The 72,089-nt window shown below is 35.2% G+C and overlaps 4 protein-coding genes and 2 long non-coding RNA genes across 13 annotated transcripts; 4 read left to right on the forward strand and 2 right to left on the reverse strand.

The window, feature by feature from the left end:
- The first annotated feature begins 18,399 nt into the window (after positions 1-18,399).
- LOC145098575 (uncharacterized) lies at positions 18,400-21,007 on the forward strand. The gene is made up of 9 exons (XM_079036201.1): positions 18,400-18,552; positions 18,673-18,940; positions 19,208-19,280; positions 19,597-19,666; positions 19,812-20,014; positions 20,095-20,215; positions 20,309-20,500; positions 20,600-20,668; positions 20,756-21,007. Exons 1-9 carry the CDS (start codon positions 18,400-18,402, stop codon positions 21,005-21,007), a joined length of 1,401 nt encoding a protein of 466 aa, XP_078892327.1.
- Positions 21,008-21,720: 713 nt separating this feature from the next.
- Positions 21,721-23,039, reverse strand: LOC145100234 (uncharacterized). Its single transcript, XM_079037588.1, has 3 exons — positions 22,876-23,039; positions 22,376-22,707; positions 21,721-22,303 (listed from the first exon to the last, which is right to left on the reverse strand). The coding sequence occupies exons 2-3, from the start codon at positions 22,586-22,588 to the stop codon at positions 21,875-21,877; spliced, it is 642 nt and encodes a 213-aa protein (XP_078893714.1). The 5' UTR covers positions 22,589-22,707; positions 22,876-23,039; the 3' UTR covers positions 21,721-21,874.
- A 5,185-nt stretch (positions 23,040-28,224) lies between these two features.
- On the forward strand, positions 28,225-43,605 carry LOC145098576 (uncharacterized). Its single transcript, XM_079036202.1, has 3 exons — positions 28,225-28,456; positions 28,561-29,337; positions 42,089-43,605. The coding sequence occupies exons 1-3, from the start codon at positions 28,225-28,227 to the stop codon at positions 43,603-43,605; spliced, it is 2,526 nt and encodes an 841-aa protein (XP_078892328.1).
- Positions 43,606-47,831: 4,226 nt separating this feature from the next.
- LOC145100235 (uncharacterized) lies at positions 47,832-49,019 on the reverse strand. The gene is made up of 2 exons (XR_013704911.1): positions 48,724-49,019; positions 47,832-48,016 (listed from the first exon to the last, which is right to left on the reverse strand). It is a non-coding gene; the product is annotated as an uncharacterized LOC145100235 (long non-coding RNA).
- A 1,370-nt stretch (positions 49,020-50,389) lies between these two features.
- Positions 50,390-56,972, forward strand: LOC145102043 (uncharacterized). 8 transcript variants are annotated; one of them, XR_013705989.1, is made up of 5 exons: positions 50,390-51,078; positions 51,538-52,270; positions 52,458-54,791; positions 55,430-55,560; positions 55,624-56,972. It is a non-coding gene; the product is annotated as an uncharacterized LOC145102043 (long non-coding RNA). The 8 variants fall into 8 exon arrangements; XR_013705990.1 differs by having other exon boundaries at positions 56,630-56,972; XR_013705994.1 differs by having other exon boundaries at positions 51,538-51,838; positions 52,008-52,270; positions 55,430-56,972.
- Positions 56,973-60,201: 3,229 nt separating this feature from the next.
- LOC145102044 (uncharacterized) lies at positions 60,202-62,743 on the forward strand. The gene is made up of 3 exons (XM_079039374.1): positions 60,202-62,065; positions 62,144-62,234; positions 62,336-62,743. Exons 1-3 carry the CDS (start codon positions 60,395-60,397, stop codon positions 62,527-62,529), a joined length of 1,956 nt encoding a protein of 651 aa, XP_078895500.1. The 5' UTR covers positions 60,202-60,394; the 3' UTR covers positions 62,530-62,743.
- Positions 62,744-72,089: the final 9,346 nt, after the last annotated feature.

Here is a 72,089-nt window from a genome sequence, read left to right on the forward strand (position 1 = left end):
TTTGAAAGATGGATGCGGAAGGTCTTATGATTCTTATTAAATCCAACATAAGAATTTAGAAAAATCTTTTATATATATATATATATATATATATATATATATATATATATATATATATATATATATATATATATATATATATATATATATAAGGTCTTATGATTCTTATTAAATCCAACATAAGAATTTAGAGAAATCTTTTATATATATATATATATATATATATATATATATATATATATATATATATATATATATATATATATATATATATATGTGGGAAAAGTGAATATACCCTTAAGGGTATATAAGCTTAGGTACCCGAACACACCATAATACGTCGTTTTGTTTGATATATTCATTATAATATTCATAAACTTCAATCTTAAGTTGATTTACTTTCAAGATATTCGAAATTTCCGTATAATCTTTCTCTTACATCACATCTTTTTGTCGAACACTTATTAGGCTATATATTGTAGATGAAAATGAAAATTATGTAAGAGAAAGATAAATGTGTAATTTATTAAAATCTTGGAAGTAAATCAAGTTAGAAGTTAAATTATAAGAACATTAGACAATTAGAATGTATTATATGATACAAAACAACGTATTATGATGAGTTGGATACCTAAGCTTATATACCCTTAAGGATATATTCACTTTTCCCTATATATATATATATATATATATATATATATATATATATATATATATATATATATATATATATATATATATATATATATATATATATGAGACGGCATAATTTTGTGAGACCGTGAGACGTATTTTTTTATTTTTTTTATTTTTTTAATTTTTTTTAGTTAATTCAAGTTCCGAAAATAATATTTTAAAAAAAAAAGAATTTTTGGATTTTTCATTTATTTTGCATTTAAAATTATTTTTTAGAATATGTACAGTGTAATATTTAAAAAAATAATTTTTAGATTTTTTCATTTATTCTGCATTTTAAAATTATTTTTTAGAATATATCAGTGTAATATTCTATTAGAATATTTCACGTATTTTAAAAAAAACGGAATTTTTTTTATTTATTTTTATTTTTATTTTTTTTAGTTAATTCAAGTTTCGAAAATAATATTTAAATTTTTTTTTTGGATTTTTCCATTTATTTTGCATTTTAAAATTATTTTTAGATTTAGTCTCACGGTCTCACAAAATTAGAATGGTCTCAAATATATATATATATATATATATATATATATATATATATATATATATATATATATATATATCCCTTAATAAATCAACATCTTTTTGACACTTGGCAAATTCTTATGCGTTTAGACAAATGACATTTTCTTGATTTTTTAATTTTCTAATATTCCACGTGTAAATGTATTAGAATGCCACATGGAATACAGATAAATTGTTGAAGACACGTATATGTAATGTTTATGTTTTTATTTCCTCAATTAAGTCCTTATACAGAGCAACAAAGATACGTTTGCCAAGTGATTAGCCTTCAATAACGGTGGATTGACCGATTCGATTTCAAAATCATATCGGTTTCTTTTAACCAAATATTCTCTATGTATGGACTCACAATGTACTTATATGGAATGTTAACTGGATATCTTTTTAGAATCACATCAATCATGCGTAATCCTTCGTGTTTTGCTTATAGCAGGTAATAATTTCTAAAAATTTTCTTTCAATTACATCTATATACATAATACAATCATGAGTCGTTTCCTTTCAATTTCGTTTATACATGCACGAGTCGTCCTCTTCACGTTGGAATCAACTGTCTTGAAGAATCTGCTATACCATCCCAGCAACTACATAAGGTTAGTATTATGCCCATTTATATATGCACGATGCATTTCCTTTTATTTTCAATTATCTTCTTTTTTTTAACACATTGTAACAAGGTCATTCGTAATCTGTACGCCAACTGTTCGATGTAATGCCAATCTCAATTTTTTTTGTTTGAAATATTCAACATATTATGCCTTCTATATGAATGTGTTGTAAAGAATAAAAAATTGTTCGATGTAATACCACTAGCCTGCATTTTAGGGTTCCACACGATTTTTTTATAATTCATCTAGTAGTTTCGATGTAATACCACTTTTATCACCAGAAGCAGCTGCAGAGGAACCCTTATGTGCTGGAGTACCATTTTTGCCCTCAACATCTACCTTCTTACCGCTTTTTCTTACAGGGGTAGTGGAGTCACTTTTTTTCTGTTTTTTATTCAAGTCTTCACCCTTTGCCTCTTTAGTATTCTTCCGTTTCTTTGGCCCTTCAGAATCAGAAAAATCCTCATCACTTGAATCCGATGAAACATTCCCATATGCCTCCTGTATAAACAATGGTAAAATGGTCATTTGATTTGATTATATTCAAACAGCTCATTCAGTGCAAGAAAGAAACATACTTTGTTTATACATCACTTATTATCTATACAGACATCATTACCCACAGATGCGAAATAGGGGTAAAATGGTCATTTTTTTATAGATCATTTTGTAGTCCAATCTCTGAACATGTCTCCTTGTAGTTATAGGGGCAGAATCGTCATTTTCCATATTTGTAAATAATATTAAATAGTATTTTGTAAATATAACCATATGTTAACATATCTATGCTTTCCCTTTCATTATTAAATGTATTCTCCAGGTATTTTATCATATACATCATTCTTTGAAAGATGTGTACCATAATGATTGTTTTGCCCCAGCTAAAAATACTGGATAAATTTGCTTTAATAAGAAACAAAACTGAAATAATCTCTGTTTTGTGCGAAGAGTGTTGATCCTTAAAGCACGTTGTTGTAACAAAACAAGGGGTTCATGAGGATTTATAATACAATATGTATTTTCTAATCATGTAGTTTAATTAAATATTTAGCAACCAACTTTTATTGCCTCTAATAATTGCTTTCATTTTTTTGTTTTTTTACCTGTACTCTTAGAAACATAAACAAACCAAAGTATGTTGGTTGATTATTGTTTTGTTTTTTTTTTTAAATTGGCAAATTTCGATCGCTCGTATACGTACTTCTATATTTCTTTATATTTGCCATGCTAATTGTATGAAATGTGTAAATAATCTCTATTTTGTACAAAGAGTGTTGATCCTTAAAGCACATTGCTGTAAAAAAAACAAGAGGTTCATGAGGATTTATAATACAATATGTATTTTCTAATCATGTGGTTTAATTAAATATTTAGCAACCAACTTTTATTGCCTCTAATAATTGCTTTCATTTTTTTGTTTTTTTTCCTATACTCTTAGAAACATAAACAAACCAAAGTATGTTGGTTGATTTTTGTTTTGTTTTTTTTTTAATTGGCAAATTTCGATCGCCCGTATACGTACTTCTATATTTCTCTATATTTGTCATGCTAATTGTATGAAATGTGTAAATAATCTCTGTTTTGTGCAAAGATGTAGTGGTGTTGATTCTGATGGCATGTGCAGAATTAGAAAAGATCTACTGATTCATCATATAAACTCAAGAACACAAGGAGTAAATAAATCTTATTAATCTCTTATTAGATCTAGAAAGATTATACAAATGGGTTTGTATACAATTTCTCTCTCTAGTCTAACACTCCAAAATGGACTCTTACATAATGGGAGTCACTCACTTCCTATTTATAGGAAAAGACTCAACCCATTTACACATACAAAGAGGAAAGCCTAAAATAATACATCCAAGCATGACTTTGCACCCTAACATTCTCCCCCTCAAAGTTAGGATTGGATGTCCGACTTTAATCTCCAACGAGCTAGCGCGATTAAGACCAAACTCCCCCTCGAAGTAACACCGGTCTTCAAATCCGCAAATGAATATTCGACAAACCCGAGAAGCTTCGAATACCAATCATTCTCCCCCTTTTTATAATCAAAAAATGATTATAAAACCCACTAAGGGTGAGAAGCGCCCGAGGAATAGTCTTCACGATACTCCCCCTTGATGTGTACCAAAAATGAATCACCAAAAATCTTGCATGGAAAAACAATCACGAAAAAGCCACAAAAATTTCCAATTTATGAAAAATTTTGACTTTTTGTGTGAAAGTTGCAAGATTTTTTTCAAAATCCGGGTAGAAATTGTCACTTTCTGAAATTTGTAGGGACCCGTTGCGCCTAAAACAGTCAAATATGCGAAACTCTAGCCCATTTGTGAAACCGGGCATAAAGCGTAAATTCGCACAAACTGCAGGGACAAAAACTGAAAATTTTGCAATTTCTTAGCTTTTATTGCCCATTTGCGAAGTTGGGTATTTGTTGTCAAAAATGCAAAACTGCAGGGACACTTTTTGAAACTTCTATTTTCTTCCCCAATTCACCAATGTTTCACAGTAAAGACTTCGCATCTTACACCCATGCGAACACAAAACAATGATTTTCTTCAACCATTCGCATTTTCATTTTGTCATATAATGCAAATCATTATCTCCTTCGCATTTTTAACCCCAATTAACCAAATGCGAACTCCATTCACACAAATGTGAACCTGATTTTGCTTTTATATGGAACTGCTCCCAAATGCGAACATTATTACAACCTTATGTGCGGATCTTGTTTTACCATTAACCACACATTTTTCTCACCAAATGCGAATGTTTGTTTGAAATCCAGATGCGAATACAATTTAGTTCTAGAACTCCAAGCTTGTGAAATCAAAATCAATTCACCAGATGCAAACACATGATAAACTGTAATCGATGAACACCAAATCGATTTTGAATCCATTCACTATTAACAACTCTTCGATTTTTCGCATTTCATTCCCAATCTAATTTTTTCTTCGTCCCCAGATTATCAAAAATTAATATTGATCACACTCACAGAAATTAAACTTGCGAACTCACACTTTTTACTTCAATCGATTTCATCAGCCTTCCAAGTTCGTTCCTGTTTGATCTCGAACCAAACCCGATATTATGAAATCCAGACTCCAACATCATCGATATCACATCCCGTTTGCTTTTACATCCATCGACGTTGAACATTCGTCTTTAATTTTCAACCAATCGAATCCAAAAACAATTTCCAACCATTGATTAACAATAATCGACTCCAATCATTCTCAAAAATCAAAAAAAAATTCACAGATCTAGAACCAAGAATTCGATTTTGACTTATGTTCATGTTTGACTTTCTGTTCATCAGACGATAATCTCCAAATCAAATTCGACTTTAGAACTGAAATCAAATCAAAAGATTGTCGATTTCAACACATGAGATAATTAATCTCAACCGATTTTGAAATCAATCATCTCGAACAACTAGCATCCACCGAACAAACTTGTCAATTAGTACGATGACTACTATCGGGACTTAAAATCAAGAAATCGATTCTGATTTTCAGTTAATCAACCGATTAACAACCATTAAGACAACGATGTTGAAGAATCACAAGCCATCACAACAGATGAGTTTAAGGTACAAGTGGGATATGCGTGTGTGTGAGTCGATTGACGAACAAGATTTCCAAGTGAATCTTAATTCTTTCAGATCTTCTAAATATACGATTGGGCTCCTTGATCAATGAACGAACAGTAATGGATCGAATTATATGATCAGTAAAATTAGAAAGCATTGGGCTCAGTATACAACGAAATCTAAATTGAATTGGGTTTTTACTTTGATTTGGGCTCAACATTTGTATTTATGAACAGTGCATTTAAACAAGTGTTTAGGATTGGGTTTTGAATAATATTCGAATTTGATGAACAATATAATTCGAGATTAAACGAGAATTTGGTTTTGATCTAAACAAAAATAATTGGATCAACAATGGGGTTTGAAACGAAATAGATCCAACGAATCAAGGCGATCAAAAATGAAAAACGCAAAATACGAATCAAAATCATGGACGTTTTGGAATCCATTTGAGAATTTGTGATACCTTTTTGACGAATCGAGATCCATTTTCAACGAACAAATCAAATTTGGAAGATCTTGGTTCTTTTGTCGGAATGAGAAAATCTCCAAATCGAACATTGTACCACCCACCATGTGAGATGTACAACTCGTTCTTCGTGTTCTTCGTCGATCCAAGAACATCTTCAAAAGAACCACCATCACTTTTGGGTTTTGACTTCAAATTCAATGCAGCCTTTGGAGATTGTTGCTTTGGACCCCAAATTTGCTTCACGGATTTTGGCTTCACAACATATGACAATTTTTGTGAGTAAACCCGCTTATTCTTCCGATTCATCTTCTTCTTCTTTTTCTTTCTCATCTTTTTGCATCTTGAAGACTTGACTTCATGAACAAACCCACTTTCAACAACATAAACATTTTGAGTTTGAATCAAATCTTTTGGAGTTTGATACTTGTGATTTTCTTGGATCATCGGCTTCCGATAAGGAATCATTTCTTCAAACGAATCACAAGAACACAAAATATCATCAGTTTGAACTCCAATTGAGCAAAAAACTTTTTCATCTTGAGAATCAACTTGAACTCCTTTTTCTTGAACATCAAGAATATCACATTGAACTCCATTGTTTTGAACTTCTTTTCCTTGAACATCATGAACACGATGAACATCATCAAGAACATGTTCTTGCGCTTCACGACAATTTGCATAATATTCAAGTCTATTTTTTCCCGGTTTACAATTAGCAAGAGGAATTCCTTTTATGACTTCACCATTCCTCTTATTTCTTCGTCTTTCTTGATATGTTGTAATCAATCGATCAAACAAATCTTTGTTTTGATAAATTGGATAACCAATGAAATCTCCCTTTCTATCCCTTTCTCCATTTGACATAAGTGCATCTTCACTTTGCGATCCAACAGTCAATTGATAAAGAATGCATTCAAAAGAAGTGTATACATATAGAAAACTTTGATTCCGAACCAACCATTGCTCCATAATTGCTTCTTTTCTTTTGAATCAAATGTTATGAATTTGAGTTTTCTAGAAAGAGAAATTGTAAATCAAGTGGATCTCTAGAGAGAGAAAGTGAATATGAACTAAATTCTAGTGAGAGAAAGTGGTACAAACAAGTATTCTAGAGAGAGAAAGTCGAATTATGGATCAAATCAAGGAAAAATTCGACTTCAAGAACACAAAAATACTCTAATCACGAAGATCCATAAGAACATGAAGAATCACCGAATCAAGATCGCCATCAAGGATCAATTCTTGATGAAATCAAGAACACCCGCTCTGATACCAATTGTAGTGGTGTTGATTCTGATGGCATGTGCGGAATTAAAAAAGATCTAGTGATTCATCATATAAAATCAAGAACACAAGGAGTAAATAAATCTTTTTAATCTCTTATTAGATCTAGAAAGATTATACAAATGAGTTTGTATACAATTTCTCTCTCTAGTATAACACTCCAAAATTGACTCTTACATAATGGGAGTCACTCACTTCCAATTTATAGGAAAAGACTCAACCCATTTACACATACAAAGAGGAAAGCCTAAAATAATACATCCAAGCATGACTTTGCACCCTAACAAAAGAGTGTTGATCCTTAAAGCACATTGTTGTAAAAAAACAAAGGGTTCATGAGGATTTGTAATACAATATGTATTTTCTAATCATGTAGTTTAATTAAATATTTAGCAACCAACTTTTATTGCCTCTAATAATTGCTTTCATTTTTTTGTTTTTTTTACCTGTACTCTTAGAAACATAAACAAACCAAAGTATGTTGGTTGCTTTTATTTTGTTTTTTTTTTAAATTGGCAAATTTCGATCGCCCGTATACGTACTTCTATATTTCTCTATATTTGTCATGCTAATTGTATGAAATGTGTAAATAATCTCTGTTTTGTGCGAAGAGTGTTGATCCTTAAAGCACGTTGCTGTAAAAAAAACAAGGGGTTCATGAGGATTTATAATACAATATGTATTTTCTAATCATGTAGTTTAATTAAATATTTAGCAACCAACTTTTATTGCCTCTAATAATTGCTTTCATTTTTTTGTTTTTTTACCTGTATTCTTAGAAACATAAACAAACCAAAGTATGTTGGTTGATTTTTGTTTTGTTTTTTTTTAAATTGGCAAATTTCGATCGCCCGTATACGTACTTCTATATTTATCTATATTTGTCATGCTAATTGTATGAAATGTGTAAATAATCTCTGTTTTGTGCAAAGAGTGTTGATCCTTAAAGCACATTGCTGTAAAAAACAAGGGGTTCATGAGGATTTATAATACAATATGTATTTTCTAATCATGTAGTTTAATTAAATATTTAGCAACCAACTTTTATTGCCTTTAATAATTGCTTTCATTTTTTTTTGCTTTTTTACATGTACTCTTAGAAACATAAACAAACCAAAGTATGTTGGTTGATTTTTGTTTTTTTTTCAATTGGCAAATTTCGAACGCCCGTATACGTACTTCTATATTTCTCTATATTTGTCATGCTAATTGTATGAAATGTGTAAATAATCTCTGTTTTGTGCGAAGAGTGTTGATCCTTAAAGCACGTTGCTGTAAAAAAACAAGGGGTTCATGAGGATTTATAATACAATATGTATTTTCTAATCATGTAGTTTAATTAAATATTTAGCAACCAACTTTTATTGCCTCTAATAATTGCTTTCATTTTTTTGTTTTTTTACCTGTACTCTTAGAAACATAAACAAACCAAAGTATGTTGGTTGATTTTTGTTTTGTTTTTTTTTTAAATTGGCAAATTTCGATCGCTCGTATACGTACTTCTATATTTCTTTATATTTGCCATGCTAATTGTATGAAATCTGTAAATAATCTCTGTTTTGTACAAAGAGTGTTGATCCTTAAAGCACATTGTTGTAAAAAAACAAGGGGTTCATGAGGATTTGTACAAAGAGTGTTGATCCTTATACCATCCTAACTATCATGATGCAAACATAGCAAAACAATAACATAACAACGATACCCGGATCACAATCCCATAAAGGGCCGGCCTTGGTGCCGTAGACCCTGTCGATATAGTGAGGATAACTCACCTCGCAACTGCCGACTGAAAAGATAAGACCGAGATGCTCCGACCACTGACACGATCTCCACCACTAGCCAACACCAACACTGAACTCAAAAAAAAATGCTAAAAATCACCAAAATGCCCCTGGAAGTCAACTGGTCAACCCTTGGTCAAAGTCAAAGTCAAAGTCAACCTCCTGACTGACTCTACTCGCCGAGTCAACTCGATGACTCGTCGAGTCCCCATGCTCAGAACTTCCCCAATCCGCAACTCAACTCGTCGAGTCACCCCGAGACTCACCGAGTCCAACAACTCTGAGTCCCCTCGCACTCAACTCACCGAGTCCTCCCTTGACTCACTGATTCACGGCTCAACCAGAAGAAGGTTAGGACCTCACGACCAGACTCGCCGAGTCCAAGGCTATCTTCAACCAACTCGCCGAGTTGTTCTTCCAACTCGTCGAGTTCCTGCCCATCTTCAAGCAACTCGCCGAGTACACCTTTGTGACTCGCCGAGTACCCCTAGATCTCAATCCATACAGAAGCTTTCCAGGCCATGCGGATGATCCAAACCATAGATCTACCCTTCTACAACCCATCCATCACGTAAAGTGGCAAACTTTACGTGAATCCAAAGAGATCTAAGCATATAACACTCTAGGGTTAGGGTTTGGGACAAAGTGGCTTCACCCATCACTCAAGAACATGGACTTTAATGCACTCTAGACCTTCTCCATTCCAGATCTGAGGTAGCAACCTCAGATCTAACCTCCAAACTCAAAATATCACAAACTATTCTTTCCAAATACTCCAAAATGATGAATCTAGATGAATAACAGCCCAAGCAACGAAATAATACCTCAAAAGAAAGCTCCAACAGAAGAGGAATCTGAATCCTTGCAAAGCCCCTTGCTCCAAGCCTCTTAACTCTCCAAGATCTCTTCCAAAATCTCTTCTCCAAGGTTCAAATGCCCTCAAATCACTCACAAACGCGCCTTAGGGTTTTCTGGACTTCAAGAGAGGGTAAAGAGGCTGGGGAGAGGGTATAATGTCCTTTATATAGGGCTTATCCTCCGAAATTAGGGTTTTCTCCACACAGAACCAACTAGCCGAGTCCAGCCGCCGACTCGCCAAGTTGGCCACTTAACACGCGACCAGAATCGCGACCCTACTCGCCGAGTCCACCCATGGACTCGCCGAGTTGCCCTTTCACATTTACACTTTGAACCCTGAACTTGCACTCCTGAACTCGGGATGTTACAATTCTCCTCCACTTAAATTAGGCTTCGTCCTCGAAGCCTGCGGCAACACAACTCCATAACTACTCTCGCAATGCACCACCTGGCATTAACCAGACCAGGTTCCTCAAAACACAACCACCGAAACCCAAAACCCAACTTTCCCATTGCGGTGTCCTGACCACCGCTTCAAGTCGGCCACCGGCCTCATCCTCTGATAACCACATCTATCAACCGAGTACCACTCCATGATACCTCACTCGCTCCAAATCACAACAATCACTTGATTCATACGAGCTAAAAATAACCCTGAACCACCGGAATCCCGATCTGAGACCAACTTTATCCACTCCATGCTGACAGGATGACACATCCTTCAGCCTCAGAGCAACTCCCATGAGTTCTCCTCCGCAATCTCATACCCATGCTGAACTGGCTCTAGCATCCTCGGGTTGGGAAAACCCGATACACTGACGACACCTCTAAACATCCCCCAGGATGAATTTCCACCACATACATAATCCCTTGATCAAAATCAAACTGGAAATCCAAGATTCAATCCATGCATCTCTTCCGAGCCTCTTGGCTCTACACCCGTGGAATCCCTTCCGCGACCTCAACACACATCCAACCCGGATGTGATTCCATACCACCACCGCAACACACTGCTCAATAACCATTATTGGAACACCCCAATCATAACTACGCACTATTGATTTCACTTCCATGAACTCACACTCCCTCTAGGAGCTACATTCCTTTCCCTTCCCTTATCAAGGAAATCCACTTGGATGCCTTGACACTACCACAAGTGCCACGGTGCTCACCCAATACCACACCATTCCCTTATAGAATAACCGCTATCTCATGCACCACACATGCTCTGAATCCGCTCACAGGGACTCTCAAGTCCATGCACTACCTTCCACTAATCACGATCAATACCCGGGGCCAGACCTTCTGATGCTATCACATAGCGACATACTCATTCCATTTCCTCATACAGATCTATCAACACATACAGAGTCTTCAGCATGACTGGACCGCCTTACCAGGCCTTCAGCCCATCTGGACCACTCTCAGAACCTTCAGTAGGTCTGGACCGCCCTCCAGGGCCTTCAGCCTGTCTGGACCGTCCTCCGAACCTTCGGCCTGACTGGTACGCCCACCGACCTTCTGTCTATCCAGACCGCTCAACTAGCATTCATCATCCCGAGTTATCCCTCCAGGAAACTCTCCCATGCATACTGTTCTAGCCCTCTAGGGGTTCCGAACTCTATCTCTATCCTACATACTCAATCCCGGCCCGATCCCAGGCCTCCCACAATCAATCACCCTTGGCCTGCATCCCGCCCCGTCTATCTGACACTTGCATCAAACCAGCCTACGCTCGGCTGACAGAACCACTGTTGAATCCCAACAGCTAAACAACCTCTCATGCTAATCGATCTTCCGGAGAATTTTCCAATTCTCCCCCACTTAGAGCACTGACTATCAACCACCGGTCGCCATCGCCGACCTCCCGAAACAACCCTACATAACACAATCCCTTACACGCGAACCGATTCCCGCTAGAATGAGAAACCTTCACAAATTACATATCAACACTAATCATCTCGGGCTCGAAAGAAACCTGACCTTCAGATAACCACTCCTCAGATTGCAGATGCTACCCGACATTCAGACCAAAAGCCAGATTTTCCACTAATAATCCTCATGAATGACAACCAACGAAATTCCCAACACCAAACCCATAACCATACCAAAACCCTCAAGAAACAACGAATACAATACCAAAAATCACACAACGAGACTAGCAGATATACAATACTCCATAATAATCACAAGATAACATGACATCAAGAAAGAAACATATTCGCAGCTGCATCCGACATTGCTCTGACCTCCTCTGCTGTAAGCTAAAAAGCACGACCTTGAACCCTTGGGGGCTCCGCTCCACCCTGACCTCCACCTGTAATCCTCAAGGTGGCCGGTGCTGGAGCATGCACCGGTCCTGCAGCAAGCTGTGGACAGTTGACCCTCAAGTGTCCAACCTGATGGCAGTGATAACAAATCCTCAAATCCTGAACCGGGCTGTCTGCCGACAATCCCTCTCATAATGCCCCTCTCTCCTACACTTGCGGCATGCACCACCGGACCTACAAACTTCGGTGTGACCCTTCCCACACTTCCCACAAGTGTAGCTACTCTGATCTCCCAATCTAGAATCAACGGTCTTGGATCGTTTCGGCGCCGGCTGCGACTGCGCCGGGGCCTGCCTCTGCTCTCTCAACTGCAACTCAATCTCCAACTCACGCCGCCTGGCGGCCTCCTGCAACTCTAACAAGGTCTTGCACCTCTACGTAGACACAAACTACCTGATATCCCTCTTTAGCATACTCAGATATCGGGACATCTGAGCCTGCTCCGAAGCAAACTCAGGGCAAAACATCGCCCTCTCAGTGAACATCCTGGTGATCTCCGTCACTAACTCTGAATCCTGCTTCAGCTCCAGGAACTCCTGAGCCAATCTCTCCCACTCAACCCATGGAACATAACGAGTGCTAAACATCTCCCGGAACTGATCCCAAAAAACCGCAGCCCTCTGCGCATCCGAATATGACCCCGTGGTCAATCTCCACCAATCCTTCGCCCCGAGCCTCAACAGGTTCAGAGCACACCTCACCCTCTGATCAACAGGGCATGAACACGTGAAGAAACACCCCTCCACGTCTGACAACCATCTCATAGTAACAATTGGGTCCTGAACTCCATCAAAGGTAAGGGGCTTCGTATTATCGGAATCCCGATACTGAAAACCTCTACCGGCTCCTCCCCCTGCCGCTGCTACAGCCACTGTAGCCGCCGCGGCAGTCGTCTCTGTGAGAGCCGCATAACGCTCATCAAAATACTAAAGCATGGCGGTCTTGATCGACCCAAACAGTTCCGGCAACTAGGCCCGGAACAACGCAACAACCACATCATGCAGGATCTCACGAATCCTAGCCTCCAACTCGCTTGTGCTCATCTGACCAATAACCTCGGGCGGTACTGACCCACCCTGACCGCCCTCGCCTGCTCCCGATCCTGACCCGGATCCGCTCCCATCATGCCTCGTAACCACCATACTGAAAAACACCGCAAGATCTCAAATACTTTCCACTATCCCGGGAACCAACCCCCAACCCAACCCTAGAGGTTGTGGTTTCTTTGATACGCGTATGGGTCCTGTGCTTTCAGTAGTATGGGCCCATACTACCTTCCACACCTACCCATATTAATATCAATTATCACCACAACACCCTAGTGAAGAACATTCATAACAAGCACTCAACCCTCACTCCTAGAGGAACACTGGAAATATCCCACAGAAGAAACCCTAGGCTAGCAAGCATCATAAATCAGGCAACATTATAATGAAATCCTGAAGATCCCTAGCCTAGTACTAGCATGTTATTCTATCATAGCTCAAAAAAACAAATATCATGTATGGTATTTTGGGGTTACTTACATGGCTCCGGCTGATCGTACCTCCGCGTCCTCCTTTACTCATTTTGAAAACCATTTTAAATTCTCTTTTGAAACTCTCCTTGATTTGAGACTGGATTCACACGAATGTTCCTCCAATTCACTTAAACCAAGGCTCCGATACCAACTTGTAACACTCTAAAAATTTCAAACAATTTAAACTTTTCAAAAACAACCCGTTTTCATAAAGTTATTATAAAAAGGTTTTCAATACAATTATTATCAGAGTCTTCCCAGAACCACATCATAAAACATAATCATGAGGAGTGGTACGATCACGCCTTTGCCTTGCCACGGTCTCCTAAAGAACCTGAAAAACATTAAACCACACCTGTAAGCCCGAAAGCTTAGTGAGATACCCCTAAAATACCAACCGCATATACCATACATGCACAACATGCCATATCATAACAGAACACAGAACAACCATGCACTTCGGGTCTACTTGTGTGACTGGTCCGCCACACTGGCCTTCAGTCCACCTGGTCCACCCTCCGAGTCTAGCTATATACATCGAGTCTACAGTGTGATTGGTCCGCCCGCACCGGGCCTTCAATCCACCTGGTTCACTCTCTGAGTCTACAGTATGACTGGTCCGCCCGCACTGGGCCTTCAGTCGGCTTGGTCCACTCTCCGAGCCTCGGCACGTCTGGTCCGCCCTCTTGGGGCCTACAGCCTATCTGGACCGCTCACTGGGCCTTCGGGATAATCGGTCCGCCCTGGGTATGTTGGTCTACAGCACAAAGCAGGACCCGCCTCAACCCAACCCCAATCCAACAACCATATGCACATAAACATTCAATCATATAACAATTCACATCCAATCAAACCGATCTCGCAGATCACATAGCATAACATCATCCTAACCAGCATATCGACCTTAACCAGGTCTCTAACATATACCATCCTAAATATCAAGATGCAAACATAGCAAAACAATAACATAACAACGATACCCGGATCACAATCCAATAAAGGGCTGGCCTTGGTGTCGTAGACCCTGTTGATATAGTGAGGATAACTCACATCGCAACTGCCGACTGAAAAGATAAAACCGAGATGCTCCGATCACTGACACGATCTCCACCACTAGCCAACACCAACACTGACCTCAAAACAAATGCCAACAATTACCAAAATGCCCCTGGAAGTCAATTGGTCAACCCTTGGTCAAAGTCAAAGTCAAAGTCAACCTCCTGACTGACTCTACTCGCCGAGTCCCCATGCTCAGAACTTCCCCAATCCTTGACTCAACTCGCCGAGTCACCTCGAGACTCGCCGAGTCCAACAACTCTGAGTCCCCTCGAACTCAACTCACCGAGTCCTCCCTTGACTCACCGATTCATGGCTCAACAAGAAGAAGGTTAGGACCTCACGACCAGACTTGTCGAGTCCAAGAACAGACTCGTCGAGTCCAAGGCTATCTTCAACCAACTCGCCGAGTTGTTCTTCCAACTCGTCGAGTTCCTGCCCATCTTCAAGCAACTCGTCGAGTACCCCTAGATCTCAATCTATACAGAAGCTTTCCAGGCCATGCAGATGATCCAAACCATAGATCTACCCTTCTACAACCCATCCATCACGTAAAGTGGCAAACTTTATGTGAATCCAAAGAGATCTAAGCATATAACACTCTAGGGTTAGGGTTTGGTACAAAGTGGCTTCACCCATCACTCAAGAACAGGGACTTTAATGCACTGTAGACCTTCTCCATTCCAGATCTGAGGTAGCAACCTCAGATCTAACCTCCAAACTCAAAATATCACAAACTATTCTTTCCAAATACTCCAAAATGATGAATCTAGATGAATAACAGCCCAAGCAACGAAATAATACCTCAAAAGAAAGCTCCAACAGAAGAGGAATCCGAATCCTTGCAAAGCCCCTTGCTCCAAGCCACTTAACACTCCAAGATCTCTTCCAAAATCTCTTCTCCAAGGTTCAAATGCCCTCAAATCACTCACAAACGCGCCTTAGGGTTTTCTGGACTTCAACAGAGGGTAAAGAGGCTGGGGAGAGGGTATAATGTCCTTAATATAGGGCTCATCCTTCAAAATTAGGGTTTTCTCCACACAGCACCAACTCGCCGATTCTAGCCGCCGACTCGCCGAGTTGGCCACTTAACACACGACCGAAATCGCGACCCTACTCGCCGAGTTGCCCTTTCACATTTACACTTTGAACCCTGAACTTGCACTCCTGAACTCGGGATGTTACACTTAAAGCACGTTGTTGTAAAAAAAACAAGGGGTTCATGAGGATTTATAATACAATATGTATTTTCTAATCATGTAGTTTAATTAAATATTTTGCAACCAACTTTTATTGCCTCTAATAATTGCTTTCATTTTTTTTTTCTACCTGTACTCTTAGAAACATAAACAAACCAAAGTATGTTGGTTGATTTTTGTTTTGTTTTTTTTTTAAATTGGCAAATTTCGATCGCCGGTATACGTACTTCTATATTTCTCTATATTTGTCATGCTAATTGTATGAAATGTGTAAATAATCTCTGTTTTGTGCGAAGAGTGTTGATCCTTAAAGCACGTTGCTGTAACAAAACAAGGGGTTCATGAGGATTTATAATACAATATGTATTTTCTAATCATGTAGTTTAATTAAATATTTAGCAACCAACTTTTATTGCCTCTAATAATTGCTTTCATTTTTTTGTTTTTTTACCTGTACTCTTAGAAACATAAACAAACCAAAGTATGTTGGTTGATTATTGTTTTGTTTTTTTTTTAAATTGGCAAATTTCGATCGCTCGTATACGTACTTCTATATTTCTTTATATTTGCCATGCTAATTGTATGAAATGTGTAAATAATCTCTGTTTTGTACAAAGAGTGTTAATCCTTAAAGCACATTGCTGTAAAAAAAACAAGGGGTTCATGAGGATTTATAATACAATATGTATTTTCTAATCATGTGGTTTAATTAAATATTTAGCAACCAACTTTTATTGCCTCTAATAATTGCTTTCATTTTTTTGTTTTTTTTCCTGTACTCTTAGAAACATAAACTAACCAAAGTATGTTGGTTGATTTTTGTTTTGTTTTTTTTTTCAAATTGGCAAATTTCGATCGCCCGTATACGTACTTCTATATTTCTCTATATTCGTCATGCTAATTGTATGAAATATGTATATAATCTCTGTTTTGTGCAAAGAGTGTTAATCCTTAAAGCACATTGCTGTAAAAAAACAAGGGGTTCATGAGGATTTATAATACAATATGTATTTTCTAATCATGTAGTTTAATTAAATATTTAGCAACCAACTTTTATTGCCTCTAATAATTGCTTTCATTTTTTTGTTTTTTTTTTCTTGTACTCTTAGAAACATAAACAAACCAAAGTATGTTGGTTGATTTTTTTTTTGTTTTTTTTTTAAATTGGCAAATTTCGATCGCCCGTATACGTACTTCTATATTTCTCTATATTTGTCATGCTAATTGTATGAAATGTGTAAATAATCTCTGTTTTGTGCAAAGAGTGTTGATCCTTAAAGCACATTACTGTAAAAAAAAAAAAGGGGTTCATGAGGATTTATAATACAATATGTATTTTCTAATCATGTAGTTTAATTAAATATTTAGCAACCAACTTTTATTGCCTCTAGTAATTGCTTTCATTTTTTTTGTTTTTTTACGTACTTTTAGAAACATAAACAAACCAAAGTATGTTGGTTGATTTTTGTTTTGTTTTTTTTTAAATTGGCAAATTTCGATCGCTCGTATACGTACTTCTATATTTCTCTATATTTGTCATGCTGATTGTATGAAATGTGTAAATAATCTCTGTTTTGTGCAAAGAGTGTTGATCCTTAAAGCACATTGTTGTAAAAAGCAAGGGGTTCATGAGGATTTATAATACAATATGTATTTTCTAATCATGTAGTTTAATTAAATATTTAGCAACCAACTTTTATTGCCTCTAATAATTGCTTTCATTTTTTTGTTTTTTTTACCTGTACTCTTAGAAACATAAACAAACCAAAGTATGTTGGTTGATTTTTGTTTTGTTTTTTTTTAATTGGCAAATTTCGATCGCCCGTATACGTACTTCTATATTTCTCTATATTTGTCATGCTAGTTGTATGAAATGTGTGTATGTGTTGTAAATAAATGGGGAATATGGTCATTGTTATTATAAAGTAAAAATTTCCGATTTTAAATAAACCAAATCAAGCAACTTACTTTGTTGTGTGTATGTTTCTATTAGTAAATGTAAAAAACCAAAAGATGAAAGTTTGTCTTTTTAACACTTAAAGTAAACAGAAATGGATAATGCAAAAGCAATTTGGGTATATTGGTTTTTTTTAATCTTATTTTTCCTATTTTTAAAGAACAAAACATTAGCCAAGCTTTTAACCCATTAATTGTGTAATGGAACGAGGCTATGAGTTATAGCAGTGGGTAAGCATGTTATAGAAGCAGAGATAATTTGTGGAAGTAATGTAGTCCAATCTCTGCTTCCATTTCTTTGGCCCTTCATAATCAGAAAAATCCTCATCACTTGAATCCGATGAAACATTCCCATATGCCTCCTGTATATACATGGGTAAAATAGTCATTTGATTTCATTCTGTGCAAGAAAGAAACAGCTCATTCAATGTTTTATTTTTATTTTCAAATCTGATTTGTTTATCATTCTCAATTTCTTCCAATATATAATCAATGTTTTATTTTTATCTTACCGCTCATGGATCCAACAGAAATTACAATGATTAATGATCTAGGTCTCTCAAATGACAACTACACAATTAAGGTCCGAATAATCAGGCTTTGGAAACAAACAACTTGGTCGAAACCACATGAGACACGACAAATCGGAATGATTTTAATGGATGAAGAGGTATTTAAACTTAATTGCTTTAAACATATTTAATGATTTCAACTTATCATATTATTAGTTATACACTATTATGTTAATCATATAGTTGTTTATGTCTTATTTATTTAATCGTTTTTTAAGGGAAATAAAATTGAATGCACTGTGGAGAAACCATATGTTATACTGGGAAAAGCACTTGAAGAATATGATGATGTTTACATTCATAAGCCGACACTTGGTTTATATGTTGATGATGCCATGAAGTTTGTTGACATTCAAAACAAATTGTTTTTTCAATATACCACTAGAGTAAACAAGTGCATTGGTTTTAATGGGCCCTTGAATTCTTTTGCTTTTGCAAACTTCCAAGATCTTATCGATAAGGCGATCCCTTCAACTATTTCTTTTGGTAAAGTTCACAACATTGATTTCACATTTTACCTCTTATAATATTTGTATATAATTTGTCCATCCTAACACTAATTATATACTATCATCTTACATAATGTATACTATTGATGTGATCGGTAATGTTTTTCAATGCTATCCACTGGAACCTGCAACCCAAAAACTTGATAAAAGGATTATATTGAAATTGGAAGATTTAGAGTATGTTTCTTTTAAAACTTGTGTATTATTAGTTTAAAAATTGTTGTTTTAATTCATATACATTTAGGGGACGACAAGTGTTTGCTACTTTGTGGGGAGATTACGCTGAGCAAGTTGATTCCTATGTATCCAAACATCGGGTGAATTTTGTAATGATTATTCAATGTGCTAGGTGGAAGGATTATCGAGGTGCTTTTATTAGTAAAATGTTTTATCTTTACCATTTTCAATGTTTATATAACAAACGATTTAATCCAATATTTTTTCATTTTCTTTTCAGGGCGTGTATATGTGAATAACACATATTTAGCAACAAAGCTATTCATTGATGAGCAAGTTGAAGAAATTATTGATTTAAAAAAAAATTGATTACGTTTCAATCAAGTCCTTTATATATTACTATTAAACTAAATAGATTTTTTATTGATATTATACTTACACTTTATTTGTAAACAGGTTTAATGAAAAAGAAAGTGGATCGGCTTCTTCATGTTCTTGTGCTACAACGTCTTCTATCATGTATACTGTACATGATGACTTTCTGAAAAATACTAAATTCTACTAGATTTCCATGATCCATGAATTAGATGAGGTATATTTACATTATTAAATCTTAAACTAGTAATGCTTAATTTTCCTGATTCAACATCATTGGTTATTACTAATAACAGGGGAGTTATGCCATCATTCTTGGAACAATTAAGATGTTTCAAGATAATCAACAATGGTACTACCCGGCTTGCAAGAACTGTAAGAGAAAGGTTCATAAAATGCCCATTGAACAGGCCAATGTTTTGGATGATGTGGCTGAGAATGAATCTTGGGAATGTACACAGGAGAAGTGCAAAAAACAAGTCATAGTTGCTGAACCAAGGTATAATAATAAATTTAATATTCTTTTATTATTGTATTTATCTAATTTATATGGTTTTTATCTGTTTTTAAATACCTTAGTTTTATGCTCAAAATTCGAGTACAAGGTTTGGTGGGAGTAGTGACACTTACTCTGTTTGATCGGGATGTTAGAAGTATTCTAAACATTTCAGCATCAGATTTGATAGAAAAGTATGAAAAGGTATATATTATAAAATCCGTTATATAAAATTCATAATTTATTCTAATCATTTCTACATTTTAAGTCTAATTTTGTTTCATTTACTTTTTTTAGATGAGTGAGACTGTTGCTTTTCCTGTTGAGATCAATAAACTTATTGGTAGAAAAATGGCTTTCAAAATTATAGTTAGAGGCTTTACCTCTGGAAGAAAATACATCCGTAGTTACAACATATCAAAGATAAGTGATGATGTTGACATAATTTTTGCGCTCGAGCAGCTTGAAAAAGCAAACCACATTGAACAGGTTTAACTACAAATAAGTCTTAATCCGTCTACAAATTATGTTTTATATACTTGATATTTACCAATCTAAATTACACTTTACAAACTGTTATATATATAGGACACTGAAACTGAGTCTGTTAATGTCGTGGTCTCAGATTTCAACTCTCAGGATACAATTGGTTGTAAGGTATAATTTCCTACTTTTTTTTTCTTTTCACTCCTTTTACATTATTCCTATGTCAATCATTAACATATGTTAATTCTTGCATTTAAGGGTTCTGCTTCCTTCGTTGCTGATAATACTCTTATCTCTACTTTTCCAAATACCATTTCAATGAGTCCATCAACCAACCATGACACCACTAGCTTGCTTTCACCAACTACCAATGTGAAACGTAAACTTGTAGATGTTTACGATCTTGAAGATACTGTTTGTGAGTCATCAACAAAATCTTCAAAAAAATCCAGTGGAATCAAGGAAACTGTTATGTCCACCCAACTATTGATTCCTAAAGTCGAGAAGTGAGATCATATGAACGTTTCAAACAATGTTCAGTTTTTCGTTTTTTATTTATCATTCCAGTCAAACATCAATTTTTAGGTTTTATGGTTTGTCAAGAATACTTTCGTTGTTGGTTTCACAAATTCTGTTTTATTTCGTTATATGTTAAGAATGGATTTTGAGTTCTTTATTAAATGTTGTCATTTATTTAGTTTTAAATTGTTATTTATTACATCTTATTATTTTTTAAAACTTTGAATTAAATTGATTCAACAATGTACATTTATATTTTTTTATAATAGAAACATGCAACATTTTAATTATAACAAGTTACTTAAATTAGTAAACGTACAATATTATTACATAAACTTAATGAAAAATAAAAGCTTGATAAACAGTTAAACACGTATGTAACCAATGTCATGTCATCACATAACCTGGTCCCGATTATAAAATTATATGTCGTGGCAATCCACCAAAAGTGAAATGTGAGTAATATTTGACCCTATTTTGTTTTGGGTCTCCCTTATTATAAGCATGTTAAAATACTAGGGTAGACGTTTCGCAGTTTCACACAACACTAATTTAGGATAAAGGAAAGCAATAAGCGACATACATCAACTTATACTAAGCAGTCCCATGCTTATATGGCTCCACAGACAACAATGTTTGTATTAGATCTACAACACATTTAGGCAACTCTTTGAAAGTTTCAAGTAAACAGCTTTCATACGGAGATTACGCTTTAAACATGCTATTAAGTAATTTTGTCCAAATTAACATGCTCTTACATCATGCAGAGAAAAGGAAAAGAAACATGCCCTTACATCATGCAGCTTTTTGTAGTTCAATCTCTGAACTTGTCTCTTTGCAGTTATAGGGGCAGAATCGTCATTTTCCATATTTTGTTTTCAAGATTTCTTCATCTTTTTCATATACTACAGACTCTTTAACAACTTCAGCTGATGTCACTTCATTCTTGCTGATGTCACCAAAATCCTCTGAATCAGATGTAAAATCTGATCCAGAACTTTTGGCCTTATTATTATTATTATTATTATTATTATTATTATTATTATTATTATTATTATTATTATTATTATTATTATTGTTATTATTGGCTATGGCTCCCAAATCTGAAGATGCAGAAGAGAAATCAGAGTCATCAGACTCATCAGAGCTTGGATCCTCTACATCCACCTCATCTTCTGCTACTTGTGGAGCATCAGAGTTATAATCGTCATCTTCAGAATCATCAGATTGAAGCCCTGAAATGTCATTTAAGTTATCCCCAGACATTGCAGTTTCAGGAAACACCTTCTGCAAGATATGAAAATCAAGATTTTTGTAAAAACCCAAATCGAATATTTTATTAAAAATGACCAAACTGACCTCCCAGGTATCGTTGATGGACAAATTTGTCCCCATGGAATCATTTAACAAGTCAACACAGTCAACCTTGCAATCACAAGTAGGGCAAAGCCACCCTTCATCACCAGGAGGAACTGTATACCAAAGAGATGATAATAAATAATTGGAGGGAAAAAGAAGAAAAGAAAATAGGTAGACAGGGAATCTTGATAAATCAGAGTAGGTTGACAACATTCATCAATTTTAATTAACATGACTTTGGCCTTATCATTATTATTCTTCCGTTTCATTGGCCCTTCAGAATCAGAAAAATCCTCATCACTTGAATCTGATGAAATATTCCCATATGCCTCCTGTATATACATAGGTAAAATAGTCATTTGAACTCATTAGTATTCTTCCGTTTCTTTTGGCTTAACCTATTAAGTAATTTTGTCCAAATTAAGTCAAAAAGTAACAACCGTATGGAATAGTTGCTGAACTCATTAGCTCAAAAACTAACAGGGACTATTAAGTATTACCTCAAAACTTTTTAGCAATTGCTGCTATCCAGGCTCTATCTTTATCATTATATGCTTAACTAATGCTAGATGCAAACAACACAACCCCTGTAATCTTGTCTTGAAAGTTGTTCCCTTTAAGCACAGGTAAAATCAATACAGAACGTGTCTCTTTAGCAAGCATGTCCCAGTGCTCAGAACACACATCTTTTTGTAATCTCCTTTAGAATTAATAATGTAATTATCGCAAAATGAATTAACAACAGTAGATCATGGGTCATATTCTAAAGAATATGATTCTAATGGTATAGAGAATATGATTCCAACAATATTTTCCTTTTGTATATTGATGCTACCCATGCCCTTGTCCTATCTCTTCTCTTATCTACTCGGATTCTCACTACTTTTCCTATTATGTCCCTGCATTACACATATACCTAAACCCACCAAAAGGAAAGCACAAAATCTGGCTAAATATTCTCCAATTAATAAAAAAAAATCTGAACCTAAATTAAAATCTTCATCAATTAATAACTTTTATTATAAAACAAACCTTAACAATTCATGTTCCACTACGTCTGCCCATCGGAAATCCTTTCTCGATCACTTTATTTCCATCTCAGCACCCATAAACTCCAACGGTATCATCTGTGATTTCCTTCTACCGTCGTTGTTTAATGAACCCCTTTTAGTTCCTTCGATCTTCAATTGTACACCAGACGATCCAAACCGCATCTTGCATTCTGCTTAGGTCAACAATCGATATTCACAGATTCAACGCCTCCTTCGTTGCTCACGGTGTTGTTTTACTTTTTTATCCACATTCTTTACGTAAACCCTTTTTTATATTTAAGATAACTAATGTTTAATATTCAACACCGTATGATAAAATAAAACTGTGAAAATAATTTTTGAAATCGTTGTTAAGCAAAAAAAAATCAAAAGTAAAAGAAGTAAATAAACTTTCTATAAGAATCACTATAGTTTAATTTTTTTTTATTTCTTTTTTTTTTCCTGGTTTAACTACCGAAATCTATTTTTTTCCAATTAACTACATAAGGTTTGTCTTCATGTACAGTCATTTTTTATATAATCCAATAATGTATATTAAATTTAAATATATAAATACAAATTCTTTATAATAAGTCCACGTCCATTTATTTTTATTAAATATAAGCTTCAAAAGATGTTAAATTAACAATTTTTTTTACACGTACGTATTTTTATAATGTGTCAATTTTACTAATTCATAATATATACTATCAATTTATATAACATTGGTTTATTATAGTTTTATTACATGATCTATTGTTTTTTATGATATAAACATCGTATGGATTCAAATCATTCTAAAGACCGGCGCAAATAAAAAAAAATTAAATTTGGATAAAAAAAAATCCAATGTCGACAACTATTTCAATTGGTAATTATTTTTCAAAGTGTCCATTTTGTTTTATAAATCATTACTCTTTTATTTAATTTAATTTATAAAAATATTGATTAAGTCTTATTGAAATTTTTATTACACATAATCAATAAATTATATTATTAATCCGGTAGAGTATTATATATTACATGTTGTTTTTCCTTATAAAAATAACTATTTTACCGTATATAACATATCATTATCAAAATCTAACTATTTCATTTTATTCTATATATCTTGCAGGTAACAATAAAAATATAAATTCAAATATTTCAGATGATATCAGCATACAAGTTTTCAATCTACTTTGACATATCCTTTTAATATTACAAGTTCATTATCCAATGATGCTAAACATAAAAGAAAACTTAGAAAGTTATATTTAGATAACAAAAAATGTAAAGATAAAACCACCACGGCAAATGGTATATTTTTTTTTCTTTCATGCATTTATAATTACTTTGTTACCAGAGTATTGTTTTTACACAAAATTTTTAATTTTGTTGATTAGTTTTTATTTTCTATTAATCTTTTGCGACATAAATAATGCATATTCCCTTATAACATTCTTAGTATTTCACAAGTAACAATTTTTCCGATCAACATTGTTTTGATTTTTTAATATTTTATTTAAATAAATTTCTTATATTTCGTTTTCGATGAAATAAATATACAAATATTTTTTTCTTCGTATATATGTTAATTATAAATGTTTTGAAGGTCTTAATAACTTTTTTCTTATATATTTTTCTCAGTGCTTACTAATGACATTAGCAAAAGTCAAACCATGTCATCAACCAACTTCAATAATGTTGTTGGGGACAATCAAAATGTCAACCCAAACATTTATAAAGATAAACGAAAACAAATAAAAGATTGTTTGAATAATAGAAGATCCATTCAGACTTGCACCACACCAATCGGTAATATGCTATATATTACATAATTTATCTTTCATCCATATAATGTATAATTAATTGTGTAATAATATATTCATTTGTTTATTATGTTTGTTTTATTTTTTGTAATAATTGAAATATTTTTATTTCAGCGATTATATGGAGTGTGCTCAGCAATGTTTCAAATCTACTTTCAATTATACGACAAGAACTCCGTTATTTAACATTATCAATGGTATATTGAATAACTTTTCATATAAGTTATCCCACTACATAAGTTACATAAAACATTGTATACAATTTAAATCATACTATTATCCTTTTTATTTCAAAATTCAATACTGACATTTATACTTTTAGTATATGGACACAAATAATTTATCCTTATCAACATCTAACCACTTCAAATTATTCTATATATCTTGCAGGTAACAATGAAAATATAAATTCAAATATTTCAGGTGGATATCAGCATACAACTTTTCAATCTACTTTGGATGTTAATATTACAAGTTCATTATTCAATGATGCTAAAGATAAAAGAAAACTTAGAAAGTTATATTTGGATAACAAAAAATGTAAAGATATGACCACCACGCCAAATGATATATTTTTTTTTCTATTATGCTTTTATAATTAGTTTGCTACGAGAGTATTCTTTTTACATAATATTTTTAATTTTGTTTATTAGTTTTTATTTTGTGTTAACCTTTTGCGACATAAATAATGCATATTTCCTTATAACACTCTTAGTATTTCACAAGTAATGGTCATAACGATCAACATTGTTTTCATTTTTTAATATTTTATTTAAACAAATTTCTTATATTTCGTTTTCAATGATATAAGTATGCATATATTTTTTTTCTTCCTATATATGTTAACTTATAAATATTTTGAGGGTTATAATAACTTTGTTCTTATATAATTTTCTCAGTGCTTTTTTCGTAAGGCAAGGAAGTCAGTGCAGGTAGGCGAGGGCAGTTATTAATGACAGTAGCAAATGTCAAACCTTGTCATCAAGCAAGTCCAATAATGTTACCGGTGACAATCAAAATGTCAACCCAAACGTTTATAAAGATAAGCGAAAACAAAGAAAAAATTATTTGGATAATAGAAGATCCATTCAGACTCTCACCACACCAAACGGTAATATGCTATATATTATATAATTAATTTTTCATCCATCTAATGTATAACTAATTGTCTAATAATAAATTCCAATGTTTATTATGTTTATTATATTTTTTATATTAATTAAAATATTTTTATTTCGTAGCGTGTATGGAGTATGCTCAGCAAAGTTTCAAATCTACTTCCAATTATACGACGACAACACCATTATCTAACATTACCAATGATATATCTAAATTCTTTTCACATCAGTTTTCCTACTATATAAGTTACATAAAATATTATGTATGTATTGTATACAATTTAAATCATACTATTATCATTTTTATTTCAAAATTCAATACTAACATTTATACTTTCAGTGTCAAGAAATAGACAATATTCTATATTGTCTAATGATATGACAGCCACATCTTCGTTAGTAGTCACTCGAGATAATTCTATCAGTTTATCTTTGAGAAACAAAAAGTCTAAAAGGAAGATCTCAAATATATATCATCTACCCATAGACTAAAAATCAGATGAACACTTAAATGTTCAGCATAATCATGTTCAATTGATTTCGGGTATCTCAAAAGGTAACACTAATGATTATATTAAACTATTACTCATTGCAAGAATAATATATTTATATCTTTAATCAAGTTTTTTTAAACAGATTATTTCGACCATGGTGATCAGAGTTTTGTGTGTACGAGTTGTCATGCAAAATTATGGCAAAATGAAGCTCTTAAAGGCAATAAAGATGGCAACAAAACATCTTTTTCAATGTGTTGTGGTAACGGAAAGGTCCAACTTCCTGAATTAAAAGAAGCACCTGAAGATTACCAAAATCTTTATCGTTTTGTTCATCCCGAAGGGAAACATTTTTTGAACAACATTCGTCTGTTCAATTCGATGTTTTCATTTACATCGATGGGTGGAAAAGTTGATTCTTCCGTTAACAAAGGTAAAGGTCCATATATTTTTAGACTTAGTGGTCAAAATTACCATTGTATGGCACCATTGTATGGGCAGCCTTCTACCTATAGATGGATCAAAACCAAATTTCTCTCAACTATACATATATGATACTGACAACGAACTTTCAAATAGACAACACACTTTCAGGTATATTTCATGTTTATTTTTTATAACAATCCTTTTTTTTCATTATACTTATTTACCTACTAAATATTAAATATAATCATCATTATTAACAGTACACAAAAAGATGGGTGCAATTTAACTTCTAAGCAACTTGATATCGAAATCATAAGATTTTTGAAGGTTATGTTGGATTCAACAAATGAGTTGGTTAAGTGTTATAGAATGGCAAGAGATTGTTTTAATGCAAGTCCTAATATAGATCTAAAGTTACGTCTTATAGGAAGAAGACAACATGATGGAAGGACATATAACCTACCTACCGCTTCTGAGGTTGCTGCTTTAATTGTTGGTGACATTGGTAATTCAATTGATAATAGAGATATCATCGTAAAAACTAAATCAGGCAGTCTACAACGTATAAATGAATTGCATCCTGCTTACCTTGCTCTTCAATACCCACTGCTCTTTCCTTATGGGGATGATGGATATCGAGTTGACATCCCTCATAGAGGTGTTACGTGTTCAACGAATAACAAACGATGTAACTGTACAATGAGAGAATTCTTTTCTTATAGGATTCAAGACAGGTTTAACATTTTCTCATTAATTCTGAATTCAAGAAGGCTTTTTCAACAATTTATGGTAGATGCTTATACGATGATTGAAAGCGAGAAGCTGTATTACATACGAAACCAACAAAAAGTTCTTCGATGCGAGTCCTATGAAACTTTACACAACGTGAAAAACAATGGAAATACAGATATTTCGAATATTGGACAGCGTGTGATATTGCCTTCTTCTTTTACTGGTGGTGCACGCTAAATGATGCAAAACTATTTAGATGCCATGTCACTTTGTAAGTGGTTTGGCTACCCAGATTATTTCATAACTGTAACATGCAATCCAAAGTGGCCCGAGATTCAAAGGTTTATTGCTGACACAAACCTCAAACCCGAAGACAGACCAGATATCCTATCTAGGTTGTTCAAAATGAAGCTAGATTCATTAATTAAAGACTTAAAGAAAAATTCATTATTGGGTTCGGTCGAAGCAGGTAATTTATGTTAATAATGCATTCTTAAAGTGTTTTTATATATTTTGTTAATATGTTTTTTTTTCAAAATCTTATAATACGTCTCTATGTAAATAAATTGTCAGTTGTTTATACGGTGGAGTTTCAAAAGCACGGCCTACCTCATGCTCATATATGTCTATTCATGCACTCTGATTACAAGCTCCCAACCGTTGGATATATTGATCGTGTTATTTCTGCTGAAATTCCAAACAAAGACGACGATCCAGAATTGGATGCACTTGTTAGCGAGTTCATGATGCATGGTCCTTGTGGTAGTGATAATCCTAAATGCCCATGCATGATTGATAACAAGTGTTCAAAAAACTTCCCAAAGACATTCACAGAGCATAATTCGGTTGATGAAAATGGTTATCCAATATATAGGAGACGTAATGATGGATCTTTTGTTGAAAAGTCTGGTGTTAAGTTAGAGAATAGAAATGTGGTTCCATATCACAAACTGCTTTTGAAAAGATACCAAGCTCACATTAATGTTGAGTGGTGCAATCAGGGTGCTTCCATCAAATATTTGTTCAAATATATTAACAAGGGTCCTGATAGGGCTACTGTTGCGGTTGTACCAAACAACAACGCAGATGATAATGACGATGTAGTTGACGAAATAAAAAACTACTACAATTATAGATATTTGTCTGCATGTGAAGCTTCATGGCATATATTCAAATTTGATGTTCATTTCAGGACTCCTTCTGTTGTGAGGCTTCCTTTTCATCTTCCTGGACAACAAAATGTTGTTTACGGTGCTGACGATGATATTGAAGATGTCCTCAATAAACAGTCTGTTTCTTCTTCGATGTTCTTAGCTTGGATGGAGTGTAATGAACATAATAAGGAAGCACGTAAGCTTTCTTATGTTGAATTTCCTACCAAGTTTGTTTGGAAATTGAAGGATCGTTGTTGGAAGCCAAGAGAAAAAGGATTTTCTATCGGTCGAATTCAAGCATATTTTTTGAGAATCCTTTTAAATAAAGTCAAAGGTCCTAAATGTTTTGCAGACATTCGTACGGTTAACGGACATGTGTGTGCTACTTTTAGAGAGGCGTGTTATTGTGACAACCCAAATTTATTGCCGTTACATAATCCCGTTCTCACTAACGGAATTCGTCGTTATGTATTAATTTCCGAAATATTTGAAGTCGTCAATAAATACATATCTAGTTATTTATATTTTCTTGGCATTATCATTTTAGTATAAGTATAAATAACTGGTAAGTGTTAACCCTGTTTAACTAAATAGAGTTATATTACCACTCAACCACTTCACCCGGGTAAAAAGTTTTAACCCCGTTAAACTTTAGCATCGGGTAGCCGTGTACCGGGTGCAATACCCGAGACATATATAAAGTAAATGAACACCACTTTGAACCCTTTTCACCACTCATTCACTCTCTCTCACTACTTTCTCTCTCTAGACCCGAACCCGACTCCAAAACCGCGATTTTCGGCTTCCAAACATAAGGGTTTCTTCCCTAGCTTGTTCTAAACGTACTTCATTGTATTTAGGACACAAAAATCTTATGATTTAGAGGAAAACATAGAGTTTACGGCCAAGGAAGCCTCTTAGGCAGTAAACACCCAAAACTTGGCCAAAAGTCCCATTTTCCCTTCCTTTAAGCTGGGATATTAATTAAGGAATTAGCCTAGATGAGTTTGGACATGAAAACACAAGTTTTTAAAGCCTAAAAGAGGGTTTACGGCCCAAGCTTGTGCTTAGGCTGTAAACACCTAATTTCCATGTTAGATTGCCCCAAAAACTCATCCAAGGCACGTTAGAATTTAGATATGATCTTAGGAAATGCTTAAGGCCATTAAGCAACACATTTTAGAGCATAAAAGGGGAGTTTACGGCCAAGACTATGCTTGGTCCATAAACACCCAATTTCCATGCCAAAATGTCCCAAAAACTCACCTAAGGCCTTCTGGAATTTAGTTATGATTTAAGGGAGTGCTTAGGACCATTTAACAATCCATTTTGAGGGACAAAATGGAGTTTACGGCCCAAGCACAAGCTAGGACCGTAAACTCCCCCAAATGACACCAAATGAAGGTTTTAACCCTCCAAATTGGTCCTAGGCATTTACTAGAAATATACGGAGTTGATTTGAGGCCTTAACTTTCACTTTTGGGGGAAAACAAGAGTTTACGGCCAAGCCTAGGGGCTTACGGCCGTAAACTCCCAAGGAGTGGCCTTTGGGCTGTAAACTCCAAGGGAGTAAACTCTTGGACTCCCCCGTAAACCCCTCTTGGCCTTGTACTACTCCCGGGAACCCCTTCTAAGCCCTAAGACCCCGAATCAATGCTAGAATGCCTAAATACTTTAATGAAAAGCATAAAAGGATTAATTTCTTGTAAAATACATATTTCATATGACATTAGGGTCTTAAAAGGTGCACAAGTCTTTATTTGGTACAAAACGCTCAACCGACACTTTCACCCGATTCACCCGATTTACGCGATTTCAGGTGAGTTCATACCCCTTTAATGAACATTTCAAATGTTTTATATGTTTTAGGGGGGGATACAAGTCAATTATACATGTTTATGGAAATTTATACAAGTCAATTATTCATGTTACGGAAATTAATCACATGTGATTTACTATCTGTAGTGCAAATCACATGTGATTTACCACTATGTTTTATAAAAAGGATTTTCATTTTCAAAACTATTTTGGATAAATAAACAATTTTCTAAATGTTCCCTTTTGACAAGATTTTTAATAAACAAATTCCTTATAAAATGTAACCACACCAATATATTTATATAAGTAAGACTTGAAGGACTTAGGACCGATAGCTCGCCTTATTTCCTGTTCTTGTTTGATTGTGGGCTTAGGGTAGTTGTTTATCCGTCCGACTGTCGTTGATTTCTTAGTTATATATCATATATATTAGTGTTGGATACGAGTATTTTCATTTCATTCGATGTTTAAACCACTAAACTGACAAGAATCATACACACTATGTTAACTATAATAGGTATAGTTAAGGCCACTATTACTCGCTATAGCTACTACTCTACACACTATAATACACTCTATTACGATACTATGCACTAACAAGAGAACGCACTACGAGTTATACAAAAGATTACTGCACTATCATACAAGAGAAAGCACTAATTAAGAGATAACACACTAACCCACTACGAGATACTCTATTCGCTACGCACTACGCCCAGAGTCTTCTGACAGGAAGACGACGCTATATGTATAGATCTATACGGGGCAGACGCTATTACATCCCGACTGTTAACTTCAGTTCGAGCCGCGCAGGCCCAGGGATGCCGCTACTTCACTACACTGTGCATGACCGGGAAGGTCATGGGGTCCGCTATTATACACTCTATTGGTATCATACAAGGAATACACTATAACCACACTAAAACACTAAACTAAAGACGAAGTTAATATCCCGAAGTAAACAAGTATTTAACACTAAAGAAAGTTTGCACCACTATTATTGACTTCAGGCATAATCTACCGTATTGCATTACTTATTGGAAATTCACTATTATACTTTTACAATAAATGGTTTTCAAAGATGAAAATGACATGTTTCTTAAAGGTTTTCACTTACAACGTATTTCTGGATTTTCTAGGATTTTCTACTACTTATGATTGTAAAGTTGCAGCTTTTCATACTATCGGTTCTATTGCTTTTATACAAAAACTCACACTAAACTCTTATGAACTCACCAGCGTTATGCTGATATTCGTTTTCAAAATAACTTGTATCCCCAGGTCAAAGATAGACAGGTACAGGTGCAGCATTTTGGAGAAGGTGGAGCATACAAGATCCATCTCTTATTTTTGTATTATTTTTGGTGTTTGCTAAACATTACAAGACACACTTGTAATTAAACTCACTATGTGATGCAATGGTTGTATGTTTCTTGTTTTTACTATTATGCAATTGTGATGATACTGTACATGACGTCCTCCACCCCGAAACGTATTCCGCCGTTATCGGTTTTGGGGTGTGACAGATTGGTATCAGAGCATTGTTTATAGTGAATCAAGTATATCAACCTATAAAAGATATACGAACTATAAACACTTCAGGACTAAAACACTCTGACCAAGAATATATACTGTTAAGTATCTAAAAGATTTAACTAAGTATATATATACACACATCACTATAAAACACAGAAGTCAGTATCACCCTAGAACAGAGCAAAAGTATTAAGATTGTTGGACAGCACAGTTGGGTTTAGAGACATATATTCACATTTGGGGGGATGTAGCCTGATCAACTACGTTTTCCTGGGAGTGACTAGCATGTGCCTAAGCTAGGTTATGGTGTTGCAGCAAGTCTAAAAACTTACCAACACTACCACAATAACGTTACCATAAGAATACTATAGGAGTATTCTGTATCTCTAGAACACACGTATGTGGTAACAAAAAGGGTCGTTACTGGTAGGATAATAGTTGCTAAGTGGATACACCACGGTTACATGTGACTAGGGCGCTATAGATTCAGAATCTGTAGCCTTTGCTTCATTCCATGTTCTTGTTTGATTGGGGGTCTGAAGTTAGGGTTGCTTATTCGAAGGACTATCTTACTTCGGTTACATGTAACCGGTATGCACTACGCAAGTATTGGGTCGACTAATAACGATTCATCTTATAAGTATCTTAGAGTAGTACGTCTATTAACCTTTCCTTTCCCCTTTCTCATGTAGATAGCATGGCTGGCTTCCACCATCCCGGTGATCCGTACTATCCAAATCTGGGCAATGGAGGATGGCTCGATGAGGAGTCAGATGATGAACACCCGATCCCTTTGGATGATCATCATGCTGAAGGTTTCTCGGATAACTCCAGCTCCGAGCCAGAAGTTAACAACCAACCTCTTGAAGCTCCGAACCCCAACCCCCGTCCGGCATTTCAGGGTCCCACTCCTATGTGGGCCATATCCTTGCACCGATGGAGCGAGGAGCAGGGCTAGCCCTTACCTTACAATGGAGACCGAAGCTTCTACAACATAAGCGAAGGGGGATCAGCAGACCGGGTTCTGCCCATCATGATCTGAAGGATTGCCAGGAATGTCGAGCAGGGTCAAGCTGTTATTGGTCGAGTTGTAGAAGTGGATGCCAACTCGAATCTCAACACGGTTCGCATCCGCCAACTTGAAGAAGCCATGGACAGGACAAGGAGGACCAACTAGGCTCTGCAGTATCAACTGGCTGCATCCCGAGCCGAAGTTAGGGAACTTCGAGCACGCCAAAGGACTCATGATCGACACCTTCAAGAAGTTATGCGTCAGCTAACGGATCTGAGGGTTCGCCCAACAAGTAACCGTCGCCAGTAGAAGACGTCTAGTTACCTCACTCTTTTGTTTAAAGGACTAGCCTTTCCCCTCTATGTTCCGTAGATCTCTTGTCTGTAAACATTCCTAGCTTAAAGATACTCCAACTAGACCTCTAAACTGCCAACGTTTTCTTTATGGTTTGATGTAAGACCTACTGATAGGTCAATTTTCATGAACTTGTGTTACATCATTAATACTAGTATATTGGCAGTCGATTACTCTATTGCTATGACTCTTATTCTGATCTTGGGTTATGTTGATTTAATCCACGAAACACTCTATTCACATTTGCACTAGGCTCTTACTATTGCTATCGTTTCTATGATCTTCCAGTGAAAGATGCCTCCACGAAAGCGTCCAAACAGAAGAAGACCAGCAACTCAAACCCCTCCTCCACCACCTCCTCCTACGCAGTTCGATCCAGTGTTGTTCCAAACAGCTGTGACCGCGGCTGTGACAGCAGCCATGGCCCAAATGAACTCCGGGGACGCAAGCGGTGGTAACTCTAGGTTTGGTGAAGTCCATCAACGAGTGCAGGGATGCACTTATAAGGACTTCATGAACTGTAAGCCTACCTTCTTCGATGGTACCGGAGGAATTCTAGCGCTATCCCAATGGTTCGAAAGAACCAAAGCCGTGTTTGAAATATGCTCTTGCCCCGAAGAGAGCAAAATCAAGTTCGCAACTGCTACCCTCACTAACAGGGCCTTGACATGGTGGAACGGCCATGTCAGTGCACTCTCCTTGGTTTCAGCCAATGCCATGGGCTGGGACACTTTAAAGGATCTTATGAGGAAGGAATACTGCCCTAGGGGCGAAATCCAGAAACTTGAGGAGGAACTCTGGAACCTCAAGATGAAAGGGACTGACATAACAGCCTACACGGCCAGGTTCTGCAACTTGGCGACTATGTGTCCCAACATGATCCCATCCGAAAGCAAGAAGATTGAACGATACATCTGGGGTTTAGTGCCCCCGTATCGAGGAAACGTTCTGGCCTCATGCCCTACCACTTTCGACAGCGCCAAGGAATTGGCCCAGAGTCTGATCGACCATGAAGTCTCTTCCACACCAGCAACAGCAACCACAACTACCACTGCACCACCCGATTCATCTGACAAAAAGAGGAAGCGATGGGATAAGAAGAAAGGCAAGAAAACTCAAACCTCCTCCAAGGACCAGCAAATCGTGGCGGTCCATGCTGCCACTACTCCATCCACTCCTGCACCACCAAAAGCTTATAGTGGGAATCTACCCAAATGTCCCAAATGTCCTTTCCACCACCACGGCCCCTGCCGTGAATTGCAGTGTTCCAACTGCGGTCGGAAGGGCCATACGGTGCGATTCTGCAAGGCCCCTCCCAAACCGATCTCGCAAGTTCCCAGTTCGGGAGTGACCCCGACGTGTTATGGCTACGGTGAAGCTGGTCATTTTAAGAAGAACTGTCCGAAGGCTACAAATGCTGGGGGAACTGGAAGGTTACTCGCTATCGGTCACAATGAAGCGGTAGTGGATCCCACAGTGGTCACGGGTACGTTTCTTCTCAACAACTCTTATGCCTGTGTCTTATTCGATAGTGGTGCAGAAAGAAGCTTCATAAACCAAAACTTTAAACACTTACTCAAACAAACTCCTCAACCACTAAAAGAAACATTCGTCGTAGAAATGGATAACGGGAAGACTGAAAGCTCTAACGAAATCTACATAGGTTGTACCCTCACGTTAGACGATCACCCATTTCCAATCGATCTTATACCAGTCTCAATCAAAAATTTCGATGTCATTGTTGGTATGGACTGGTTGAGTCTTCCTCGCGCCGATATCCAATGCTCCGACAAAGCCATTCGCCTGAATCTCCCAAATCACGAAACCCTATTGATCTATGGAGATAAACCCGGTACGAGCCTTCGTATCATCTCCAGTATTCAGGCTCAGAAATACTTGCGCAAGGAATATCGCGCCATTCTTGCTCACGTCGTCGACACTAGCCAGGAATCAAAGGATCCAAAGGACATTCCCATTGTATGTGAATTCCCTGATGTTTTCCCAGAGGATCTTCCAGGTCTACCCCCCAAATGTCAAGTTGAGTTCAGAATCGACCTAGTCCCAGGAGGTACTCCCGTAGCTAAGTCGCCCTATCGTCTAGCGCCGGCCGAAATGCAAGAACTATCCGGTCAACTCAACGAACTGCTCAACAAGGGTTTTATAAGACCGAGCTTCTCACCTTGGGGAGCTCCGGTCTTATTCGTGAAGAAGAAGGATGAGTCGTTTCGGATGTGCATCGATTATAGAGAACTCAACAAACTCACAGTCAAAAATCGTTATCCTCTTCCTCGTATCGACGATCTATTCGACCAACTGCAAGGAGCAAGTTACTTCTCCAAGATTGATCTTAGATCCGGGTATCACCAGTTACGGGTGCTTGAGGAAGATGTCCCGAAGACAGCCTTCCGAACCCGTTACGGGCATTTTGAGTTCGTAGTGATGCCCTTTGGACTGACTAACGCCCCCGCAGTATTCATGGACTTGATGAATAGGGTGTGTCGTCCATATCTAGATCAGTTCGTCATCGTCTTCATTGACGATATACTCGTCTACTCTCGAAGCGAGGAAGAACACAAGGATCACCTGCGACGAGTCCTGGAAACGCTGCGATCAGAGAAGTTATATGCGAAGTTCTCTAAGTGCGAGTTTTGGATCCGGAGAGTTGAATTCTTAGGACACGTAGTTAGTGAAGAAGGAATCCACGTGGATCCCTCCAAAATTAAAGCTATTGAGAACTGGTCAGCACCGAAGACGCCTACAGAAATTTGCCAATTTCTAGGCCTCGCTGGCTACTACCGCAGATTCATCCAAAACTTCTCTCGGATTGCGAAGCCTCTCACCATGTTGACACAGAAGGGTGTATCATTTGACTGGGAAGAGAAACAGGAGAAGGCATTCCAGACCCTGAAGCGAGCTTTATGCACTACACCGGTATTATCCCTTCCCGAAGGGACAAAAGATTTTGTTGTATACTGCGATGCATCAAATCAGGGGCTCGGTTGTGTCTTGATGCAACGAGGTAAGGTCATCGCCTATGCCTCAAGACAGCTAAAGACACATGAGGCGAACTACACTACTCACGACCTCGAGTTAGGAGCGGTCGTCTTCGCACTAAAAATCTGGAGACACTACCTGTATGGAACGAAGAGCGTGGTGTACACTGATCACAAAAGCCTCCAGCACATACTGAACCAGAAAGAGCTCAACATGCGACAACGCCGATGGGTCGAGCTACTCAACGATTACGATTGCGAAATCCGATACCACCCGGGGAAAGCCAATGTAGTAGTAGACGCCCTGAGTAGGAAGGAGTATTCTGGACGAAGAACCAAGTCACTGACAATGACTATCCGTTCACATCTATCCGCACAGATCAGGGAGGCTCAGCTGGAAGCCTTAAAGCCTGAGAATGTGACGGGAGAATCCCTGCGTAGAATGGATAAAAGTTTGGAGGTCAAGGGTGACGGAGCCTACTACTTCATGGACCGAATCTGGACCCCGCGCCATGGAGGTTTCAGAGACTTGGTCATGAGGGAAGCACACAACACTCGCTAATCCGTCCACCCAGGCTCAGATAAGATGTATATGGATCTCAAAAAGCTATACTGGTGGCCTAACATGAAAGCGGAGATCGCTACCTTTGTGAGCAAGTGCCTTACTTGAGCGAAGGTCAAGGTCGAATATCAAAAGCCATCAGGACTCCTCCAACAACCAGAGATACCGGAATGGAAGTGGGAGCGGATTACAATGGACTTTATAACCAAGCTACCCAAGACAGCGGGTGGGTTAGATACCATTTGGGTCATCGTCGACAGATTGACCAAGTCTGCACACTTCCTACCCATCAAGGAAACGGAAAAGATGGAGAAACTCACAAGAACATACATAAAGGAAATAGTGCGGCTGCATGGCGTCCCTATATCTATTATCTCGGACAGAGATAGTAGATTTACCTCTAGATTTTGGCAATCACTACAAAAGGCGCTAGGGACGAGGCTGGACATGAGTACAGCCTACCATCCGCAGACTGACGGACAAAGTGAGAGGACGATCCAAACTCTAGAAGATATGATGCGAGCTTGCGTGATCGACTTCGGTAAATCGTGGGATACACACTTGCCTCTTGTGGAGTTTTCCTACAACAGTTATCATACGAGCATCAAGGCAGCTCCATTCGAAGCCCTCTACGGCTGGAAGTGCAGATCCCCTCTGTGCTGGGCTGAGGTGGGTGACACTCAGTTAGCTAAGGGACGAGTTCCTGATAGCGCCCTCACTGGTTCGGAGATTATTCGAGAAATGACCGAAAAGATTGTACAGATTCGCGAACGACTAAAATCCGCTAGGGATCGACAGAAAAGCTACGTAGACAAACGGAGAAAACCCTTGGAATTCCAGGTGGGAGACTGAGTCCTTTTGAAGGTCTCGCCCTGGAAGGGCACGATACGCTTCGGAAAGCGTGGAAAGCTGAACCCAAGGTACATAGGGCCTTTTGAGATTCTCGCCAGAATCGGCCTCGTAGCTTACAAACTCAACCTACCCCACGAGCTAAGTAACATACATCCTACCTTCCACGTTTCAAACCTAAAGAAATGCCTGTCCGACGAGACTCTCGTGATTCCCCTCGACGAGATCGAGGTCAATGAGAGCCTCAACTTCGTGGAAGAGCCTGCGGAGATTATGGATCGGGAAGTGAAAAGAACGAAACAAAGCCGCATCCCAATTGTGAAGGTTCGGTGGAATGCCAAGCGTGGACAGGAATTTACTTGGGAACGCGAAGATCAAATGAAACTCAAATATCCCCATCTCTTCGCTTAGTAGTATTGTAATACTTATCTGTATGAATTCTAAATTTCGGGACGAAATTCCCCTAACGGGGGGATGATGTGACAACCCAAATTTATTGCCGTTACATAATCTCGTTCTCACTAACGGAATTCGTCGTTATGTATTAATTTCCGAAATATTTGAAGTCATCAATAAATAAATATCTAGTTATTTATATTTTCTTGGCATTATCATTTTAGTATAAGTAAATATAACTGGTAAGTGTTAACCCTGTTTAACTAAATAGAGTTATATTACTTTTCAACCACTTCACCCGGGTAAAAAGTTTTAACCCCGTTAAACTTTAGCATCGGGTAGCCGTGTACTGGGTGAAATAACCGAGGCATATATAAAGTAAATGAACACCACTTTGAACCCTTTTCACCACTTATTCACTCTCTCTCTCACTACTTTCTCTCTCTAGACCCGAACCTGACTCCAAAACCGTGATTTCCGGCTTCCAAACGTAAGGGTTTCTTCCCTAGCTTGTTCTAAACATACTTCATTGTATTTAGGACACAAAAATCTTATGATTTAGAGGAAAACATGGAGTTTATGTCCAAGGAATCCTCTTAGGCCGTAAACACCCAAAACTTGGCCAAAAGTCCCATTTTCCCTTCCTTTAAGCTGGGATATTAATTAAGGAATTAGCCTAGATGAGTTTGGACATGAAAACACAAGTTTTTAAAGCCTAAAAGAGGGTTTACGGCCCAAGCTTGTGCTTAGGCCGTAAACACCCAATTTCCATGTTAGATTACCCCAAAAACTCATCCAAGGCACGTTAGAATTTAGATATTATCTTAGGAAATGCTTAAGGCCATTAAGCAACACATTTTAGAGCATAAAAGGGGAGTTTACGGCCAAGACTATGCTAGGGCCATAAACACCAAATTTCCATGCCAAAATGTCCCAGAAACTCACCTAAGGCCTTCTGGAATTTAGTTATGATTTAAGGGAGTGCTTAGGACCATTTAACAATCCATTTTGAGGGACAAAATGGAGTTTACGGCCCAAGCACAAGCTAGGACCGTAAATTCCGCCAAATGACACCAAATGAAGGTTTTAACCCTCCAAATTGGTCCTAGGCATTTACTAGAAATATACGGAGTTGATTTGAGGCCTTAACTTTCACTTTTGGGGGGAAAACAAGAGTTTACGGCCAAGCCTAGGGGCTTACGGCCGTAAACTCCCAAGGAGTGGCCTTTGGGCTGTAAACTCCAAGGGAGTAAACTCTTGGACTCCCCCGTAAACCCCTCTTGGCCTTGTACTACTTCCGGGAACCCCTTTTAAGCCCTAAGACCCCGAATCAATGCTAGAATGCCTAAATACTTTAATGAAAAGCATAAAAGGATTAATTTCTTGTAAAATACATATTTCATATGACATTAGGGTCTTAAAAGGTGCACAAGTCTTTATTTGGTACAAAACGCTCAACCGACACTTTCACCCGATTTACCCGATTCACCCGATTTACGCGATTTCATGTGAGTTCATACCCCTTTAATGAACCTTTCAAATGTTTTATATGTTTTAGGGGGGATACAAGTCAATTATACATGTTTATGGAAATTTATACGAGTCAATTATTCATGTTACGGAAATTAATCACATGTGATTTACTATCTGTAGTGCAAATCACATGTGATTTACCACTATGTTTTATAAAAAGGATTTTCATTTTCAAAACTATTTTGGATAAATAAACAATTTTCTAAATGTTCCCTTTTGACAAGATTTTTAATAAACAAATTCCTTATAAAATGTAACCACACCAATATATTTATATAAGTAAGACTTGAAGGACTTAGGACCGATAGCTCGCCTTATTTCCTGTTCTTGTTTGATTGTGGGCTTAGGGTAGTTGTTTATCCGTCCGACTGTCGTTGATTTCTTAGTTATATATCATATATATTAGTGTTGGATACGAGTATTTTCATTTCATTCGATGTTTAAACCACTAAACTGACAAGAATCATACACACTATGTTAACTATAATAGGTATAGTTAAGGCCACTATTACTCGCTATAGCTACTACTCTACACACTATAATACACTCTATTACGATACTATGCACTAACAAGAGAACGCACTACGAGTTATACAAAAGACTACTGCACTATCATACAAGAGAAAGCACTAATCAAGAGATAACACACTAACCCACTACGAGATACTCTATTCGCTACGCACTACGCCCAGAGTCTTCTGACAGGAAGACGACGCTATATGTATAGATCTATACGGGGCAGACGCTATTACATCCCGACTGTTAACTTCAGTTCGAGCCGCGCAGGCCCAGGGATGCCGCTACTTCACTACACTGTGCATGATCGGGAAGGTCATGGGGTCCGCTATTATACACGCTATTGGTATCATACAAGGAATACACTATAACCACACTAAAACACTAAACTAAAGACGAAGTTAATATCCCGAAGTAAACAAGTATTTAACACTAAAGAAAGTTTGCACCACTATTATTGACTTCAGGCATAATCTACTGTATTGCATTACTTATTGGAAATTCACTATTATACTTTTACAATAAATGGTTTTCAAAGATGAAAATGACATGTTTCTTAAAGGTTTTCACTTACAACGTATTTCTGGATTTTCTAGGATTTTCTACTACTTATGATTGTAAAGTTGCAGCTTTTCATACTATTGGTTCTAATGCTTTTATACAAAAACTCACACTAAACTCTTATGAACTCACCAGCGTTATGCTGATATTCGTTTTCAAAATAACTTGTATCCCCAGGTCAAAGATAGACAGGTACAGGTGCAGCATTTTGGAGAAGGTGGAGCATACAAGATCCATCTCTTATTTTTGTATTATTTTTGGTGTTTGCTAAACATTACAAAACACACTTGTAATTAAACTCACTATGTAATGCAATGGTTGTATGTTTCTTGTTTTTACTATTATGTAATTGTGATGATACTATACATGATGTCCTCCACCCCGAAACGTATTCCGCTGTTATCGGTTTTGGGGTGTGACAGTTATGCTCTTTGAGTTTTGGAAGATGATAGGTAATATATTGATGCAATTGAGGAAGCAAGTCATTCAGGTTCTGGATATTATTTGCGTTATTTATTTGCAACTATGCTGAAGTCTAATAGTTTGTCGAGATCGTACTTTGTCTGGGAAAAAACTTGGCAATACTTATCAGATGGAATTCTCTACAATCAACAACTAACATTAAAGGCACCAGGTAATATGTTATTTTTCATTATTTAAATTAATGTTTTACTTAATAATTCTTACATAATATATTATATTTATTGAATAAAATTTATTATATATTTAACTAAAACTTATTAACCTTATTATTATCGTTATGTTTTAATTTTATATAGTTATATATCTAGAAAAATTAACTTGCAAATTTCTACAGGTTTATCGCTTGATGAGGATCAAGTTAAGAACTTAACACTTTATGATATTGAAAAATTTTTACTCCAAAACAATTCAAGCCTCAAAGATTTTGATGGTTTATCGCTTGATGAGGATCAAGTTAAGAACTTAACACTTTATGATATTGAAATTTTTTTACTCCAAAACAATTCAAGCCTCAAAGATTTTGATGGGATGCCTTACCCTGATCATGAGTCTATATCTTCTTCAAATAATCGATTGATTACTGAGGAGCTAGATTTTGACAGGACGACTCTATTACAAGAGTTTTATCAGCTACTTGGTTCATTAACAGGTGAACAAAGAGGTGTTTTCGACGATATTATCACAAATGTTAAAAAAAAGAAAGGAGGTGTCTTTTTTGTTTACGGTTACGGAGGTACATGGAAAACATTTCTTTGGAAAACATTATCCGCTGCTTTAAGATCGAAGGGTGAAATCGTGTTAAATGTTGCTTCAAGTGGTATTGCTTCCTTTTTATTAACAGGAGGTAGGACAGCGCACTCTCGATTTATAATCCCTTTAAATCTTACCGAGGATTCGTTTTGTTCTATAACGCCGGAAAGTGATGTTGCTGAATTGTTAAAAAAAACATCATTGATTATATGGGACGAGGCACCCATGATTCATAAGCATGCCTTTGAAGCTTTGGATAGATCTTTGAAGGATATATTGGGTTGTCATCTTCGTAGCAACTCAAAATTGCTATTTGGAGGAAAAGCAATTGTTTTTGGAGGTGATTTCAGACAAATTCTACCTGTTGTTCCTAATGGAAGTAGACAAGACATCATCAATGCTTCAATAAGTTCCTCCTATATTTGGTCAAATTGCAAGGTCTTAAGATTAACAAAAAACATGAAGTTAAGTCTTCATACATCTAATATTGAAGAAACAACCACATTTGCAAACTGGATTTTGAATATAGGTGAAGGAAAGGTTGGTGGCTTAAACGATGGCGAGACAATTGTTGATATACCAGATGATATTCTCATTATAGATTCATCGTATCCTATTGGTTCATTAATTACATTTGTCTATCCTTCTATTGTTGAAAATGCCAATAATCCGATGTTTTTTCAAGAAAGAGCAATCCTTGCACCGAAAAATGAAGTTGTTCAAGAAATAAACAATCGTTTGTTAAAATTATTTCCTGGAGATGAAAAAGAATACTTAAGTTCAGACAGTCTTTGTCAATCGGAGTTTGTACACGATGACTTTGACGAATCTTTATACTCTCCTGATGTTCTAAATGACCTTAGACCTTCAGGTATGCCAATTCATAAATTGGTATTAAAAGTCGGTGTTCCAGTTATGTTATTGAAGAATATTGACCAGAAATACGGTTTGTGTAATGGAACAAGGCTGCGAGTTATAGCATTGGGTAAGCGTGTTATAGAAGCAGAGATTATTTCTGGAAGTAATATAGGAAAACGTAGGTTTATTCCAAGATTGTCAATGACCCCGTCGGATAAAAGGATTCCTTTCACATTTCAATGAAGACAGTTTCCACTTGCTGTATGCTTTGCGATGACAATAAACAAAAGTCAATGACAATCGCTATCAAATGTTGGTTTGTTTTTGAGACAACCAGTGTTTACTTATGGACAATTGTATGTTGCATTGTCTAGAGTTAAAAGCAGAGACGGATTGAAAATATTAATTTTAGACAACGAAGGAAACCCTACCAATAAGACATCTAATGTTGTATTCAAAGAAATATTTGGAAATTTGTGATTATTTAGAATATTTCATTAACGATTTTTTTTTGTATTTTGGGTTCAATTACATACTTATTCAATAAACTCTTCACTTATATGTGTTGTATTATTTGAATAATTCGTTGATGTTTAAAATTTTATATTATTTATTTCAAGAAACCCGTGTAACACACGGGTATTACACCTAGTATATATATATATATATATATATATATATATATATATATATATATATCTAATAAATGAATAGGGTTAACCCTATTCTGCCATGTGTCAAACTATTAAATAATATTAGGCCACGTGTGTAACTCCTAAATTCAAATTCAAAATATTCTATAATCAATTCCATATATTATTTGAAACAATTTCTGTATATTATTAAAATGTAAAAGTAATTTGAAAAATAATAAATAATAAGATAATAAGATAAAACAACAATTTATATTAATTGTTCGTTCTTAACTTCTTTTAGGGGAACAATAAATGTATTGTCCTTATTTTAATATAACTACCAAGTTAGTAATATATATAATCGAAAATTTTCAAATTTATTTTAATAACCACAATGATAAGGAATTTCATGTACCCAAATGGGAGGAGTTCTTGAATGGACTAGGTCTTGTTGGAAAGGTTATGTGTTTAGTCCCAGGGGGCGACCCAGTTACTTGTATTGGGGCTTTCATATCTGTGGACGATAATGGCTTTATTCAGATTATTGAAACCGGTTCTTTGGAATAGTTGAATTTGATAAGGGCTTAGTTACATTTTTTGTTCAAATATGCATATCTTTATACCTACTTTTCGACCCAAGACCTTACCTTAATCACCGGAAAACCCCTTTTTTTTATTTCAAGCTCAGTGGTAGAGCGGTCGGCTGGTAACTGACTAGTCGGGCGTAGAAAAGAAGAGTCCTGACTAGTATACCGTCTGCTATTCTTACTAAATCTCAAGATTGAATTGGTAGTTGTACAATTGAACACGGTATGGGAACTATACAAATTGAACACGGTATGGGTAGGAGTCAAGTGGAACATAGAATTGTTTGTAGTCAAATTGAACATAGAATTGTTTATTGACAAGTTTGTGGGTATGTGGTTTTTGCATTTCGTTCAATAGGGGGCATCGCCGTTCTTAACCGAGACTCAGGTTAAGCTCCGTCTCGGAACCTTGTGGGGTTAGGAGTAAAGCATCCCGAGGTTGGCGCATCTCGTTGAGCGTGGAGAAGCATTGGGAACCCAAATTTCTTTCTTCGGAGCCGTTTCTTTTCCCGTCCCCCCGCCCCGGCATAGCGCTTCGCTTCCGGTTCTTCGGAAGAATCAAGTGACTTCTCCCTTCTTCATTGATCTGGGATAGGAGTGAAAGAATCATTATAAAACTACGAGGTCGCCCCCACTTCTTAGAGCTCTCTTGCTACCTTATAATAGGTTCCTTAGACTATAGGCAGAAAGGCCGAGGCAGAGCCAGCAATTCTCTAAAAGCAAGGACGATTAGCTACGTTCCAATGAAGCACATTCCAACAATTACCTAGCCCGGTAGGTGGAGGAAAAAGGCGGAGAACATTCTTTAATCAAAGGCGCCAATACCCATATCAGGATTAGACCCAACGATTAAACAACTTATTAGAAATACAAGACAGCCAATTAGAAATGTCACTTTTTTTACTACCCGGAGCTTCGATACATTTCGAAATCGAGAGATGTCTACCGGGGGAGGTTCTATCAGACAACAATTAGCCAATCTAGATTTACGAATTATTATAGACTATTCATTGGTAGAATGGAAAGAATTGGAGGAAGAGGAGCTCCTGTCGGCCTTCTTATGTCAGGATATGGCTCAAATAATAAATATTCTTTTTTAGGTGGTCTACGAGCTGCTGCTCAATCAATTAGTTACGAAATACCATTAACTCTATGTGTGTTATCAATATCTCTACGTGTGATTCGTTAAGACATAAATTGCCCCTACTTCTTTTCTTTCTAGGAAAGAAGTGTCATGATTTGAATATCTATTTTCGTTTAACAGTTCCGATGAACAGTCACTCACTTTTGACAATTATACGATTCCAGAAGATGATCTAGAATTGGGTCAATTACGTTTATTAGAAGTGGACAATCGAGTGGTTGTACCAGCCAAAAGTCATCTACGTATTATTGTAACATCTGCTGATGTACTTCATAGTTGGGCTGTACCTTCCCCAGGTGTAAAATGTGATGCTGTACCTAGTCGTTTAAATCAAACCTCTATTTCGGTACAACGAGAAGGAGTTTACTATGGTCAGTGCAGTGAGATTTGTGGAACTAATCATGCCTTTATGCGTGCGCCCGGAAAGATAGGCCGACTGCTGAGCCCGAAGCACAGAGTCGCTTGTCATCGACATCCGAGCCACAGAGAGCCCTTCCGCCGAACGGGACTCATTTCTCTTCTTGGATGAAGACTATCGGGAGTTGGAACATGATGAACTATCACCAGTCAAGACGAGGAAGATTACGAGGACGATGGGAACCATGGTATTATTCTTTCTACAATTACCTCAAGACGGGTTCATACCGGAGTACGCCACTCGTGGTCAGAGGAGAGCCCAGAGGGAACTTTCCCGACGATTTGTGATCTTGGGAGATGTCCTTTACAAAAGGTCACTCGCCCTTCCGAAATAAGGAGCACACATTGTTGAACAAGCTCATTCAAGTGGGTGCGGAGGACAAATAACTTCAATGTGCAACCGAAATTACATTTATTATTTTGATTCGGAACAAAATTTCAAGTTTGCGTCTTTAATGAATTTTTTTTTCATAATATTCAAAACATCTATATTTATACATTAATAAATTTTATCAAATCATTGTCCAATTATAATTTTATAATTTATTGATAATTTTTTTTTCATTCTCATCCGTGGTGTCCATGGGTTTTAACCTAGTATATATATGTACCCTAATAAATGAATTTTTTTTGCCACATGTCATCTTCTCTTTCATTTGGACACATGACATTTTCTAAAATTTTTAAATTTTCTATTTTCCACTTGTCATTTTATTGTATTTTTCATTTTATTAAATTAAAATTCCACATTTAATATGTAAGGTATTTATTAGAAAGAGTTTATATATGTAATGTATTCAATACTTTAAAACCTTATTAATTTTAATAATTCAAAAAAATTTTGTTTTTCTTATAAATTTAAACTTTTCAAATTGTTAGAATTATATATATATATATATATATATATATATATATATATATATATATATATATATACACACACACACTAGGTTATAACCCGTGGAAACCACAGGTAAAAAATTTATAAAATTTTATTAAGTTTATTATGATTATTTAAAATTAATGAATGTTATGAATATTTGATCTATGTTTTGTATGTAAGAAGAAAGAACCATGTATTAGTGTGATGTTAAAAAGTCCACATAATAAATGAATGAGTGTTACATAAAAAAAGCCAATTTGTAAGTGTTGGATCAAAAATGAAAAAACAGAGTTGATGAGGAACTCGAGCAAAGTTACAAATCAAACAAATTGAGTTTCTACTCGGTTGATCACAAAAGACAACATAATAAATGAATGAGTATTCTATTTACCCTAGAATATTGACCCCCTTCAGAATCCTTTTTTCCATACAAAAAACTTTAAAATAAGCCAAAGCCCAACAATTAAACAAAAGAATAAAAGGATAAATAATGATAACATTCAATGTAGAACAACAGAATTCACTAAAGAGTCGAATTTTTTGATCAATGATATTCAAACTATTTAATAAAAAGTCAAAATGTTAAACTGTAACTCACATTGGCATTATATCGAACACCTAGTGGACAGTATTTGCAAGCCATAATTATTAGACTAATTCTTTAGCAGGATAAAGCCTTCAACTGAATAGCCTTAAACCGAATTAGTATATCACTAAGTACTTATAGCATTTTCATGAAGATTTAAAGTAAAATAAAATGAAATGAGTCGTAGTAGGCAAATCAAACAATTCGAGGGCTAAAATCATCAAAAAAATCAAAACCAATATAAACAAAACTTACTTTGAGTTTTACCCGGCTTCTAAAGATAAAAAGACAGAATACACTCACATACAATTATACAAATCCATAAAAAGATTTAACAAAAAAAGAAAGAAAAAAAACCATGGATGTTATAGAGGAATTGGTGCCCGCAACATCTATTACATCCTGCATTAAACAAATATTCATGGTCAAAGACTACAATGCCTATAAAGAAAGTGCACTTTTTTTATGGAACCATTTAACATAATTCCTAAAAGCACAATGTCCTTTCATAATCTACATCTAAGCAATAAACTTATATGAAAGATGTAAAAATAAAATCGAACCAGAGAAAGCAAATGATTCTTAACACTTGCCAAATAATCATTACCCTAAACATGGATGGAATACATATCAGTAAAAGTTGTGTATCAAATCAAACAATTTTGAAGACCTGACAAATCAAACGATTCTTAATATTTGCCAAATCAAGTAAAAAGCTGAGAAATAGAAAAAAGTCATAGATCAATGACAACACAACTGAGTTTCTGGAAAACAAAAAAAAAATGATAAATCTTAAAAACGTAATGAAATTTTAAGAGTAGTCAGCAATGTCAAATGCGTCCACAACAAAAACATGTTTTGCATCTGTCTACTGAACAATATATGTGCGATTTAGTCATTATACATTACATCCTCAAATGAAAACAGTATTCAAGGGTATAAGCATCATTTTATGAAACATGATAAGAGAATAACGATAGTATGCCTATTTCGCCACTAAAAATCTGCTTGGCTCCTGGATGATCAAGGTTAATATATGAAAAATGGAATATGATAGGTAGAGAAAACTATTAAAGTAAAAAAAAAACATTAATTTTCAAGTTCCTTACATTTTTCTGGATGAGGCGATTACATATGCAAGTGTATTGGGACAAGGAGGAGAGAGATGTAACTATGGATGCATCATCATATTAGGTTGTCGCCACCAAGTTAGAACCCAATTTTACATAGCACACGTTCAAAGGTTTGACCATTTGGGTTTGAGAGCGAAGCACTGGATTCGATTATGGTTTGAGGGCGATGAAAAACTGGCACTAACCTAAATTAACCATGATATAACGAAAAACTCAATAAAATCGCAGCTTGATTAGGGATTGATTTCGTTCTTGATTTCTTGCCAAGTCCATTGAATTCAAATAGACGGAGGATTACGATTTATTAGATCAGGGGAAGTCAAAGGAAACAAGGGCAATTTCGTAAATTTAGTTGGATGTTATGAGCGGGAAAAATAGATTGGGAGGGGCTAATAGAATGCCACGTGGCAAAAATGTACTTATTTATTAGATTAGGATATATATATATATATATATATATATATATAATTTTTAAATAGTTGTATGAATCGCAAGACTCTCCAAACAATCTTAGAAGCAAAGTTGGTCATCAACTATTCACAATCAATACTCTCCAAATATATCGTTATCAATAATTGTTAATCCATTAAGTTTTTCTTTGTGACATTATGGGCCGTAAGTAGGACTTTTAATTACTCTAGTTTTAAGAATCTTTTTTGTGCAAACACCAATGTTATTGGAATAGCCAACAAGACTGTATGTAATATTGTATTAGGAAAACAATCAAAATTTTCATATATTTTAAAACATCGGAGGAGGATTGGTAGTTTCACTCGGTAATAACTCGTCAAATAACTTTAACTCAAAAATACCAAACCAAGGGACAAGAAACGTCGTTTGAGCTTTGTAGTTGTCGCAAATTTGAAATTTTAGAATTGAAACAAAATGTGAGCTCTTTCTTGCACAAATCTACATTATTATTAGTTGTTTCAATTTTTAGTTTTAGCATGAACTCTTGAAATTGAAACAAAACACGAGCTTTGTCTTTGGGTTACCAGATTACAGATTACTAGACATGCACATAATTGTATGTAAAATTGAACTCTCTCCATAAAATGGCTCATGTATGGTCGCCCCACCTTGCACGCCTCAAAGACGCCCCTTGATGATTTTCAAACACTAAAAAACAATTATCTAAAGGAAATATAAAGCATACCTATTAAGTTATGGTTACTTGATATTAGATAGAGATAGATTAGAGGCAAATTATATACAAAAGTAGGTTATTGTTACTTATAATATAAACTAATCTTTTAGCTAGCTAGAGTCGATAGACACAACCTAATAAAGTAATAATCTAATATGTAAATGATGGTTCACATGCATGGTATTGGTACGTATCTTGTATGTGATGTTAACTTGTTTATCTCACGTCCTGATGCTCAGACAGATTGGAACATAAAATATGCACGTTTAGCTATAACCCATATAATGATTCAAGTACTGCCAATAATGTAAGTGCGAACTTCCTATTTTACCAATGTATTAAATAATAATCGGAAAGCGTCATAATTTTAACAAAATAAAGCTTAAATAAATTAATAGTTGATTTTTTTTATAAAATAATTAACAGCTTATTTATTTGAACTTTTCTAAAATTTTGTTTTATTGTATATACTATTAATCCTTAAAAGGACGGTGAACAGGAGACTTTCTGCTTTCTCATTTCTGCCACTAAATTTTCTTCGCTTACTGATTTTGCCACGGGAAGGTTGCTTTAAACAAACTTTTACATTTGTCATTTGTACCCCTTTTTTTCCTTCGCTTTCTGCTTTTGCCACCGGATATTTTTTTTAGTCTTCACCGTCTTAAAGAACCGCCTTACAGAACCGCCTTAAAGTAATTGTAGATAGACGTTGGCTTCTCGGTATATGTTGCCTTCTAATTTCAGTTTCCACCTCGCGCTTTTGGATTTCTGTTTCTCCCTATCTTGCGATTATGTGTTCCTTTCTTGCGGTTTTGATTGTTTCGTTTGACGTTTTCTGGTCTTCATCATTCACTTGTAATTCCTTTGATGGGTTCTGATTTTGATTGTTCTGTACAAAGATTTGAGGCGATGATGAGCTTTGTTTGTGAAAAAAAATTGCAACGTCGACCATGGGTGAAGTTGAAGGCCGTATTTTGGCAAGGTAACTCGGAAGGCATATCCGATTGGAATATGCAACCGGTGTTTGCAGCCATACCGCCTTTCATTCCCTTTTTTTGAGCTTCCTCTCACTAAAATCACTGTCGTATTTTTTATTTGGGCTTTCAGCTAAAGCTGAAATCTGTTTTTATGATTTTCGATTTTGAAAATTCTGGTGGTTTCTTTGGTTACAACATATGAAACAGGTAAACACACTCACATCCCTGTCCTTTAGTCTAAAATTCCCTTCTGTGTGATTTTTGAAAACTCTGTGATTGACATGTAAACAAAACATGGTAAACTAAATTATGTACAAAAGTTGTTTGATAAAATGTCTGAATGAAACGTGATATCATGGAATATGACTTTTCATTGATAGTTTGGTCAATTGATTTTGTGTTCTAATTTTTGTAGTCATTTATGGACATTGGATCTATTTTTTTAGTCAAATGATAGCTCAACCAATTGATTTTGATTATTGGATTTTGTAGTCACTTACATTTGTAGTTCAAAATCAGTGCATCTTTGTTTCATTAGTCCTTACCTTATAGAGTGATTTTATTTTGACATAATGAAGTCATGTAATTTTGGACAAACCTTCTCTTTGAAAAAAGAAACTAATTTGGGGCTTATTAGATTGGTTTTTTTTTGTTCATAATTGGCAGATTTGAATATGCACATCAACTGTTTGATGAAATGCTTCAAAGAACCGGTAAGGTTACGCATGCTGAGATTCTAACCAATGCGTTTGTCAAGTATGGTGAGATCGAAGATTGTAAGGTGGTGTGAAGTATGGAGGAAACCATTTACCTAATGTGCTCTCTTTTATGATAATCTCTTTGAATAAGGTAATTACTGTATCACATAGCAATTCTTTACAATTTTTGTCTTAAGAATATAAATTTTCTTTGTCATCTCATTTTTGTTGCAGTAAGTAAGACCAGATGGTTGCGATATGTTGAAAAGGTCTGATACTTGTAATGAATGAAGTATCGAATCAGATAATTGATAGAAATTAGAATCTATGGTGAAACTAGCTATGCTTGGCGAACAGTCATCCTACTGGTTTCACATAGTTGGCTTAATTTTTTATATTAATATAAATAATTTTTGATTTCAGTTTGCCTATGGTTAGGTTGATCTACAAACACATGATAGAGCTGCTGGAGTTGGTCTAAAGGAGTGAATTAAAGCTTATTAACAAGTAGTTTGCATTGTAATATATTATCAAACAGAAAAAACAAAAAAAAAAAAATTGGGTTCCTTATAAAGGATTAGCTGAACATTGTCATATCTATCCATTACAAAATAAAAAAGAATTGTGTTGATGTTTCGTTGTCTTCTTAATCAATTTCCAGCCATCAAATGTATATGTCGTCCTACTGCTTTTGGCAAAAGGTTGGCAGGTCTTTGTAATGGGATGATTTTTACTTTGGTTTTATGTTGTTATGCTATTATTTACAATGATCAAGATTAAAATCATTGTAGTTTTCATATATATATATATATATATATATATATATATATATATATATATATATATATTAAAATAGACTATATAATAACTCATGTTCTTTTTTATCAGACATTGGAAGCTATTGAGAAGTTGCAAAAGAAGGGAGCAACAGTTGTGTTCTCTTGGTTACCTCCATATCGTGCAAGCCTTTAACCGATACAATTTTACCATAATCAACTGACTTTATTGATAAACAATACTTTTTTTGGTCAAGAATTTTCCAAGTGCAAAGATACAACTAGAAAGAAAGGAAGGTGAACGACCTGGTCAGTCTAAACTTTTAATTATAACTCAAATTTAAGTTAGCATACAAAGGGTTAGTAAGGTCTGAGTTTCTACTATGTTCTTACAGGATCTGCCAAAGAAGCTATTATAGTGACACCATTAATGGATTGGGTTTACTTTTAATTTAAAATTTTTTAGTTTACCCTTTTTTGAGATAATGGTTTACAAGAATTTCCTTTTAGGGTTTGATTGGATGGATGGAATGGAGTGGGCAAGGTAATGGAATGTGTTATTACATTCCATAATCATGTTTTGTTGGCCAGTAGGAAGCGAATGAATTTTCATTTAAACTTTTTTATAGTATATGTAAATGTGTACAAAAATACAAAATTAACCATACTAAAAGTTTATTAAAATTTAAAACTCAGATCAGATTATAATAAAAAATAGTGTTAATTGCGTAAAATACAACATTTTGACCTTTTTTGGGGTAAGACCTAAAATTTTAATTTACAATCTAAACCAAAATCGTGACCTAACTTTCCGTTTTTGCCTTTTTACGTAAAAAGATTTTGTCTCTTTGAAAAAGTGGTCAACATATTATTTCTTTTATGCAAATAAGTATAAAATATTTTTTGCATAAAAGACGCAACATTTTGATAACTTAAAAAAATGTTCGTGTCTTCCATTCAATCAACCGCTAAATAAATATAGTTAATTTCTAGAAAAAAATGAGTTACTAAAATCATGAAAGGTCAAAAAAAAATTATGCCATTAAATATTACTTAAATATAAATGGGTTATTTTCTAACCGGAATCAACCATTCCATTCCATTGCTTCCCCAATTCCATGATACAAAACATTACCAGTTTCTTTCCCAAATTACCCTTTGGTTTTCTCATACAATCCAATAAATGTAGCCTTTTTTTTCTACGTAAGTTATTGGGCTCCAATTCATCTGTATATTGATGTTTGTTGTTTTGCATTAATGTGTTTCCGTGTGGTTGTTTCATTGATACTCTTATAAACTTGAATGATGAAGTTTTTACTATTTATTGAGGATGCATGTAGTCTTACATGCATTAAAGTTTCCTAATTGTACAAGTTTTCTATTGATTGTAAAAAAGAAATCATGAACCCCATTTTTTCTTCGTTTTGGTTTTAGTCATCAGGTTTCCTTTTAGGTGACATTTCCCCAAACCCATTAGTTACTTGCTGTTTCTGTGGTTAGAATTTATATTTGTTATCTTACTGTCTTATTCTAATCTTCCAATAGCTTGTTAGACTTTCTTTATTTATGTATAAGTTATTTGACTCCAATTCAAATGTATTTTGCAGTAAATGCCTTTTTTGTAATTTAATTGTTGATTTTGTGCTTTGGTTTTGATTGGTTCATGTCTTTGTGCTTTGGAGCGATTATTTAAAAAGTTTCTTATCATACTAATTTTCTGTAGTTTACATAACAAATGTTGAACCATTTTGTCATTTTGATGGTTTAGTTGCTGATTATTTACTTTCAATTGTTTTAGGCCGATTGTTTTATAAATTTGATAAAATTGGATTCTTTACTATTTTTGATGACACATTGTGTAATCTTACATACATAAAGAATTCCTAACTATACAAGAAACAATGAACCATTTTGCTCCTTTTTGGTTTGACTTATCAGGTTTTGCTTTTTTTTAAGGGACTTTAGGTAAACCATTAATCAGCTTATCAAAGTTTCATTTTACATTTTTATATTAGGTGATGTTAAGAATTCTGTTGATGTTTAGAATAAGTAAAATTTTGAGTTAATATTTATTGACATATATTTTTGTTCAACAATTGACAATATTAATGAACAATTTCCATTTTTAGCTATTATTATGTGCGATATGTTTCACATTTTAAGCATGCCTTCTTTTCATTATAAAAGTAGCCACCTTTTAACCGACTGAATCCGTATTCATTATTTAATTATTTTTTAAATTAATTAATAAGTTTGTCAATTTCAATTGAATGTAGTGCAGACTGTTCAAAAATTGATCAACTAGACAAATTCGTACTTCACTAATCATGGGAAATTGTTGGCTTTTATACTTTCGTTCCTTTGACTATTTATATTCAACAAAACATCCTCCCTTTGGAATACTATCTTCTTCATCTGTCCTTTTACATATACATTAAGCAGCCAGGTATCGATGCCCCTTCTTTCGTCTTTGTTTTCTCAATTTCATAAGTTAGGATTTAGTTTTGGGTTTATGATGATTAGAGCCCATTTGGCAATTGTGATGGAATATGCTTCTAAAGGGAAACTTTTTGACCCCACCCCATTTGTCAATCCTTTTTTTTTAATCTTATATGAAGTCATTTGTTGTTTTTCTTTCTTGCAAACATTTAATTATGTTGATTATGAGCATGCTCGATTTTTCTTTCAACAACTTATATTTGGTGTCAGCAACTGTCACTTTATGATTATTGAAACTTTAAAAATGTTAGTAAATAGTAACAAACTTTTATATTTGTTCAAATACATATCATAAACTTACTTAATTCAATTTTGTTTCACTGTTATGAAATTTTGTATTTTTGTTTGTTGATTGTGGAAAGTTTATGGAAAACAAAAATTGTTAAAATAGTAACCAAGTTTCAGTTTTGTTATGATATTACAAAAATGATGAAAAAAAAAAAGTTTGAGGTACTGAGTTGAACAAATTTTAAATTTGGTTACTTTTTAATGAAAATAGTTTTGCTTTTTTTTTTTTTTTATATTATTATTATTATTATTATTATTTGGGTAGACTCTAATGATTTGAATTTATTTTATCATCAGTCAAGCAAGTTTGTGTACTCTATGACATTCAAGCAGTGGAAAAACATTGATGTGAACAAATTTCATAAAACTGATGATAGATTTGGATGAAAGTTGGTATCTATATTAGTCCAAATTGCATCCCACATCAGGTAATGCCAATTGTACCCCTGTTGACTAGATAAAGCTAATTGTGTAATTGTTGTTTTTTTCAGGTAGGAGAGAATTGGTTCAAATAACCAAAAAAAAAAAGAAACCCAGCGCCAAAGGCGCATCTGATTCCATCTAGTTATTCTGAAAATTATAACAAAATTTAAACATTTGGCTGCTGAAATTAAACTATGGGCCAAAAAAAACTTTGGGCCAAGGTTTAAACCTTTGCAAGAAAAATACTGCCACCAAATTCTTAACAAAATTTTGGTTGCAAAGTTTCCGAAAAGAACATAATGTTGTTACAAACATTGCAACCAGAATCGTAAGAGTGAAAATTCTCGATCGACATGATACACAAGTGAACTCATCTGGGAATCCATTTAATTAAACTGGTTAACATGACAAAAAAAATTAAGCAGATAAATAATATCAGGGTCTAAACTTTCGATACGAAATGACTTGTTTATTTATATGCAACTTGTTTTAATTTTTTATGCAAACCGGACATGCCCAAAACCAAAAACCAAATGTAAAAGAAAACTTTAGGGTTGATTCATGTTGTAATGTGGAGGTCACTAATTAGCCGTCTTAATCATACTTATTTTTAGTTTTGACTTTTTCATTAATATCTCATTCTCCACAATCTTATTCTCTCACTTCGCTTTCGATGTGAATTATTTTCTCTAAACTTATTGTGAATTTGCCCCTCCGCTTCCCAAACTTACTTTTAGTTTTGACTTTTTCATTAATATCTCATCCCACCCACATCCCGACCATTTCCTCTCCTTTTGAAATACATAACATGTTTTTTCTCTTTATTATTATGGCTTAATCATCTCTCACCCTCCGGTGACCACATTGTTGTTACCACCAATCATTTTATCGCAGTCACCTCATCCGACCAGCAACTCCCGTCACTTCATCTCTCTCACTTCTCCCTTCACTCACTCCCCTTGTTTTTATTTTGGGTCTCTCACTATCTTCCTTCTCTCCCTTAACCATAATCTCATCACCAAAGCCTCTCATCTTTCATATATTCTCATTTATCATTTTATTTATTTATTGTAGATTTGATTAAATTATAGAGAAGAAAAACCTTATCCATAGGTTGGATTGTAGAGGAAAGATAGACCACTTCAGTAGCAAACACATGGTACAAGTACATCCAACTGCAAGTTTTTGATGTGTAAGGTTTCGAAAGTAAATGGATCTCACCAATGATTATGATTATGAGTGTTGGGTGGTGATAAATGATGGTGGTCATAATGTCGTGAAGAGAAAGAAGTGAGGAGATCTAGATTCAATGATTGATTTAGAAAGTTAAAAAATGAGTTGTTTTTTTTAGTTCTTTATGGAATCATTTTTCTTTGTAAAAATCATTATTCGTTTTTGAAATCATTGTTTAATGTTCTATCTGTAATTGTCGATATATATATATATATATATATATATATATATATATATATATATATATATATATATATATATATGGAGTGGTTCAAATGAGAACCAAAAAGGTTAAAAACCTTAAGAACCCCAAATTCATAGTTATTAAACATGTGAATACTTATTACATATGTAAAAATCCTGATTTTTTTTTTCTTTTTTGGTGAGAAAATGGCAAAATCTTGATTTTCATAATTTAATATTTTCATTCCTATTTTAACACAAAATATGTGGATAATACACAATTTAATACAGTCCATTGTAGTTTAATAAACAAAATTCACAACTTAATACAATGCATTTTACACTAATTCAAAAATTCAGAAAAGTCAAAACCAAACTTTACCACCACCACCAACTACCTTGTGACGCCAACAACCACTTGTGTCGCCGTTGCAACCATGATTCCTTCTAAATCAGATATGCATATACAATTATGCTTTGACAAGTTAAATACTACATTCATAGTTTAATATTCACTCATTTTGATTTTAATGCAAAGCAATAAAAACCATTACATTATTACATATTTATACAACACAAATAATAAATATATTCACAAGAAAATTAATACAAAAATTGATACATAAAAAATTCATATGTTAACACAAAATTTATAAAAAATTCACAACTCAATACATTAAATTCACAGTTTAATACAGTCGGTTCATAATTTTATATACAAAATTTACAATTTAATATAATAAATTTACAGTTTAATAAACAAAAAAATTTCATTCACATCAATATTCTCAGCTGAACACTTATATTTATATATTCATATATGGAGGCTAATGTTTTTTTAAAAAAGTTTAATTTACACAATATTCAAATATTATGTACTTTATTAGAAAATAAGAGAAAATAATATATGTGTATAATGTTTATTTAATCCCATTGTTTATAAGCAAGCATAATAATAATAATAATAATAATAATAATAATAATTCAAAACTTAATATAATCAGTTACAGCTTAATACAACAATCCACAGCTTAAATACAATCAGTTCACATTTAATATAATAAATTCACAATTTAATACAAAACAATTATACATTCACAACCAAATTTTTAACTTAAAACTTACATTTATACATTGATATTTTAAGGCTAGTGTTTTTTTAAAGTTTATCTTACATGATATTTATAGTTCAAATTTTATGTATTTTATTCAAAATTGAGGAAGACTAGATTTGTGTATATTGCTTCTTTCATCTCATATTTCAGAATCAAACATAAAATTCATAGCAAATTCACAGCTTAAGACAGTCAATTTATAGCTTAATACAGTAAATTCACATTTAATACACAAAAATCACAACTTAATATAAAAAATTCATAACTTAGTACGCAAAAAATATATATTCACAATAATATTCTCAGCATAAAACTTACGTTTCAAGAATTTTAATTACACTTTAATAAAATACTTTATGAGTCTCATTTAGAGAATGCACCACACAAATTCACTATTTAATAGAGTATTTATGGACTCTCATTCACAGTTTATAAACACAATTCAGGACTCTCAATCATAATATTCAAAAATTAAGAACATACCTGATTTTGTTGAAAATTTCATCAAACACCTTTTGTGCACCATGCAAATTAGATCTGATGTAGATATGATTCAGTGGTGGAACCACTGCTAGCCACCATGAGATGCTTTGTATACACTAGATTTATGCCTGAATGACACCAAACACATAAGATATAACCAGATCTGAGAAATTAGTGCGTCTTTGACTTTAGGTCTGAAAGGTTGATGGTAATTTAAGACTTTTCCGAAGATCTAAGATTGTAAAACCACCGATAGACAACATGAAATGCTTTGTATACATCAGATATATACCTGAAATTGCATCAAACACATCAAATCTGATCAGATCTAACCAGATTTGATAAATCAGTGTCTTTGACTTTAAAACTAAAAAGCTAATGGTTGTTGATGATTTTTTTGGTGATCTGAGGTGAGGAATCGATGATGGTGGAATAGATTTGATGTGTGGTAGAACCACCACTAGACAACAATAGAATGAGAGATCTTATTAAAAAAATAATAACTAGATCTTACCAAAAATTGAAAAACCTTTCCTTGAGAGAGAGAGAGACCTTTTAATTTCTAAATAATTAAGTGTTAAAACAATTTTAAAAATTGGAAAAAACAAATTGTAAGTATATTAAAGTCCTTTCAAATTTTTTGTAAGGACCAAAACTCGCAATCTGATTTTATTTTGGACAAATTTACGAAATAATATTAAATTAATTTGTTAGTGGTTTCAGCTGGTTAAAATGCAAACTTTTGTCGGTTTTCTGGATTTTTTCGTAATAAATAAATAAATTCAAGAATAAAACAAAAACTAAACCAAAAATTTAGAACTTTATTAGAGATTTTCCTAGTTTTTTTAGGGTTAATGTCATAAAAACCATCAAGTTTTCAGGGTTTTATCGGTTTTTCCCAAAGTTGAAATTTATGTCCGTTTTTACCTAAACATTTTCGAAAAAATATTCGGTTTTACCCTTTTACCGGTGATAACAGATTTTTAAGGTTACAATTATATTAAATTCGCAAAAAAACCCCTTAAGTTTACTATTTTTTTTGCGATTTACCCTTAAGTTTATAATTTTTTTTACACTTTTACCCTAAGTATATATATTTTCATAATATACATATTCATGCAGAAAAACCATTTATCCAAGAAAAAAACCCATACACACACACACACACATATATATATATATATATATATATAAAGAAATAACATTAAAAAAATATAAATACAATATTTAATTAAAAAAAAATTTGTATATAAATATGATTTTTCTGCTTGAATACGTATAATATGGAAAAAAAATACATAGGGTAAAAGTGTAAAAAAAATTATAAATTTAAGGGTAAAAACGTAAAAAAATTGTAAACTTAAAGGTTTTTTTGCAAAGTTAATATAATAATAACCTGTTATCACCAATAAAAGGGATAAAACCAAACATTTTTTGGAAAATGCTAAGGTAAAAATGGACATAAAATTAAACTTTAAACATAACCGACAAAACTCTGAAAATTTGAAGTTCAGCGATTTTTTTTAACAAAGCGTGAACCCTAAACCAAATTTAGGATCTTCTCTGGACATTTAATTTATATAAATTGTGAGATTACCTTAAATAAGCTAGTAATTTGCAAGTGGAACCCTAGGATTCAGAAATCTTACAGTTTCAATCCCAACCGGTGCAGATTTTAGCCATTAGTTATTTTGCTGCCTAATTTCAGAAATCTTACACTTTCAGTGATTATCAACAAGGAAGTGCTGCAAATTCTCAAGAGGTTAGCGACCATGTAATATTTATCCGTCGATTTCTTCTCCGGCGACTTTATTCACTCTCGAGAATGAAGACCCTGATTTCAAATGCTATATCAAGTCCCCAGTTCATCATCTCTGACTCCAAATTCTCATCACTTCCTCGCAGGCATCGCTCCTTTACGAACTTTCCAAACACAAAACCTCTTCCGAGATATAAAATAACAACGTTATGTTCACATCCAGCCGACTACGGTGGTTGGGCCGATCTAAGCTCCGTCGGCGATTCAGGTGAGTCGAATCAACTCAGGAGGTTATTGAGTTCACTCGGAATCACTGAAAAAAGATACGCATTTGTATATCTATTAGGTTTCGTGTGTGCTCTAGCTGTTTCTAGGGTTAGGATATCATCTATTGTTGTTTTCCCAGCGTGTTTTCTTGTTTTTGCTGTCGGGTTTTCATTTGGGATTGTGAATGGTGGAGATTCCAATGATGTTATGAGTTTATTCGGGAGTATGAGGAGTAATAAAAACAAGAAGAAACGAATCAAAGATGATGATTTCATGGCTTCAGCTGAAAATTTGAGGAGTCTGGTGGATCTATTAAGTGGTTTCGATATAAACATTATGAATTTAAAGAATAGCATGAGAAAAGATGTTGATTCTAATAGAATCAGTAAAGGTGATTTACTTAATTATATCGAGGGAGTAGAATCAATTGAACAAGCTCTCTTGCAAGCTAAAACTGTGATCGAAGGTTGTACAGATAGCATGGTGGCTGACACCATTGATGCTTCTAAAGCTTCGAATCAGAAACCGAGTGATAGGAAGAAAGAGGTGGAGGGGAAAGGGTTCAATATCTCACAGTTCATTAATGGTGTTCGAGAAAAATCCTTTGGTTCAAAACCTGCTAAAGTCAAAGATACTGTTAAGAATAGTCAACCAAACATCCTGGATCCAGTTGTTGAAGACAAGACTGTGAAATCTGTAGCCAGTGATGATAAAATCACATATAATGATGTTGATTTCAGGGTTAAAGAAACATACAGAAGAAAATCAATGGGTAGAATGACTTTAGTGGAGATGGAAACAACTGATAAACAAGTGTTTGAGAGAGAAGATTACATGAATAAGGATAATGATATGCGATCATCTATGAAGAACAGGAATTTTCTTGATTCAGAGGAGTTTTTCCAGCAAGAACACGGAAGGTTCAAGAACATTAATGGAAATAACATACTTTATGATAATTTGGATGAAAAAGAAGCCTACAATTCATCTCCATCTTCATCTTCAGAGATATCTAATGATATGCTTTTTAATGATTATGTAACCGAGGCAAATGCACTTGTAAAACAAGCGAGAGAATTGTTAACACACAGAGGGATTGAAGAAGATGCAGAAAGCATGTTGTATAAATCAACTGAATTGTTATGTAAAGCCATAGAAATGAAGCCCATGAGCTTATTAGCTGTTGGACAATTGGGAAACACTTACCTTCTTCATGGAGAATTGAAGCTAAAAGTGAGCCGAAAATTAAGAGCTCTACTTTCACAAAGTGATTACAATAATGAGGTCTCTAATAGAGAAGAATTTGTTGATTATCTTGTTAATGTGTGTGAAGAGTGTGAAGAACTTTTAGTTAAAGCTGGAAGGAAGTACAGGCTGGCATTATCAATTGATGGGAATGATATGAGGGCATTGTATAACTGGGGTCTTGCTCTTTCCTTTAGAGCTCAATTGATAGCAGATATCGGACCTGTAAGACTTAAAATAATGTTTTTTTTTTTTTAAATAAATAAATAATACTGGTTTAATTTTTTAATGTTGTGAATTCAGGAAGCAGCTTTAGATGCTGATAAAATTTACATGGCTGCCATTGACAAATTTGATGCAATGATGTCCAAAAGCAATTCTCACACACCAGATGGTAAGATACTGTGTTTGTGCAAAAGTTGAAGCTTTTTGTTTATGATATCAATTATTTGTGAAAAAGACATGAATGCCCTCAAACTTGTTATGTGTTTGCAGCTCTTTTTAGATGGGGTGTGGCATTACAACAAAGGTCTCACTTAAAGACAAGAAATTTCAGAGAGAAAGTTAAGTTGTTGAGTCAGGCAAAAAGGCTTTATGAGGATGCACTTCTCATGGACTCCAATAATCTTCAGGTGAAAGAAGCACTTTCAAATTGTGTATCTGAACTCAGGTACAAGAAGTATTACTAGTTATTATTTTGAGTCACTTGTAAAAGGGTCCAATTTGGTTATTTGTTATAGAATTTAGAATAAGTTTCTACACCTAGAATGGTAAAATACGTAGCAATAATGTTAATGGCAACTTGTAATTGTTGCTCTGTGAAATTGTTATATGATGATGATTGGATAAATTCGGTCACTCATGGGACCTATCAAGTAATTTTTATTATTAATTTACATTCAATACACTTGGATTTGAAAATAATTTGTAGGTTAACATGTGTATAAATTTAAGCAAGAGTTATTCTTTTGCAAGTATTTTTGTTAAGGAAAAAAGATTTCGCACGAAAAATAAATGAAAACACATTTACTGATCTAAGGATCAAAGTCGTGATTGTCTATTTATGGAGAAATTTGTGGGTTATTATTGTTTTGTTTACATGGTTTAAAAGTTTGCTGCCATTCTTCTTGAAATAGGATTATTTAAAAAGTTGGATTTACACTAGGTGATTTTAGCAAGTTTTTTTTTGTTTGTATTAGTATGGATTTTAATCATTTTATTTGATAAAGTTTAGGGAAATATCCAGAAAAGTCCAAATACTTTGCCCTAATTTATGAAAAAGTTTCAAACTAAAATTTGTTTATGAAAGCATGAATTACTAGTAAAAAATGAAGATTTTGATCTATTTTTTGCGGTTTACCGGTTTCATTACTGACATGGTTCCAATAAAGTCTTATTATTTTACCATAATTTACGAATAAGTTTCAAACTAAAATTAAGTGATGATTTGATTATTTTCTCCATGTAACAGCAATACGTGACATCACTAATGTGTCATACAAAAGGATGCTATAAACATTCAAACCATGGGACATATGTAGTTATTACAGTTAAAAATATAATAGCAGTCACTGATCATTATTTGAAATCGCAGTTCTCACAGTGGTATTTGATGAAATTACAACACCTTCACGTGTGTGCATTTACTTGAGATGCACATCTTTATCTTGCTATTTCTAGCTTTGTGTTAGTTTACTTTATTTCGTCATTTTCCATGTTTTACTAGTTATTGACTTGGTCTAAGTTAGTGGTCCAAGGTCTATGTAGTGGGTAGTTTATTTCCCTTGTATTTTCGTTTTTGATGTAAGCCTTTATGACATCTAGCTTTTCAGTTTTTTTTTTTTTTTTTTTTTTTTTTTTTTTTTTTTTTTTTTTTTTCAATTAAGCAATCACGTGAAGCCAAAATCTTTGTATTCTCTCTCTAAAAGTTCTAGCCTTTGTCACCTTCTTGTTATCTACAAGTTGCAGGAAACCCATTTCAGGTTAACAAACTGGTATCAAAGCCTAACCTATGGTTGAACTTCAATTTGTTGGTAGTGTCAAGAAACTCAACAATCAGAATTATAACACTTGGTCCACCTGTACATCTTCGTACATGTAAGGACAAGATTGGTGGGAGGTTGTAATTGGTGTTGAGACAGGACAGACAGAAGTCGAAGACAGTAGTGGGGTTTCAAGGAAGTGGAAGATTAAAGCATGCAAGGCAATGTTTATTCTGAAAACAACAGTAGAAGACAATGTAATAAAGCACATATGAGATGTAGTGACCCCAAGGAAGCATGTGATACTTTGAAAGAACTTTTCTCAAAGAAAAACGATGCAAAACTGCAACTCCTTGAAAATGAACTTCTCTCAATTGCACAACGTGACCTGTCAATTCCCCAGTATTTTCATAAAGTAAAATCACTATGCCGAGAGATTGCAAAACTTGATTCTCAGACCTAAATTAGAGAATCCATAATCAAAAGAATCATTATCCATGGACTAAAAACAAAATTCAAAAGTTTTGTAGCTGAATTTCAAGGCTAGACGAATCAGTCGTCTTTGGTTGAGTTTGAAAACTTGTTGGCAGGCCAAGAAGCCCTAGCAAAACAGATGGGCAGTGTTTCTCTGAAAAGTGAAGAAGAAACCATGTTTGCGGGTAAGGACAAAGGAACGTTTCGTTCAAATTCCAACCAGAATCACAAACAAAATTTCAACAAAACTAAAACCACGAAACAAAGAAGGGGAACCGTGAGTCTGGGAAAGGATGTTGTGTTCGATGAAACATCTTCTTAGTGGTCATCCAGTCGTGAAGTGTTACCTGACTCCGAAACACTTAAAGAAGAACTTGAATCATCAAGGGTTAACCTTAACCTTAATGAACATGAAGTTGTTATTGAAGATGAAAATGTTGAAATCCAAGTTCAACAGCCATGGCAATCTGGTATATTTCACCAAGTTGACTCCTATGGCGATAATGTTGAAGCATCAGGAGTAAGACACTCCAATAGGTTAAAGAAGCCTAACCCAAGATATGCAAACGCGGCCATAGTAAGTGCACTACAAGAACCTGAATCGTACGACCAAGCATATGATGTATCGGAGTGGATTGCAACAATAAAATAAGAGATCTCAGCCCTAATGAAGAATCAGACTTGGGAATTGGTTCCAAAGCCAAAATATGTAAAGCCCATCTCATGTAAATGGGTTTACAAGGTGAAAAGAAAGGCATATGGGTCAAAAGAAAAGAAAAATTGTCAATCTAGTAAACGCTTTCCATTCAAGTGTTACAATTGCAGGTTTAGGGGTCACATGGCTCGTAATTGTCAAAAAGAGCCTACAGAGGAAAGTAGTGCAATTACAACACAAGACGAAGAAGCTTAGGATACTGAAGTGATGGCGTGCCTAGGGCAGCACAGCAGAGTTGCATCCAAGCCCTAGAACCGAGCACACCAGCCAGATCCAGCCCAGCAGGCTCAACGCCCGTTGGCGCCCCCGGGAGCGAAACGCCTAGGCGAAAGGCTCGCGCCCGCCAAGTGACGCTCTTCGCTCCAAGACAAAAGTACGGCCAGGAGACAAACAGTGGGATCAGAGCATTACCGTCAAAGCCAATGAGAGCGCTCTGACAGTGGAAGGCGCATGACCCTCCAATCAGCTCCTCTGATCCTGTCTCCCCAAAAAAGCGATCCTGTCTGGTACGGACCAGGCAGGGGCGCTAGGTATAAAAGGACGCACTCTCATACTAGCGAGGTAAGCTCCCCAACCGATCTAGAAAGAACAAACACAAACCCTAAAGCCATCCTAACTTGACCGTCGGAGCGTTCTCCCGGGAAGCGGCTGACGGCCCTTGTTCTTTGTGATCTTGCAGACACATCCAGGCAACCAAGAAGGTCCCATCCCAGAGTCAGAAGCGAGGTCTCATCAAGAGCAAGGTTCCATCATGAAGCATTCTTTGTTAAAGAAGAAACCATCTTGGCTCTTATTGCTACTTCTGAAAGTAATTGTAATAAACTCGATGAATGGACCATAGACTCTGGATGCTCGAATCATATGACAAGAGATAAAGAAAAACTACAAAATGCAGCAAAGTATGGTGGTAGTAGAGTTGTGGTGATTGTAGATAATTCTAAACTCCTATAAGTCACATTGGCACTTTCTTGCAACTTGTACACAACAAGAATGTGAAAAGGGCTAGAACTTTTAGAGAGATAACATAAAGATTTTGGCTTCACAATCTGATAATGGTGGGAAGTACTTAGCCTCAGAGTTTACTAAGTATCTCAAGGCACATAGTATAAGAATCCAATTAACTTGTCCAAACACCCCACAATAAAATGGGGTGTCAGAAAGGAAGAATCGACACTTAACTGACATAGTTTAACACCAACATATTCGGGCTAGACAACTAAGAAATAGTAAGCTAGCGATAAAAACGACATTTATATATAAGGTTATTTAGGATAAATAACCTCAAATGAAGTTATAATATACGTGACATGAATTTTGTACACATAAAGAACGTTGAAATCCAACTTCGTATGAAGAAGTTATGTTTTTCAAAGTTTTGCGATTAAACCGACACAACTCTGCGTTTCGTAAAAGGTGGATTTTGATAGATTACTTATTATCCTTAGTGATCTAAACGAAATTCATAGTAGTCTTATAACCGAGAGCATGCATATAAAGAAAACGTCCAAATCGACTTCATGAGAGGAAGATATGAGTTTTCAAAGTTTCAGCGCAGTTGTGTTAGTATAGAAATCAAATTTTAGATCGGTCGATTTTTAGTCGAAACAATCTAAACGAGATTTGAAGATCTCGTCAATACCTATTCATCGATATAAAGACAATCGAGAACGGATATCGTACGAGAGAGTTATAATTTTTTAACGGACTTTAATAGTTTAAGCCTATTAAAAATATAACTTTAAAAATAAAGTCAAAATTAGCCAATGGAGTCTAAATGAGAATTGTAGATCTCGTCGATAGCTACACGTGGATATAAAATGCGTCGAAAACGGAGCTCGTATGAAGAAGATATGAATTTTAAAGATTTTTTAAAATTTGCATGTAGTCGCGCGCATAGACAAGGTGTGCGGCACACATCTGACATCCACCAGATTTCCGACACGTGTCACCACCTAGACAATACCATGTTAGCCCCCTGACATTTTGCGCGGCATGCCCCAACAAAGTGTGCGGAGCACACTGCTTTCAGCCCTATAAATTTTGCGATTTTTAGCTCATTTCTTCACTTATTACCTCTGATTCTCTCTAGAACACTTTCCACCCTTAAGCCCTTTTACTCCCAAGTTTTTGACCACTTCGGCAAAGCCCTACGATGTCAGATAGCCGGTGATTAGAAGCTCACGAGTTAGAGTTATGTCTGCTTAATTCCCGGTTTTCATTAAGAAGCTCTATAAGTTAAGCTACACTTATTTTATTTAAGTGTGACTTTTAATTATAGTCATAGCCGTTATTATGAACCTATAATTAAGATTTATCAGTGATTCCAATTCATTATACTGATTGATCTACTTACAGTGATGATGTCTAGGCTGGATTTAGTAAGGTGTTTAAACTGAGATTTCCAAATAATATACTCTATATACCAAACAGACCCTACCTTTGATATGATCCTACATGATTGTTCCTTAATTGATAAATCTTGATGTAGACATTGGTATTAATGAGGAATCTAGACTATCATTAGTCGTCAGGAATATATGACTAAGACTTAGTGATATAAACCTAGGTCATGTTAGAAGAAAAGCTAAAGTACCAAAGCGAAGTTCTGCCCAAATTCTGAGGCATCCACTCTTATCAAGTGAGTGTATAGTTACTTTCATCTTACATAAATATGAAGTATTTAGATAATTAAGTGCTATGTGTGCCTATTATCTGTGATTAAAACCTTTTGTGTTAGATGAAATTATACGGGTTGATTTTATTTAACCATATATGTATTTTTATACTCATAATATATATGGGGTAGTGAAGGGTAAAAAGAAATGAAAATAATGATGACAGGCAGATACTATTATAATACTACCGGACTCACATTATAGTTAACTAGTAGGGTATTGATGATGACCACAAACTAATCTAGATAACTTGGCTCAAACATGAACATGCTTGCAACCTGTAGATGTTTATAAGCCATACATGGACAAGTTTACCACTTGTTGGTGTCAGTATATCATACACGAGCAAGTTTACAACTTTTATGTGTTAATAAATCATTATGCGGGCAGGTCTACAACCTGTAGGCATTGATGAATCCTACACAGACCTGTAGGTGTTATTGAACCATACAGGGGCATGTCCTCGACTTGTAGACATTAAGAAACCTTATACATACATTATTACGAACTGTAGGTATGGATGAATTATTCATGTGGGTATTTTGTTCACTCCATGATCATTTTGTTAGCACACGTCGCTAAGAAATGCCCAAGGCATCATGGTTCACTTAGAGATCCATTAGGATAGATCCTTTGAGATTATCCGTTAGAATCAAGGAGTAAGAATACCGGGAATGAGTAATCGGGTTAACCGTTTGATGCGAATTATATAATTATAACAAATAAATATTGTGGGTTGAAAACCCTATTTACTCACCATGTTTCTCAACCCGACCGACTCAACTTATTTGTATCACATGTAGTAGTACAAAGATACATGAAAGATGAGAGATTCAAGGAGGTGTAGACTGATAGTCTAAGATACTATAAAGCCTATTTATGTTTATGTTTTGTATCAATTATGACATCTCAACATTTTATAAATCAGTGAAAAACATTTCTTTGGAAATACTTTTATGGGACCAAATTTCACATTTATAAATAACCTCTGTTTTAAATATGCATGAATAAAAAGTTTTAAAATGGCCATAAAAATGGGGATGTTACACATAGCAAGAAGTATGATTCACGATAAGAATGTTCCTGGACGCTTCTGGGCAGAATCAATGAAGACCGCAACTTATGTAATCAACCAGATACCACAACAGGGTCTTCAATATGTGTCTCCGTTTGAAAAATTGTTCAATACCAAACCCAATGTCATCCACCTTCGTGTATTCAGTTTTGTGTGTTATGTGTTTATCCCTAATCACCTCCGCCATAAACCGGAAAAGAAAGCAGTGAGGTGTATCTTTGTAGGGTATGACCAGGAGAGAAAAGGTTGGAGGTGTTGTGACCCAGTCACATGGAAGTGTTATGTATCAAGGGATGTTATGTTTGACAAAACGTCTTCTTGGTGGTCATCCAAACGTGAAGTGTTGCCTGACTCCGAAACACTTAAAGAAGAACTTGAATAGTTAATGGTTAACCTTAACCTTAATGAACATGAAGCATCAGTAGTAAGACGCTCCAATAGGTTAAAGAAGTCTAACCCAAGATATGTAAACACAATCATAGTAAGTGAAGTACAAGAACCTAAATCGTATGACCAAGCATGTGATGTACCAGAGTGGATTGCAGCAATGAAAGAAGAGATCTTAGCCTTAATGAAGAATCAGACCTAGAAATTTGTTCCAAAGCCAAAAGATGTAAAGCCCATCTCACAACAATTAGGTTTGGATTATTAAGACACATTTAGTCCCGTATCCAAGTTAACAACAATCTGTGTTCTCCTTGCCCTAGCCGCTAGTAAAGGATGGAACTTGTAGCAAATGGATATTAGTAACACTTTTATGTATGGAGACCTAGATCACGTAATTCATATGGTACGACCAATGGGTTTTGAGAGTAAGTTGCACCCAGGTCACGTATGCAAACTGAAGAAAGCCCTTTATGGGCTGAAACAGTCCCCAAGGGCATGGTTTGTGAAAATCACAAAATTCGTTGAGCACAATGGATTCTATATAACAATTTCAAATGGAAGTCCATTTGTAAAGATGAGTGGTGACAAAGTTGCAGTCGTCTTAGTGTGTGTGGACGAACTAATCATTATATGTGACCTTGTAGAGGTGATTAAGCAGTTAAAAGAAAACCATTGTGTTCGATTTCATATGAAGGATCTTGGGAGGCTAAAACACCTTTTTGGACTGGAAATGGATTATGATGATCAAGATATTGTCTTACACCAACATAGATACACGAGTGATCTACTAAAACGGTTTGGTATGCTCGAGTTTAAGCCAACTGTGACACCTATGAACTCCAATGTGAAGTTGTATGCTAATGCAGGTATAAAGCTTGAAGATGCAACCATGTACCTAAAAATTATGGGTAGTCTTATTTACCTGACATTTACAAGGTTGGATATTGCATTTGTGGATGTAGTACTCAGTCGGTACATGAAAAGTCCAAGGAAACCTCACATAGATGTTTTTCAGAGAGTTCTAAGGTATTTAAAGGGAACTATCAATTATGGAGTCATGTTTAAGAGGGAACCAGAATGCAAATTAGTTTGCTACTGTGACTCAGACGATGCTGGAGATGTAAGTACACAAAGGTCAACAACCGACTATTTCTTTATGCTTAGATAAAGTGTCATGTCATGGTGTAGCAAACATCAACCCACCATACCTCTTTCTACAACAGAAGCTAAATATCGAGCTGCAATAATGGCAAAGCAACTCAAGAAAGCATGTGGCTTGTACAATTGCTGAAAGATCTTAATCAAGATGTGGGCTCCAAGATTTCTCTGTTTTGTGACAATTTGTCTTCCATACAACTAGCCAATAACCCAACATTCCATGCTCAAACAAAACACATTGAGGTTCATTACCACTTTATCTGGAAGAAGGACTTGGATGGTAACATTGACTTGATATATGTGAACACCAAAGACCAGGTAGCCGACTTGTTCACAAAGTGTAACACCCGAAAATTTGAGGCCAAAAAATTTGTTTTTAAATTAAGTAGATCATAATTTATATTACCAAAACATTGTCACTATTTCATCATTCATAAAATCATAAAATCATGTCTCGAAAACCATATCATCAGGAACAATGAAAATCAGAGTACAATCCCAAAAAATCCGATGCGGAAACCATGTGTGTGATGCGCTGCTACGCCGCCGGCTCTTTCACCTTGGACGAAGAGGTACATGAAACCAAAACTGAAACTATAAGCACAAAGCTTAGTGAGTTCCCCCATCATACCACACACAACATAACACCATCGATATCTTTCAACCGATACACGCCATCGGTATCTTTCAACCGGTAACTGGGGACTATTTCACCCCTAGCACTAGCATATCGTAACGAGAGATAATCATACAGTCAGGCATAACTAGGTAGGGACAACTAATCCCTTCTACACACATAGCATATCATACAGGCATATCTCGTGACCATAACACATTAACATACCAAGATAATTATCACGAAGACAATCATCTCATACATAACTACTTACTGGTGGGCCGACATTGGTGCCTTACCCCCACCCCTACTGGAAGGTAACTCACCTCGTAGTAGTAGCTGCCGATCTGTGCGGGAACACTCTGTCTGCTGCTGCTGCTCCGGAAATCCTTCGGCTATAATTCCCACAAAACACCCAATCAGAGTCTGATAACTACTCTTATGGAGGGATGACTATTCTACCCCTGACCTAGTCAAAGTCAAGCCAAAGTCAACTTCCAGCTGACTTGACTCGTCGAGTTGGGCCGCTAACTCGTCAAGTCCTTATCCATCTAATTGTCCTCATTCCTGTCCCTACTCGTCGAGTTAGGCAATGACTCGACGAGTTCTCCTCCTATTCGAACATCGAATGATCGTTCATCCGACTCGCCGAGTTGTATGAACAACTCGCCGAGTTCATCTTCATCTGAAGAACAAGCCTTGTCCTTGACTCGCCGAGTTGTATGAACAACTCGTCGAGTTCATCTTCATGTGTTGGGAGATTGCCTTGGACTCGACGAGTCTGTTCATGCACTCGCCGAGTCCCATGAACTGTAGGTCTAAGGCTAAGTCCAATACGTCTAAACAGCTATGGGACTCCCTTTTCTAACAACTGACCATCACAGAAGGGTTTAAGATGGCTGAAAGCGCACCGACTCGCCAAGTCCCAATAACGACTCACCGAGTCCAACCTTGACCATTTCTACACAGTCGATCTAAAAAGGATTTAACACACCAAAACCATAGATCTGGCCTCCTAATGTTCATTTTATACGTAAAGTTCCAAACTTGATGCACATGCATGGGGTTTTTAGCTCAAAAGTCCATAAAAGGTGCTCTACAATGTGCATGGGGCTCTCATGGCCATAAAGTTGGCACCTTTATGCCATTAGACCCCTCAATGACTCA

Source organism: Lactuca serriola, chromosome 4 (assembly GCF_051521515.1).
Source record: "Lactuca serriola cultivar US96UC23 chromosome 4, Lser_US96UC23_V15, whole genome shotgun sequence".
In the NCBI taxonomy this organism is placed as follows: domain Eukaryota; kingdom Viridiplantae; phylum Streptophyta; class Magnoliopsida; order Asterales; family Asteraceae; genus Lactuca; species Lactuca serriola.

Bases quoted from the DNA above. Each gene is read 5' to 3' on its own strand.
- LOC145102044 (XM_079039374.1), top strand. From the start codon at position 60,395: ATGAAGACCCTGATTTCAAATGCTATATCAAGTCCCCAGTTCATCATC. The intron at 62,066-62,143 runs GTAAGACTTAAA...TTGTGAATTCAG, and splicing joins TGATAGCAGATATCGGACCT to GAAGCAGCTTTAGATGCTGA. The intron at 62,235-62,335 runs GTAAGATACTGT...ATGTGTTTGCAG, and splicing joins CAATTCTCACACACCAGATG to CTCTTTTTAGATGGGGTGTG.
- LOC145098576 (XM_079036202.1), top strand. From the start codon at position 28,225: ATGATGCAAAACTATTTAGATGCCATGTCACTTTGTAAGTGGTTTGGC. The intron at 28,457-28,560 runs GTAATTTATGTT...ATAAATTGTCAG, and splicing joins ATTGGGTTCGGTCGAAGCAG to TTGTTTATACGGTGGAGTTT. The intron at 29,338-42,088 runs GTAAGCTTTCTT...AAATTTCTACAG, and splicing joins TGAACATAATAAGGAAGCAC to GTTTATCGCTTGATGAGGAT.
- LOC145098575 (XM_079036201.1), top strand. From the start codon at position 18,400: ATGGATCCAACAGAAATTACAATGATTAATGATCTAGGTCTCTCAAAT. The intron at 19,281-19,596 runs GTGAATTTTGTA...ATTTGTAAACAG, and splicing joins CCTATGTATCCAAACATCGG to GTTTAATGAAAAAGAAAGTG. The intron at 20,216-20,308 runs GTATATATTATA...TACTTTTTTTAG, and splicing joins TGATAGAAAAGTATGAAAAG to ATGAGTGAGACTGTTGCTTT.
- LOC145100234 (XM_079037588.1), bottom strand. From the start codon at position 22,588: ATGTTGTCAACCTACTCTGATTTATCAAGATTCCCTGTCTACCTATTT. The intron at 22,304-22,375 runs GTCAGTTTGGTC...CATATCTTGCAG, and splicing joins CCATCAACGATACCTGGGAG to AAGGTGTTTCCTGAAACTGC.